This window comes from Colius striatus, chromosome 14, assembly GCF_028858725.1.
Source record: "Colius striatus isolate bColStr4 chromosome 14, bColStr4.1.hap1, whole genome shotgun sequence".
NCBI lineage: Eukaryota > Metazoa > Chordata > Aves > Coliiformes > Coliidae > Colius > Colius striatus.
In genome coordinates, this window is record NC_084772.1 from 878,994 (window position 1) to 947,648 (window position 68,655).

A 68,655-nucleotide genomic window follows, 5' to 3' on the forward strand; every position below is an offset into this window, starting at 1 on the left:
CCCTCCAGGCCATGGGAAAGGCTGGGGCCAGGCAGGAGGGGTTCCTGGGCATGGGAATCCCTCCAGGCCATGGGAAAGGCTGGCGCCAGGCAGGAGGGGTTCCTGGGGTGCCTGCAGGCCCAGGCTGTGAGCTCAGCTCTGTTCCTCTCTGTTTCAGCCTTTCAAAGCATGCCAAATGACATCAGCTCTTCAGTTGCAAACCTGACAGCTCAAACCCAGTTCATCCTAGCAGCTGTAGGTGGAACAGCTTCCTCCAGACCCAGTCTGCTGGACTGGCTTCGCAAGGCCTGGAGGAGACGGACTTCTTTCTGGGTCCGTGGCTGACATGGCAGCTGGAGCCCTGTGCAGTGCTGATCCTGGGACCTCTGTGTGAAAGCCGAGTGGCTCCTGGCCTCTCAACTGCTCCCATCACCCCTTATCCCATTGCTAGATACCATAGAAAAAAGTGCTGCCCCAACCTCCTGACACCCACCATTCAGATATTTGTAACTATTAATGAGATTCCCATGCTATGTTAAAGACAATAAAGCTCTGTCATCAAAAATTCACCAGGACTCCCCATTTCTGGTCTGTCATGTTTAAAACAGTAACTCAAGATGTCACAGAATCCCAAGGGCTGGAAGGGGCCTCAAAAGCTCATCCAGTGCAACCCCCCTGCCAGAGCAGGGCCACCTAGTGTAGGTCACCCAGGAACTCGCCCAGCTGGGTTTGGAATGTCGCCAGAGAAGGAGACTCCACAGCCCCTCTGGGCAGCCCCTTCCAGGGCTCCCTCACCTCAACAGGGAAGAAATTCTTCCTTATGTTTCTTTGGAACCTCTTCTGTTCCAGCTCCTACCCGTTGCCCTTTACAGATTTGTAAACATTAGTAAGATCACCCCTGAGTCTCCTCCAAGCTCAGGAGCCTCAGGCATCAGCTTTTAGTGTCTGATGGGCAAGATCAAAGTTTTTGAGGGCTGTTGCCTCATCCTTGTGGGGTTTTTCCTCGGCATCGTGATGCTGAGAAAACCCAGTGCAGAAAAGAGAGGGCTCTGCCTGTCCCTCTGGGCTCAGGGGATGGGATCTCAGGTATGGTGTGGAACCCGCTCTACCAAGGAGGCTGAGAGCCACCATGAAACATACAGGCAGACCATTTGCTTTCACCCTCCTGTGCAAGGCCGTTGTGACCATGGAGGGGCTGAGAGCACCCGTGTTCCAGGGCTGGGTGTCCAGCCAGGGCTGGGCTGGGGAGATGGCCCCTACCTGCAGGGCAGAGGGAGGGGAGCCAGGCCGTGCTGCAGGGGCACAAGGAGGCGAAATGGGATTTTATAACTCACTACAAATACGTTTCCATTTAAAGGCTACGTGGCACATGTATCACTGCAGTTCTGTGGCATCACTGCTAAGGCCCCAAAACCGCACAACATATCAGCAACAACAACAAACTCAAGGGAGCACCGACAATACAGATACCAACATCACCATAAAAACAGGAAACGTGTGAAAGAGCTTCTCATGCACGCTGCTGCAACTATAGCTTCTGCTTAATCCTACCTAATGGCTACTGCTATGGACCTACAGCAAGGGGCAGAGCCCAGTCCTGTAATTCCAGCAGTGTCCTTCTCCTCAAACCAGTTTTCCCTTCAGGGTCTGCAGGAGCTCCTGAAGACAACTAAAGGAATCTATCAGCTTGTTGATTGGGAATTGGCAGGGCCCTAACTCATCTGCTGGTTTTGATGCTGGAATTAGTGCTGGGTTTGGCCACTGATAGGGCCCTGATTTGGTGGGAAAACGTCTCCTTGCCTGGGTGAGTGCAGCAGCCCTTCTGTTCTGGTTTAGCAAGGAGCAGCTTTTGGCTTAGTAACAGGGGGAGCGGGTTGCAGTGAAGACCCGAGAAAGAGTTTGCGGACTCTCCCCCGGCTCCTGGGTTCACACCCAGCTCCAGCCCGGCTGGGCCAATCTGGCGCCTCTGCCAGCACTATTTAGGGGACGGGAATTTGGAATGCGAGGCAGGAGGTGTAAGAGTGACACGAGATGGAGGCGACCACGCGGACCCTTCAGCCAGAGAAGGAGGAAGGAAGGAGAAGCAACAGACCAGAGACCCCTCTGCAAGCCGTGGCGAGAATGCAGCTGTGCCCCTGCAGCCCATGGAGATCCATGGCAGGACCGAGAGTTCCCAGCAGCTCCGTGTGAGTGAGCCCGGACGGGAGAGGGACTGTGTGGGGAGGGGCCATGGTCCAGGCCGTGCTGGAGAGCCTGCACGCTGCAGAGCAGCCCCACACGAGAGGCAGAGATGAGCTGCAGCCTTTGGAGTCAGTGGGCATCGGAGCAGCCCGTGCAGGGCTGCCATGCGTGTGAGTTACCCCACGGACTCGCAGGGAGGACTGGTGTGGAGTTCACCCGTCCTGAGGAGGGACAAACGGCAGAAGCTATCGGGAACAGACTAACTGAGACCTCCACTGCCTGCTCCCCCGAACCGTTCAGGGGGGGACAAGGTAAAAACCCCGGGATCAGGGCTCTGAGCCCGGGAAGAGGGGAGGGGTGGCAAGAAGGTGTTCTTCAAAAGGCTGGTTGGACTCTTCATTGATGTATTGCTCTGTGTTGTTTCATTTTGGTTATGTTTTGGGGTTTTGGGGGTATGTTTTAGTTGACATTGCATTAAATTGTTTCTGTTTCCTTCCCCAAACCGAGTGGCCTGGTCTGCTTTGTCCTGAACCTTAAGCGGCAATTAAGCTCTCCCTGCCCTTGAGCAATCCTCAGCCACTTGGGTACTCGGGGCTAATCGTGGTCTTTGTTCCCTGATGGGCCTAAACCAGGACACCTTCTTTCTGAGCCCCTTTGTGCCGGGAACTAGCTGTAGAAGTGCTGGGTGGAGGTGTAGACCCCGGGCCTGTGCCCTCTGCCACAGCCTGCCCCCCAGCTGGTCACGCCCACGAGCCAGAAGAAGTTGGCGCCCGCAGCTCTGCAGACCAGTGGGCCCCCGCTGTCACCCTGCAGCACAGGACAGAGGCTCAGGGGGGTGTTGGGAAGCCCCAGCAGCCCCAGGTGGGACAGGGCTGCGGCTGCTGCCGCGGCTGACTCGCAGCTGCTCCTACCTGGCAGGCGTCGATGTCGCCCTGCTGTGGCCGGACCCATTGTAATACTCTCGGTGCTGTCTGGGCAGAGCCCTTCCCTGGCCTATGCACCTTGCCAAAGGGGCACCAGATCCATCTTTACCTTCAATCAGCCTTTGTGCCATGGCTCAGAATCACAGAATCCCAGAATGGTGGGGGTGGGAAAGGCCCTCAAGAGTTCATCCAGTCCAAGTCCCTGCTAAATCTGATTCCCCTTCAACAGGGGGCACAGAAACGTGTCCAGGTGGTGACAAAAAATTATCAACAGCAGTTAGTGTAGGAATAAATGTTTTAATCAATTGAGTAAGAGTTTTCTCTGACTTTCAGGGGAACAGGAGGCAATGTTGAGTGCTTTTTGAAAATCTTATTCCTTTTGAGCCAACATTTGTCCTTCAAGAATGAGTACATAGCTGTATTCACCTTCTATCTCTAAATTAGTCTTCCCTGAAATGTAGCTCCAGTTATAGTGACGATTTCCTATAAATTTGGACCAGAATTTTCATTTATAAGGAAAAGTATTGAGATGTAAGTGGTACTTAAGCTTCCTCTGAAGAAGCATTTCACAGATTGATATGACAAACAAGTTGTACGAATTCTTTCTACTTCCCTTGGCTTAGAATAATGCTACTGTACTGATTTCAGGATAATTCATGGTCAACACATGCTTTTTGTTGTATCAGGTTGAACCCTCGGTTCAGAGTTCGTCTCTGGTTTCCATATACCTTCAACTCCAAAAGGAGCTTTACAAGGCAGTTGATTTGACTGTACTGGAAGGAAGTCAATCATTCAAGATCATTAACTCTCTGAGTCAGAGACTTCTATACCACAGAACAGTTACAAGTGCTCTGCAGATTAGAAGTATAACATTATTGTTAACAGGAGTGGTGCATTAAATCCACTGCATTCACTGGTTGCACTAATAAAATGCATTCCTTGGAGTTTTAAATCCTCAGTTTAGAAATTCAATCAATTTCCAGGGAATCCAATTCTGAAATACAAGAACTTTGCTCATCTGCTGTCACTTTCTAAAGCTTCAGCATCTCAGACTGTGGTAGAATGAATACTTTATACAAACATGCCATGAAAATCTTGGCTTAAGATTTGTGTTTGTAATTTCTAAAGCAGGAGTGTAGCCTTGTTTAAAGACATGGTGCAAAATAAAAGTTCCAAAGCCATGCATTGCCCATGAGCACCCTGACTGCCATCACAGCATTCTATTTCTCTCTGAAAGGCTGGCAGTACTCCATCCTCCATTCATTTTATGTATAGATCCTTTTCCTGAAATTTTACTCTTCTAAATGCATGTTTTCATCACTGATATTTTACATCAATGAATTTCTTTTCATTTTTGTATAATGACTTGTTGCAACATGTTGCTTATACATCTTCACAGAACACACAAAGCACAGTGTATTTACTCATTGAAAAATACCCACGGACTTCTAAATCTTGCTGACCCAAGGACGGAGCAGTTCAAGCCCACCACATTTTAGATAATTTCATAAGAATCAACTCTGCTCTGTAATTTTGTAAGGGACGAAAGTTCTAAGTTCTATGTTATGAAGCAGAATAGTTTTCACAGATAAAGAATTCTAATGGCTAGAACCTTGAGAAAACATTTAGTTAGATTCAGAATAGAAAGAATGAAAGGTAAATTTATTTTAACATACTAGGAGTAAAATATTTTAGACATTTAAATAAAACAGTGTTCTGTTAAACAGCTTCGAAGCTTTTCTATCTAATTTATAAAAAACCCTCAAGCAATAGTTTTAGTTTTAACCTGAGGAGTTGGAATGACGGACAAAAATCTCGAGTGCTTTATTAGCTGCTGCCATTCTTGGAATAAATGTAATATTTCACCAGTTTCTACTGGTTAACTTGGGGAAGGTGACAGGTTACAAACGACGTTACAGGTGATGAACGACCCAAGTGGGTCCCAGCTAAATGGGTAAAACCATGAATCGATCCACTACAACCGGATCCTGAAGCACTTCAACATCTTCACTTTGGAGCCCTACAAAGACAGACATTCCGAATTGTAAAGACACTGGTTCCGTGGTTGAAGTGAATCAGCCCAGAAGCAGAGAAGGCTCTCCCTGATGTGAATGCCTTTGTAGCAACAGTTAGCAACATTGGACATTTTACAGCAGAAAAACAGCATCAATTACAGACTATTTGTCCTCATCACAACAGACCATGCCAACTGTGGATAAAAGTCTGGTGTAATAAATGTAAGAATAGTTGGTGGAGAGCAGTCAGTCATACCGATCGAGAAAAACATTGGTTGTGTGAACGTTGTGAACAAGCTTCTATGTGTTTTGATCCCGAAGCACTTTTGGAGCAGTTCATTAATCTTGGCCAAAGATCAAATACTGTGCAAGGTCAAGTATCAAGAATTTTGAGATGACAACGGCTTTGGGAAAATTATTTGTGTATAGAAGATTTAGGATCTAGTTGAGCAGGCTTGTTAGTGGCATATATTATACCAGCTGTATCACGAGCATTTAACATTAATAGTAACAGAATAATTGGAGGTGAGTGTGGTTTGGTAGTTGCAATACTTCGTAGATGGTGGGTATCAGAAGAGAATTGGGAACGACAACAGAAGAGATGGCGCAAAAGGGTGAGATGCAGAAAAATGTGATAACAATCACGTTAATCAATCTGATGTTTAGCTTTGTTGTAGGCTTACTAACCATGATAATGAATAAGTGGATTTGCTGGATGTTTAGCAGTTTGTTAATGGTTGTGGCTATCATAGTTGGACAGAAGTCAAATGATCCTGCTTTTGTTTCTCTCCCTAAACAAAATGTCTGGGTCCCACTTGCAAATGTAACTGGGCAAGATACCATATGCCTGGCTACTACTGACCTAAGAAATCAGTCTTCTACTTGTTTGGTAGGAGTGCCAGTGTTTCAGGAGATGTCAGAGTGGAGTGAAAATCTTTTGCTGCACCATCATTAAACCCAAAAACCATCACAAAAAACATTGTTGGGTGCTGTATAACTAACCTTTCATTTTTCACTGGGCTCAAGTGATTTGTCACATCACAGTTACAGAAAAACCAAAATGCACTTGAGCAGGAATTAAACGTTAAACATTCCTTATTAAAACTAAAGCATTAGGTCTTACAAAATATCGTCACAGCAATTATTTTACTCTCTTGGTTTAGCAGAGCGAATGGTGTGTTTTAGAAGTATTATCGTAAGGGGAAAAAAAAAAAAGACAAGGCTTCTAAATACAGCTCTTTGAGCCAAACAATGTCTGCATTCGTGTTTACCTCACGGCACCGATGGGCTACGGTTCACTTCCATCACGGGTTTGTAACATCATTTCCTGCTGCCCCAGAAGAGTCAGTTGTGTATTTCATTTATTACAGCAGCAATCACTCAGTGGTGTCCAAGGTGCTGTTGTATTTCCATAGTTTAGGAAAAGTGCATCTGAATTGTTTCTCTCAAAAGCAAATTAGCAGACCATGCCAAAGAAGAGGAAATGACCCCATTGAGAGACAAGCAATGAGCAGGTCAGTGCTCAGCGCTCTGGCCGGGACCCGGTCTGGGCCTTTGGGGGCACCCTGTGAACGGCACATGCAACACCAAATATCTCAGAGCACTGAGACACCTCCCTGCACAGACATTGGCAGGTAGCAGTCTACAGTTGCCAAACTAAAAGAACTTTTCAAGTTGGAATTGAATCGGTGTTAGATTTTGTCTTCTGAACGAGAGGGACGTGAATACTGGCGAAAGCAGCACGTGTCGGGGAGCTGCTGGGAGGTACAGGGTGGACACAGGAAGCAAACCACGGGAACCCTGTCATGGCTTGGGCTTCTTAACTCCTCGAGAGCTCTAGAGCTCGGTTGCTGAGACTCTCCCCAGTGGCAGGGCCCAAGGCCAGTGCCTGGGTCAGCACCTGCCCTGTAACTGCGTGGGGCTGTTCCCACAGGGCCGGCGCATGGTGCGGGAGGACTGGGCGGCCTGACCCTGCTGCAACTTCCCTGCCCTCTGCTCTGAGTTCAAGAAGTAAGTTATCTTTTTTCTCTAGCGCAGGACTGCAGGGGTTGTTCATCTTTTAGCAGCAAACTGTTGCATTTGGAACTAATGAAATGGAACAGAGGTGGGGGGTGGACGAGGAATCCCCTATAACTGGTACCTTCATCTACCATCCTCACAGAACACAGCTTCCCAGGGGACCCAAAGCTGTGCTGCTGCCCGCAGGCACCACCACAGGCCTCCAGGAGCAGGAGTGGAAAGGGATGGGGTTTGCCCAAGGCCTACATGTCCTCTGGGGAGAGGGAACACAGGCACAGCAGCAAGCACCAGCGCACAGGCAGCGCAGTGTAGGGCACAGGCTGAGGCAGCACTCGGCTCCCAGCCCTTTTTCCTTCCGGAGGAGGAGGGGAGTGGAGGGCTCTGTTCAGATATTGGCACCTGCAAAGCTGCAGAAACGTCACATTCCAACCTGGGCTCTGCTGCAGGCGTTTCAATGGCCAAATTTTCTTCATGCCCCTGCAGCAGCCTTTCTGGTGCCATGTTGGTTCTCTGGGAACAGGCAGTAGCATGAGGCACAGGATCTGTTTCCAGCCATGCAGTGGTCGCTTCCACCACGGTGAGCACTTAGTGCTCGCCTCAGTGTGTGGGAGTGTGCTAGAGTCCATCTGCCAGGCCTCTCTGCACTGGTATTTCAGCCATTGTCCTTCAGAGCACAGAGACTTCAACCGCTTGGCTTGTTTGAGGGCAGCATATCTCGCATCCATGGACAACCTGTGCAACAGCCCATCTAGAGCTGCATCTCTTCCTTGGTGGCCTGAGGCATCGTGGGCCCCCCGAGCTACAAACATTCACATTTCCATTGCCAGTCCCAACACACCTGGGCCACTGCCATCCTGGCTCCTGTTTGTGCTCATGTTCTTCAGGGGCCTGGTTCCTGGGTACGTGGCATCTCGGTGGCACACCATCACAGCCAGCTTCTCCAGGTGGGCAGCGATGCCTGGCCTCAATGAGGCAGCCCAGATGGGGTGGCCCTGGCATTGCCAGTTGTTCTGTCTCCATGGTTGCAGCCACCCCACAGAGCATTTGCCACCAGCCACGAGTCACTACAAACTATTGGCCATTTTTCTCATTGGGGGATGTCTAAAGCCAGCTGGGAGGCTCCCACCTCTGTCAACTGACTCCAATGCCCCTCTCCTTCTGCAGCTTGTGCCACGTGTCACAGGGGACGCCCCACAGCCACCTTCCAGCTCCGATGCTGTCCCACAGCACAACAGGAGCCATCGGTGAGCGACACACTTTGCTTCTCATCTGCTGAGAGCTTAGTACATGGTGGGGCCTCTTCAGCATCTGCCAGCTCCTTCTCAGGCAGTAGTCCAGAGCTCTTGCCTTCTGGCCAGTTGGTGATCACGTGCAGGATGCTGGGGTGACTGCAGTTTCCTACAGGAGCTCACTGAGTGCTCAACACAACCCCATCACTCCATGTGGCATCAGTCGCCTGATGTGTGGAGGAGACTCTCCCTTTGGACACCCAGCCCAGCACTGGCAGTTGGGTGCTGAGAACAGTCCTGCTTCCATGCCAACTCCTGAGGCAGCTCAAACTCCTTCATCTGCTGCCAGTCTCCCCTTCTTGGTGGGAGTACACCGGGCCTCGGATCCTCTGCATCCCTGACTCAAGAACCCCAGGGCTCAGCCTCCAGCCTCCCCACGTGCTTCTAGCCAGAGGCTCCAGGTAGGGCCATTCTCTCCAGCTGCAGTGCAGAGCATGTTTGTCACATCTGGTCCTGTTCAGACTGGCCCAAGGGACACCACCTGAGCAGCCTCTCGTTTAATTTGTTGAAAGCCTTGTCGTTGTTCAGAGCCCCATTTGACATGGTTTTTCTTCCAGGTGACTCGATAGAGAGGATTTACAGCAGTTGGGAATGTGCAGCCTCCAAAAGCCCACAATGCCTAAGAAAGCTTGGGTTTCTTTGTCACCAGTTGGTGGAGACGTGGCTGCAGTTTTGCTGGTGTGAGATGTGCTGACCACCATCCTCGTGACCGAGCTGATGTGTGATAGGATGATTTTGTCAGACTCTCCAGGTAGAACTCCTCATTCTCTAAGAAACCATGGTCCTGAGAAGAAAGGGATGATGGGACAGATATCAGAGTGCAACACAAACGGAGTCACAGCCCAGGGTGTCACTGGGTGAGGAAAGTACCCTGAATCCTACAGAAGCAGCCTGAAAGAGCACCCCAGCCTGGGGAAGGCCCCAGCAGGGAAGCAGGGGGCTGAAGGGAGGGGACTGGCACATCACAAAGCCAGAGTCCAGCAGAGATGGCTTCTCCCAGTCAGCGATGGTGTGAGGAGAGGGATGAACCATCAGGTCCTGCATGTTATCAATGAACCTGAGACAAGCTGTGAAGGTTCACCCCTCCTTGCTTCTGGCATCACTCTTCTAGGTGTGACAGGTCCTCTAGGTCCTCTTCTGGAAGCCCACCCAGCCCAACAGCTCAGTAATGGTCTGAGGAGACACCCCATGCTGTGGCTGCCGGCCTCAAAGTGCGCTTCAGCCAGCCCTGTTCCCATCCAGCCGGTTCCAAGCCCCTTCTCCAGCCCCAGCCTCCTCCCCCTCACCTGCTGGGCCCTGAACTTCAGCAGCAGCAGCGTGGCGTCAATGAGCTCGGTGCCGCTGGCTGTGGCCAGGGTGTCCCTGCCAGCCCCAGGGCTGTGCTGAGGGAGCACCCTGACAGGAGCTGGAGGCTCTGCAACAAGACTCCAGCTCTGTGGTGCCCCTGTCGTCAGGGGAACTGCAGACAGAGACAACAGCATTCCTTTTCCAGCTGCCTGCATGTCCCCACAGCAAGGTCCTCCCCAACCACCCACTGCAAACGGGCTTTAATCCAGCTGCCTCTCCCCTTCTGCCCCGTCTACACCCTCCTGGCACTGCCCTGCCTCAGACAACTCCATCCACTGAGCTCTTTCAGAGGACAAGGGGCCAACTCATAGCTGAGGTTTATCATCAGGGGAACTAACTCAGCCCTCAGCAACATGCCAAGCCTCCTGAAAAGTGGAATACAAGTGCAGCTCCCCCCCCAGCATGTCCCTTCCCATTGGCAACAGGCAGAAAGCCTTACACAGTGTGCTGGAGAGGCCGTTCACAGGGGCACCGAGGTCCTGGTCTGCAGTCAGCAGCATCATGGGCTTGTTGGGCAGCTCCTCACATCGCTCTTCTAGCTGTCTCCTCTTCAGAGCCGTGCTCAGCCACTCCTGCCCCATCCCCAGGAGAAAGAGAGAGAGAAGCTGTTGGCAAAGGTTGAGGCCCTCAACACGGTGGCTTCAGGCCAAGAAGGAAAGGCGAGGGGGTATACCTCCTGCAGGTGCTGTTCCTGCTGCCTCAGCTGCTTCAAGCGCTGCTGCATGGCCTGCAGCCTCCTTGGGTGCTCACACTCCCCCCTGCAAGCCTTCTGCAGCACTCGCTGCCCCTTCTTGTCCTTCTGAGATGAGAGCTGCAAGGTAGAGAGGCTGGGGAGGCTGGGGACAGGGTCCCTTGCTGCTATGGGGCAGGGCTCCTTTCTGCATCCCCTCATTCCCCTTCCAGGACAGCACTAGGACTCCTCCTGGCTTGGGGAGGGCTGTGACCCCTCCCAGCTCTGCTGCCAGACTCAGGCAGATGCTGTGCTCACCTTGGCCCTGCTCTGCACCTTCTCCTCCTGCTGCCGGACGCGCTGCGCAGCCACCTTCACCCTCTCCTTCTCCAGCCTCAGCTTCTGCCAGGCCTTATCCTGCAGCTCTCTGGCCTTCTCCAGCTGCTCCTCCTTGGCTTTCAGCTCTGCCAGCTCCTGGGATGGGTACGGGGGAAACCAATGCACTACCTGCACTGTCCTGTTCACTGTTGTGAGTCTTTCCCAAGTGATGGGAGAGATCTGCCCCCGTTGAGCTTCTCGTGTGTGCCAGTGTGGGGTGCAGAGCAACACCTCCAGGTACTTAAGCAGTGCCCTCATCCATCACCCCTTGGGGACCAGGGCTGGCAGAGCTGGGATTGTACACACACATACTCCCTTCCCTGGGAAGGACAGAGCCCCTCAACCATGTTGCACACCCTCAAACATGCTCAAAGCAAAACAATTTGTCAGCAGTGGAAATACTCAGGCTGAATGCTTCTTTTCCGCTGTGGCAGCTCTGCCACCTTGTCTGTGCCACAAATCCCCTCTGGACAGCCCTAGGAGGGAGCAGAGCTGGCTCTGGCCACGTCCCCATGGCAGGGGGATGCGGAGGAATGGTTAAGGGAGAGTGGACATGGATCCCGGGGTATAATGTTAGGCCTGATGGGGCAAGGCAATCTGAGCTCTAGTTATATGAATTTAATGCACAATCAAGACCAGAGTCAGAGCCATGGTTAAAGCAGTTGCTGTCACGTAGTCAGCGCAGACAGCAGGCCGCTTTCTGCTCCTTCAAGGTCGGGCTGTTTTCAGCTAACGAGCTAACAGCTCAAGGTGGAAAACAACTTCGGGGAAAAACAAGATGGGAAAGTGTGAGGGAGCTTGCTTATGGCAGAAACCGCAAGTAGGATGAACATGAGAATGTAATCTATTAGCTGCTGTTGCTGAGCCAGCTTTGAAGCTGCTGGATATATAAGTTAGAGCCTGCTTTTAATAAAGTGAAGATTTCTGCTATCACTCACATTGAGTAGGACTGATTTCTTCCCACCCAGCTGAGAATCGGACCCTGGGTTGATCGCCACATGAAGTAGGCTTGGAGCTGGTTTTTCAGGCTTCGAGCCTGGTTTCAGACTTCGAGTCTGGTTCATTTTTCAGGCTTCGAGCCTGGTTCATTTTTCAGGCTTCGAGCCTGGTTTCAGGCTTTGAGCCTGGTTTTCAGACTTTGAGTCTGGTTTTTAGGCCAAGAGCCGAAAACTTCGTGGCAGGGGGAGGCTTTGCTTACACCCACCGTGGGGGTTTCCTCTCATGACGGAGGTGGCTGTGCCTGGTCTGGCTGCCCCAACTCCTCACAGGCAGAGGGGAGAGACAGAGGAATCCACGCTTCTGTCAGCATCTAAAGCAGGCTGGTGGAGGCTGCTCCTGGGGCAGCCTGATTCTTACCACCCCAAGGGACATCTCTGTCTGAAACACCTGAAGGAGCGTAGAGCCTGCCCCGTGGGCATGGGAAGGGGCTGCGCTGCAGTACTTTGGCCAGGCTGCTGACGGTGCCCTCTCCCTGGGAGCCCATGTGCCCGTGTCCAGTTCCATCCTCACCCTGCTCTGCTGCTGCTGGGCACGAAGTTCAGCCCACTCAGTCGCCAGCTTCTGGTACTCCTCTGAGCACTTCTGCACCACCAACTGCTGCTCCGCCAGAAAAGTGCTCTGCAGAATGTCACAAGAGAGGGAGAGGCAAAGCACTGAGTCCCCTTTGCTGATGGATTTTTCTCCTTCAGCGCATCTCTGCCACCAAACATTAGGCAACACCCAGAAGCTGGTTCAAGCCCCCAGTGCTTGGGGTGAGCCCTGCTTGGAGAGCTCAGCCCCAAGCTTCCAGCTGCCAGGGGACCGCTCTGATTGTGAGTCACTGCGCCTGGGGGTGGGATTGAGGGAGCAAATGCTGCAGCCCAGAACCCGGCTCCTTCCTCCACCACACAGCGCACTGCAGCCCCGCTCACACTCGGGGCACACGTGAACAGCACCTGGAGCTGTCTGTCCCACCTCACCTTGGCCCTCTCCAGCTCTGCTCGCTCCTTGGAGAGCTGCTGGCTCAGGACTTGCTGCCGCTCCTCCAGCGAGCGCTGCAGAGATCCCACTTGGCACTGCTCTGCCAGCGCCCTGCAGCGCTCCTGGGTTTGGACAGGGAGGAGAGACAGGGGCTGTTCCAGGCTCCTGGGACAACACATACCTATCCCAAACCCAGACAGGAGGGCTGACTCGGGCAAAAGAGACAGCCTGGGCTCACCTGCTCCAGCTGCTGAGACTGCTCGCTCAGCCTGGCCTCCACTTTAGCAATCACGTCCTGGTGTCGTCTCTGTTCCTCCTCCATGTCCTTCTGCTGCTGCAACATCCTGTCTTGGAGCACTGTGCAGAGGGAGCAGCCGAGCCATGAGCAGCACGAGGTGGGAAGCCCTCTCTGCCCACACCATACTCACAGCAGAAAACCTGCATGCATTTGTGCTCCTCCCCTTCTGCACACCCCCAGGACCCCACTTCGTAACGGGGACACCCCGAGGTGTTCAGTGGCTGAGGCAGGCCAGGCTTTGCCAGCCTCGGCTCCCAGTCCCTGCCTGACTCAGGGCACCTTCTCCCCATTTCCTGGGTGCCTCCAGAGCCATTCCAGCACTGACAGATGGCTGACAGACGTACCCCTGAGCTGCTGTGCCCACGTGGCCAGCTCCTGGGAGGTGCTGTGGTGCTTGGCCTCCACCTTGTGCCAGAGCTCGTGCAGACCACTGGAGAACTTCTCCATCCGCTCGATGACGCCGTTCAGAGACCTGCGGAGGAGAGCGAGGAGAAAGTCAACCCTGTGGCACACGCTTCACCTCACTGCGATGGAGGGGGAGATGTGGTGCCTGCCAAAGGCCAGGCAGTCCTGTGATGCCTGCCAAAGGCCAGGCAGTCCAGCCCTGCCCCTCTGTGGGTCACAGCAGAGCGGTGGGAAGACAGAGCTGCTGCTTAGGAGAGTACTGACAGAGAGCAAAGTGCTCAGCAGCCCTGCGAGAGGCAGCAGGGGGAAGAGGGGATGGGCTCTGTTGCCACAGCCTGAGGCTGGTTCCGCGGGGAACACCACGGCCAGGGGGCTGGTACCTGGTGTGTGACGTGGCGCTGGTCACCGCATCCACCTCCTGATCCTTCAGCCGCTGCAGCCGCCGCAGCTGCTCGTCGTAGTCCTGGCGCAGCTCCTGGATGGACGTCCTGCGGGACACGGGTGAGGAGCCCACCACGGGCTGTCTCAAAGCCGTGCTCCCCGTGACAGGCACTGTGCAAGAGGCCTGGTCATGGAGCTGAGTGGTGCCAGGAGCTGAGCTGGCGTGGTGGGCTGTCACAGGGCACGCCCCTGACAGGCATCCACATTTGGCACGGACCACATGCAGGGCTTAAGGGCTTCTCTACCAAAACCTGGCTTCTCATTGACCCAAACTACATGCAACACCAGTGGCTCACTGGACTGAGTAAAAAGGTAAAACATTCACTCTGAAATGGTACCTCCAGCCACATCTCCCTGTGCCAACCTACAAAGCAAATCCCCATTCCAAAAGCCACTGAGCCACCCACAGCCCAGTGCCTCTGGAGCCTCCTTTCACCGCAGCCCCAGGCTGTTCCCTGGTTCCTTTGCCAAGAGCACGGCTACTAACCCCACGTGTGTGCTGCTCTCACCTCTGCAGCTCTTGCAGCCGCTTCACCTCCAGCGTGTGCTGCTGCTCCAGTGCTGCCAGCTGCTGCTGGTGCTGTGCCCGCAGCTCTGCCTGCGCCTGCTCCGCGTCCTGGCTCTGCGACAGCAGCTGAGCCCTCAGCTGCTCCAGCTCCTGCCGCAGCCTCTCCTCCTGCCGCCCGTGGCTCTCCTCCAACACCTTCATTTGCCGCCTGCTCATAGAGGTCACACCAAGGGAGAAGTGTTGCTCTCGTGGCAATACCTGGAGCTCTCCACCCAAAGTGCACGTGAGGATTCAGATCAGTGTTGCTGTGCACATGGGAAACATTCGGCCTCTCCACAGTCAGAGCCTCAAACCCTCCTGTTGCTGCTCAGTGCATTGCACTGGCTGGGGACATGCTGGCAAAGAGCTCCTCCAAACCTGTTCCTCCTCCTCACCACCTACCAGACAGTGTTGGTTAGAGTGGACTCCAACCTTGGTTGTTCAGCTGTGGGGCTGCTCTCTGTCCCCACCAGGTCCACCCCGACGTGCCTCTGTGCCTGTCCACCCCAAGGATGGACTGGGGAAGCAGCCCAGCCCTCCCTACCTCAGAGGAGATGGCTGCAGGCAAGGATCTGACAGAGGAGGGGAGCACAGGCAAGAGCCTGGTACCTGTAGGGGCTCTCGAGAAGATCCAGGTTCTTCTGGTGCTGCTGCTGGAGACTCTCCAGCAACAGCCTCTGCTGCGTCCGCTCCACCTCCAGCATCTGGACCTGCCGGGCACCCGGGGAGAAGGTCCTTGTGCTGCTCCAGGGACACAGCTCCCACAGCAGCACTCACTCAGTGGCCATGGCTACTTCTGGACAGAGAGGTTTCTCCTCTCTCCCCTGTCACTCTGATGCCATTGGAGTGGACATGAGCCCTTCTCCTCCCGCTGTGTCACCCGTGGCCCCCCTTCCAGCAGGTGACGGGGCTCACCTGGCTCTCCAGCTCTGCCACACGGGCCTGGGCGCTGACCAGAGCTGCCCGGCAGCCTGATGCATCCTCACAGAGCTGGGCAGTGCCATGCCCCGGCCTCCCCTCATGCAGCAAGCACAGGCCTGAGGACTCTGCCTGTGGGGATGGAGAGGGAAGATCAAGGCCCTTCAGGATCCGTGGCTTTGTGGGGTGGCCATCAGCCCACACAGGAAGGCGTGTGTCTCACCTGCAGCTGTGGGGCAGCCTGGAGACGTGTCCTGGGCGTGGGAACCTGCAGAGACACAGGGCTGCTGTCAGGCAGGTCAAGTCCTGAGGGAACATTCTTCCTAGCCTGGGAGTGGTAATTCATACCCAGCTTACTGAGGCCCTTCCTCTACCCTTCCCCAGCCCAACCCTGTTGCTGGCCTGGCTCCCTTCTGATGCTCAGCAGCCCCTATCCCAGACAAAATGATGTTGGGCTCCTCTTGCTCTGGGGGTAGATTCAAGGAGAAGGCCGGCAGCTCTCGGGGAGACAGCAGCTGTCCTGCCACGAAGGCAGGGCAAGGAGGCCCAGGCAGATGTGAAAAAGGGGCTTCAAAGACAAAGCAAGAGCTGCCCTCTCTGCCAAAGGCTCTGATGGCCCCCCAGTGCTCTAGAAACCATCTCCGAGTATCCTCACTACCATGCTGAGGAAAATCCACTGAAGCCAATTCCTCTATCAACTGCAATCTCTGCTGTTAATATGACGTATATGTGCCTGGAGAAGTCTGTACATGCTGCTCAGGCAATGCAGCAGTGTCAACTGCTGTGATTTACAAAGCATCCACAGCACACGTGCTTTGGCCTGATAAATACAACTTGTGGTATCCCAGAGCTCTCCCAACACTTTCCCTCCATGAACCCAGGCTCCCACGGATGCAGAGAGCTGGAAGACGAGGAGCTGGCAGCAGAGGGCCCATCAGCACAAGCCTGATCCTGCACCTCACAGGGCCACAGGCCCAGCAGACCTACCTGAGCAAGTGGGACAGGGCCCTGCACCTCCTGCTCTCCTGGCAATAAGGCTGTAGAGGCTTAAAATGGAACAAGTCTGCCATTCAGACATGGCAACAGCAATCATCCCCTCCCAGAAGGACGAAGGTCTGGCTCTCCTGGGCAGAGTGAGAAGGGTCCTGCTCTGCTCTGGTGGGTGGTGATGGGGACAGAGGGTCAGGCAGGCCTGTCCATTCCTGCACCCCCACAATGCTGGCACTCTGCCCTGCACAGAAAGGCTGAGGGCAAAGCATGGCTCCTCCTCCATCTCCATCACCTAGGGAGGAGGCTGAATCCTAAAAGAGTTGCTTTCAGTAGGCTCTGAACTGGTGCACAGCTTCAGCCCAGACACAGCACTAGTGGGACCAGCACGTGGGCAGCAAGAGGGAAGGGGGAAGAGAGAAAGGACAGCATGAACTCATGCCCACCAAGAGAAACCAAGTCTTTTGCAGCCCTCTGAAAGCCCAAAGGCAGCCCTGCAGAGTTCAGTGTGCCCCAGCACCGTGTCTCCACCACACCACAAAAGGGGGATGGTGGGATCCTGCAGCGTGGCAACCTGCTCCCACACCGGCTGCTCAAAGCCTGGGCAGCAACTCCATGGCCAAGGGCAATGCTGTGCCTCCTGATTTGTTCTTGTTTTGCAGGGCAGGGGGAGCCTCTCTGCATCCTGCTGCCCAAGCTGCACAATCCCAGGAAACGCACCCAGGGCGCTGGTGTCTCCGGAGGGATCCTCCTTCTCAGCCTCCGACGCCTGAGCTGAGGCTCCTTTCGTGGTGCTGAGCCAGGGCACCGGCTGCCTGCAGGGGCAGAGACACAAGTGATGCACAGCGGGGAGAGGCACACAGATATTGCTCTGCTTGCCACTGAAGTTGAAAGCTTGGCTTTCCTAGTGCTCCAACAGACAAGAACCCAAGCCACCTGCCGAGCTGCCCTCCCTCCTAGCTACAGAGGTCTCAGGCCCAAAGGGATCGCTGCTGGCTCCCAGCCCCCCCCACTCCCCCACTGCACACACGCAGCTGCTTTCTGCAGGACATCTGTCCCACGGAGGGTGCCCGAGAGCTGACAGAGGCCTTACCCAGAGCTGTCTGCACTGGCTGTGTCCCGCAGGGCAGCTGCCTGCTGTGGGGCTCCTGTGGAGGCGGCTGGATGGCTGCAGGCAGAAACACCAGATGTGGAAGAGCTCAGGGAAGGCAAGATCCTGTCCCCAACACCAATTCCTGCCTTGCAGCTGAAAGCCTCTGTCTCAAAATCTCCATCACTGCTGTTCCTACTCATTTCATCCCCGCTCACCCCGGACAGCAGCAGCCCCAGCTAACACAGCCCTGCACATCACACACGGCTCTTTGCAATTCCCTTCTGAGCCCCATTCCAACGGCACAAGGCTCAACCTGTGCCGGTGGAAACTCAGCAGGAGGAGGTGGTGTGTCTGGAACTAGGAGGAATGAAGGGGAATGCAGACAGCAACAAGGAACACAGCGTGTGCTGTGGGGCTGTGCTCATCCAGGAGAGCTCTACAAGACCTGGGTGTGATACTGACCACAACAGCAAGGTGAGCCTGGAGGGCTGCAGGCTGGATCAAGTAGGAGAAAGCCCTGCGCTAATACTCCACCCCAAGACAAACTAGTGCTTAAAACTAATGGCCTCAATCTGAGACGAGGCTTTGGGAGAGCTGCTGCTGGAGCAGCTACACGTGGAGCAAACGGGAGCAGCGTGGCCATCAACTGTGCCTTTACCTGACAGCAGGACGGGGATGCAGCCTTTCCCCTGGGGCCTCCGAGGCCTCGGCATTCCTCTCCTGGGCCTTTGCCTGCACTTGGGCTTTCTTGCGAGCCAGGGCAGCGATCAGCCAGTCCTCCTCCTCCAGCGGGGCCGCTTTAGCCGCCGCCTCCTCTGCAGCCGGGACGTGGCTGGCGGGGCCAGGCCGTGCGGCCGGGGCAGGGCTGGGGCGGCTCACGGCAGGGCTGCCCTTCGCTGCAGGCAGCGGCTCCCACTCACACCAATCCTCATCCTTCAAGCCCAGCCAGTCGGCTCCAGCCCCTCTGCCCCGCACCGTGCGCCTGCTGCCTGCAGGAGCAGCTTTGGGGTGCAGCTCTGCTTTCACTTGGCTGCTCATGTCGCTGGAAAACCTGCCGCAAGGAGAAGCAGTTCCATCTGTGCCCGAGGGGCCCCGGGAACCCTGTCCCTGGGAGGGAGCCCTGCCTGCACGGGGACCCCAGAGCCCCTGCCTGCCCTGTCGCAGGGGCAGTGTGCCTGGAGCTAGGGACACACACGCAGCACCACACCTGACAGACCGCCTCCTCGCTAGCAGGCTCTTGGGTGTGGAGGCCACCGAGGACTTGTACTCGCCAGATACATCATCTTTCCTCTTCCAAACATCTTCCTTCTCTGTTCAAACAAGCAGCCTTGAGTCAATGCCCAGAGGAGCAACTGGGTGCAAAGACGCCAGCCCCCCTGCTCCTCTGCAGCTACATGTTGCGCCACACATTCCTCCCCACAGCCTTGTGGCTGGCATATCTCTAATGCAACCCCTTTGGCTCTCCTTCCACTTTTTGTTCCCAGATGAAGACATCCCCTGCTCATTCCCAATCAAGTTGTGAAGACAAAAGTAAAATCTCCCTCTAACCTTTCTCAGGAGCTAACAGCTTCCCTGGGCCTTTAGCTCGTCCTTTTCCCAAGGAACCCCATTCCTCAGGACCTTTCACAGTTGTCTTCTCTGCTGCAGAACTGGGCTTTGATATCCCCAGGAGATCAGCTTCCAGGTCATCCATATCCTGGGAAGCAAGGGGACAAGGATGGGAGCAGGGTGAGCACTGCTAAGGCCTCAGTGTCACTGCTCCCTTTGGAAGCTGATGCTGGAGCCCACGGCTGGAGGCAGGCTGTGGGGAGAGGGAGGCATTTCCACACTCACCTTCAGGTTCTGCAGCAGATTCTCCGCGTCTGTGGCAGAGGCCCTGGGTCCCTGTGTGCCAGGGAGGGGAGAGATCAGAGATGAGCAGACTTTGGAAACTTCCCCCCCCTCACTCCAGCCCCTGCTTCTCCTCGGTTTATGAGGAAGAAGAGCACATGACCACCTTTGGGTGCCCTTCTCACTCAAAACCTCCCTGTGCCTTGCTTCTGTTGCTGAGATTCTGCTGCCTCAGGGACAAGCATCAGGAAAACTCAAAGGCATTGATTTGGGCAAGCGTTCTTCTTACAACACTTTCCCTGAAGTGCACCCAGGAAGGCTGCAGCAGCACGTAATTCCTGGCACCTGGAAGCCTTTCTCCCCCCATCCACCCACTCCCCTGTCCCATCTTCCCCACTCCACAGGGATGCCACAGAGGGGTTACCTCTTCAGACACATTTCACAGTCCATCTCCCATATCCCACTACTGACTTGGACACGGGGAGATCAGGGGCAATCTTAGCCCAGCCCAGTCCCAGCCCTTGACACACTTGGGCTCTCTCCTGAAATCTGGACTCACCCCTGCAGCTTTGCTGTCCTCTGCAGAGAGCTTGCTGAAGAAATCATCCCCTAGAACAGAGCTGTGACACAAGCCTGAGTGTTAGCAGCACCACACGTGAGCTCAGCAAGAGTGTCCTAAGGACAGCCAGGCCAGGCAGTGGGAAATGGAGAGAGCACACGGCCACATCACAGCAGCCACATCACAAAACATACAATGAGGCTCAAATAGCACTGGGATAAAAGACTGCAGTGCTGGGACTACTGCATTTAAGCAAGGAGCCGTTCAAAGGGAGATTTACAGCAGATGTAGCGGGTTGGCGGCACCCAGCTCTTGCTGCACAGCTTCAGGTGCTGGGCTCCCAGGGCTCCACCCCAAGACAAACTAGCGCTTAAAACTAATGGCTTCAATCTGAGACGAGGCTTTGGGAGAGCTGCTGCTGGAGCAGCTACACGTGGAGCAAACGGGAGCAGCGTGGCCATCAACTGTGCCTTTACCTGACAGCAGGACGGGGATGCAGCCTTTCCCCTGGGGCCTCCGAGGCCTCGGCATTCCTCTCCTGGGCCTTAGCCTGCGCTTGGGCTTTCTTGCGAGCCAGGGCAGCGATCAGCCAGTCCTCCTCCTCCAGCGGGGCCGCTTTAGCCGCCGCCTCCTCTGCAGCCGGGACGTGGCTGGCGGGGCCAGGCCGTGCGGCCGGGGCAGGGCTGGGGCGGCTCACGGCAGGGCTGCCCTTCGCTGCAGGCAGCGGCTCCCACTCACACCAATCCTCATCCTTCAGGCCCAGCCAGTCAGCTCCAGCCGCCCTGCCCCGCACCGTGCGCCTGCTGCCTGCAGGAGCAGCTTTGGGGTGCAGCTCTGCTTTCACTTGGCTGCTCATGTCGCTTGAAAACCTGCCGCAAGGAGAAGCAGTTCCATCTGTGCCCGAGGGGCCCCGGGAACCCTGTCCCTGGGAGGGAGCCCTGCCTGCAAGGGGACCCCAGGGCCCCTGCCTGCCCTGCCACAGGGGCAGATCTACAGACAGGGACAGGAAAGCACACGAGTGTATGTGCCTCTCAGACTTTCCCTGGGTGTTTTAGCCTACAGAGAAAGACAAATTCCCTCATTAGAATATCAAGCAGGTCTCACCTGGACTTCCCCAAAACATATTTAAGCCACAGGCAGCTTTCTCCTGAACAGCCCATGAACAACATTGAAGCCCTCTTCCTACCCACACTGTCTGGGAAACAGCATATGAAACCAGGGGCACCACAGACATATTGGCAACTTCAGAAACACCAGTGGGCACAGCCTCTCCTGACTGACAGCTGGCCAAGAGCCTCCAGCCCTTGGCATCACTTATGCCTCCAAACAGAGCTACCAGAGGTTGCTCTTATGGCCAGTGACACTTCCCTGCAACTGATCTCCCTCTCCTGCTCAGGGCCCCTCTGCAGCCTGCCAGCCTGGCTCCAAGGCACTCCAAACAAAGCTTCAGCTGAGTCTTCAAAACCACCCCACACTCCCCAAAGCAGTCTCGAGCTCCTGCAGTGGTTTGCATGGCAAACATTACACTGACATTAAGCTCTGCAAAATACCCTGAGAGGCAGCAAGTGCCACCCGCACTGCCCCACGGGTGCTGACCCAAGCAGAGCCCATGGGGCTCCCGCTCTGCCCAAAGCCTGGTGATCACCTGGGGGAGGAGGCAAGCAGAAGAGGAAGGAGGGATGAAAACCTCATCTCTTTGGGTCTGGAGCACCCAGGGGGTCCCAAATAAGTGGGACAACAGAACAACACAAGGAGGGAATGAACAATTCTAAAGACTGCAAAGGAGCAATGCTCAGTGTCACTGCTCACTGCCTGCAGCCTAATGCTCAGCCCAGTGCCCAGCCCCATGTCCAGCCCAGTGCTCACCTGATGCTGACTCGAGCTCAGACGGAGATCAGATGAGCCTCAGATGATGCTTGGCCTGGAGCTCAGATGGACCTCAACCCGTAGCTCAGAGGGAACTAAGCCTGGAGCTGAGCCCAGAGCTCAGGGGGAGCTCAGAGGGACCTCAGCCCAGATCTCAGACTGAGCTCAGACGGATCTCAAGCCAGAGCTCAGACGGACCTCAGCCCGGAGCTCAGACGGACCTCAGCCCGGAGCTCAAAGGAAGCTCAGACAGACCTCAGCCCAGAGCTCAGAGGGAGCTCAGCCAGGAGCTCAGCCCAGAGCTCAGAGAGACCTCAGCCAGACCTCAGCCTGGAGCTCAGAGAGACCTCAGCCCGGAGCTCAGCCCAGAGCTCAGAGGGAAATCAACCCGGAGCTCAGACAGACCTCAGCCCGGAGCTCAGAGGGACCTCAGCCCGGAGCTCAGAGGGACCTCAGCCCGGAGCTCAGAGGGACCTCAGCCCGGAGCTCAGCCCGGAGCTCAGACGGACCTCAGCCCGGAGCTCAGCCCAGAGCTCAGAGGGAAATCAACCCGGAGCTCAGACAGACCTCAGCCCGGAGCTCAGAGGGACCTCAGCCCGGAGCTCAGAGGGACCTCAGCCCGGAGCTCAGCCCGGAGCTCAGACGGACCTCAGCCCGGAGCTCAGACGGACCTCAGCCCGGAGCTCAGCCCAGAGCTCAGAGGGAACTCAGCCCGGAGCTCAGACGAAGTTCAGTAGAAGCTCAGCCGCGGCTCGCCGGGAGCTCGGACGAAGCTCGGCCGGGGCTCAGCCGCGGCTCGCCGGGAGCTCGGACGAAGCTCGGCCGGACTCACCCGCCGCTCGCCGCCACCGGCTCCAACGGCCGTTCCCGCGCGCCCGGGCGCCGGCATGTGACGTCACCGCGACGCCGGGCGGGCTGGCTCCGCCCCCTTGCGGCGGCTGGGCCGAGTTAACCCCATCGCCGCCAAACCCAAGCCACGCTCCCACCTTTGTCCCGCACCAGCTGCGTCTGCCCGCTTCACACGCGCTGCTTACGCCCGCTTCCCTGCCACTGAGATCTAGGCACACGGATACGCACAGACACCGTCCCCTCAGGCCGTGGCCAGCCCTCTGCCCTGGCTGCTGGGTTGATTTAGCCCATGGCTTCAGGGCTCCGTCTGTCACAGCCGTCTCTCAGGTTTCTGCTCCGATGACATCAACCCGCTGCTTCGGTTCCTCTGCCCTCAGCTCGCTGCATCTCCTGCATCGGGTCACCCCTTTCTGAAGAGCGCACTCGGGGCAAAGGATGCCCAGAAAACACACGAGGCAGAACAGCAGAGTCACGGGAACACCAAGACAGGAGGCGCTTGTTGAATCGGAGCCACACGGCCACAGCTGGACACCCTCAGAGATCAATTGCTCTTGCACCAGCACCTCCTGCCCCCACGAGGGGGGCAAGGATACAAGGATGAAGCCAGTGAGCACGGCCCCTCCTGACTGACAGCTGGGCAAACGCCTCCAGTCCCTGGCATCACTTAGGCCTCCAAACAGAGGCGCCGGAACATCCTAGTTGGCTTTCCCAGGCCTGCCTTCGTAGCTTATCACACCACGGCAGTGTCCCAGCCTTCCCCTGCTCCAACAAGGCCGTTTACAGACTCTGCCGGCCTCCACGTCAGGATGCAGAGGCATCTGACACTGCTGATCACAGCCACGCCAAGCTCCTCCCTGCAGGGAGAGGAGGAGTTCCCGATCTGCTCTTATGGCCGGCGACTTCCCTGCAACACGTTTCCCTCAGGGCCCCTCTGCAGCCTGCCAGGCTGGCTCTGACCTCTCCACTGCTCTCTTCTATATCCTGTGGCTGGAAATGAGACACGAGCACCAGAGCTGAGGTGAGCTTCTCCCCCTGCAGCACCCTGGTAGCCAACTATTTCCCCACATCACCCTCGAGTCTGGCACTTTTATGACAGAAATAGAAAAGGAAGTCATAGTTCATAGAATAGTAGGGGCTGGAAGGGCCCTGCAGAGCTGCTCCAGCCCCAGCCCCTGCTCCAGCAGCTTCCCCTGGCTCAGGGGACACAGGAACGTGTCCAGGTGCGGTTGGAAACCTCCCAAGAAGGAGCCTCCGCACCCTCCCTGGGCAGCCTGGGCCAGGGCTCCCTCACCTCAGCACCAAAGGAGTTTCTGCTCCTGTGCCAGTGGAACTTGCTGTGTTCCAGCTTGTACCCATTGCCCCTTGTCCTGTCACTGGGCACTACAGAAAAAAGTGTTGCCCATTCTCCTGACATCCACCTTTTAAATACTTGTGAGTGTTGATGAGGTGCCCCCTCAGCCTTCCCTTCTCCAGACTGAACAGTCCCAGGTCCCGCTGCCTTTCGTCCTCACACATGTGTTCCATCCCCTCAGCATCTTGGGAGCCCTGCATTGGCCTCTCTCTAGCAGTTCCCTCTCTCTCTTGAGCTGGGGAGCTCAGAAGTGGACACAGGGCTCCAAATGAGGCCTTACCAGGGCAGAGGAGAGGAGGAGGAGACCCTCCCTCGACCATCCTTCCTCTTCTCAAGGCATCAGATTTTGCTTATACCTTGAATCCCTTCTTTCCTTGCCCACACCAGCCGTGGATCACAAGATCTTGCTTTGCCAGGAAGGATCCCTGCAATCAGCAACTCTGCCTGTACCCTTTACCCCCAGCAAGAGCAGTGGCACAAAGGCCCAACTTTCCCTAGTACTCACCAGAGGGGATCTTTCCCTCCCAAACACAGTGACAGAAACAACAGTGTCCTGCACTCCCACCGCTTGGGCTTCCAGAGCAACTGGCACCTGCACTCAGCTATGAGCAGGACCAATCTCACATGGCTTGGGGCTGGAGAACCACACAGCAAACCCTCAGGAGAAAGCAGAAAGGCAGGAAATAACCCAGACACAAGACTCGGCATCCTCGGGGGGTCTAAAATCTGCTGCCTCCACTCCTGTTGCTGGCAGCTTCCTTGCAGCAGCTCTTCACTGTCCTCTAAGTTCTCCTGTACCTCAAAGGCTAGAGAAGATAAACTGCTTCCCAAGGTTTCCCTTCAGGTAGGTTCCTGTTCCCAGCACAAGGTCTTATCCAAATCACTTGCAATGGGGGATGCTGAGACAATGCAGAATGTGTTTGCTCCCCAAAGAGCATGAAATGGAGCATGTTTGTCGCTGTCAAACACGGTTAATACAGCTATAAATCACCTTTCACTTTGTGTGAAATCACCTGTAAAGGATGGGCAAACCCTGAGGCTCAGCACCACGGAGGCTGCCAAGTGCCCCGGCAGACCACGGGGCCCTGTCCCAGAGCTCTCTGATGGGCACTTTTGCCCCAAGGGGCTTGCAAAGACGGTCCTCCCAACAGCCCCAGCAAGGTGTGAGCTCTGGGGGAGCTTTCCCACCATCAACCAGTGCTCACCTGGGCTCAAGGAACACAAGACTCCAGTGTCTCACAAAAGCTGGCTCCTTCCTCTCTGCATCCCTCTTGTCATCAAACTGACACCCACTGCAGCACAACGGGATCCAATCTGCCTGCAGCACGAGCAACTTCTGGCACAAGGCTGAGACTGCTCAAGAGAACCAGAAGGAAGCAGAGAAACCTGAGTCCACCTTCCACAGCAAGGACTACTTTCCCCTTCCTAAGGCCTTGCCTTTGTTTTTCCCTCACCAGTCCTGCCATCAGCCCTTTTCTCATGTGGCACAAGCTTTTGTCAGCTGAACCACACACAGCTCTCAGCAGGCTCCTCGCTGTGTCCAGTGCTGCACTTTGGTCACAGCCCAGCCCAAGCCCACCACTGGCAGGAAGGAGGAGAGGTGGCCCTTTGGAAACTGGCTACAGCTCAAGCACCAAAACCCAGGCCAATAACAAATATCATGATGTTCCCTTTAGCAAAAGGCTCAGGGCCGTGCCTGAGTGTTGAGCACAACATGGGCTGCTCTCCCAGCCCTGCTGCTCTCCTGGCTCGCTGGCCACAACTGGCTCTGGTTTGGAGCTGGAGGCAGAATCCTGCACAGGCAGCTCGGGGCTGGGGGCGTGAGGAGAGGGGCTCAGCTGTGAGGAAAGTGCTGGTACCTGGCAGTGATGGGCAGCTCACACACCTCCTCACCAACACCATCCACGTCCAGCGCCAGCGCCAGCTCGTACGTCCTTACTGTGGTGGAACACAGGGAGACCTGGAGGGAGAGGAGAGAAGAGCATTAAAAGCTTCATCACTCCTAGAAGCCATTGTCCTCTGTTGGTCTGTGCACAGAGCACAGCCTCTGGGAGCAATGAGAGTCTTTTGACAAGATCTGGTCTGTTAAATACACCTTGCAGGGATCAGGGCATCTGTAAGCTAAATCCAAGCACCATTAGACTCATGCTCTACTCAGCACAGCCTTAGAATTAATTTCTAAGTCCTGACTACAACAGCATCAATCCAGAGGGAACCTGCTGACTTCAACAGAAGGTGTTCAGCTTTACCAGGGGAAAGCTGAGGGCAAAACATGGCCCAGCAGATGCTGTGCCAGAGCTTTTCCAGTCCCCACTGGAGATCACCACATGGAGTACAACTCCTTCTGCTCCACAGGAGAGGAAGAATAGGACAGGGAGGAAGAGCAAACAGCTTTAGGCAATGACATGTCTCTTTTTAACAGCTCTTTCCTCACTCTTCCTCTGCCTACTTTCAATCAAAGACATTGCGCTAAGCAGCTCCCAAATGGCTTCTGTGCTTGACCATACGGTTCGTGATCATCATTGATCTTGGAAACAAAGCAGTGCTCCTTCACAAAAGTCCCAGGATAACCCAGCTAACAAAAGCCTAACACTAGGGCAGATCTCAGAGGGTGAGTGTTGTCTGAGATCTGAACAAGACTGGAAGTGCTGGGCTCTCCTGAGCCATCCCTGGGAATGCAGAGGCTGAAGGTCACGGGCACCGAGCAGATGTTGGTGAGGCGACACACCAAGGTGCGAGGGCAGCCTGGGGAAAGGACACTAGCATGCATTTGTGCACCACTTATGCTGTGACTCCTGCTGTGAACACCCTGACACGACAAAACTGGGCTTGGAGTTTAACTACAGCCTCTGAATTACAGCTCATTGAGAAGCTGAGCAAGGATCTGATGGTCAAAATTCCCTTTCACACTGACCACAGACATAGCTGCTTTGGAAATGCCCCACTCTCAACAGTGCTGAGCATCAGAAGTTTCTCTCCAATTGAGAGGAGCTCTCTTACCTGCCCCTAAAGCAATACCAATTATTTCTCCCTTAGAAGTATGCACCCAGACAGAGCATTCACTCTGAAAGTGCAATCCACAAAATCAGCAGGCACTGTGTCTCACATCACCTGACACACAGGGACACCACAGCCACGCTGCACACTGGCTCTGCTCACTGCCCACAAAGCTTCACATCACTAGAGCTTTGACACTTGCTCTTCAGAATGGGAAAACAAGGAGACAACTACACCAGGTGGTGGTGTTCTGCAGAGAGAGGACATCAGCCCACAGGCTGCGCTGGAGTGGACAACTGGCTTGGCTGGCCAGCTCTGCCAGGAGCCATCTCCCATGGGCTGCTCACTCAGCGTTGTGTGGGGGCAGATTTCTTCAAAAGGAACTGCAGCAGTGGCAGAGGGGTGATGTGGGGAGGGGAGGAAGTGGCTCAGGAGAGACCATGAGTTTTCTGTCCACCAGCAGTATGAAAATTATTTCACTTTTAAACTGCAGATCATCTCAGTACAAAGCCTTTTGTGAGACTGAGATGGAGACCCAGGGCCTGCAGCTCAGTGGAGATGCTCGGGGTGCTCAGTCGCTGGCTCTGCCAGCAGAGCTTCTGGGGAGGAAGGAGAAGGAGCCCACATCTCTTAAGAACATCAGTGCCTGGTGCAGAGCTGTGCCTTGGGCACGTTACCTGGCCAGTGACAACGAGGAGGCCTCACGGCACTAATTAATATCTCACACCAAAGGTCAGGGAGGGAAATGCTGTGGTTGCCTTTCAGCAGGAACATCTGCCCACAGCTCTACAGGCTGGTGGGTGGCTTCAACTCCCTTCTCCTGCAGTCCTGAGCCCTTCTGGGACAAACCTTTCCCACGCCCAGAATGACTTTCCCAGTCATTCTGCTGCCAAGGACTGGCAGGGTAGGGATGCACAGGCTGTGAGGGACACTCAAACCCACTGACTTGCTGTCCCTGGGTCCTGTTTGATCCTGTGATGGCAAAGCTCTGCTGAAGCAGCCACCAGCCCTGGGTTGAACAGTCTGAGGCTGTTCTGGAGGAACACACAAGTGACACAGGAGCTTGCAGTCAAGGGCTCCATTTTGGGAACACACAGAGCCCTCAAGTTGTGGGGCCAAGCCCAGGGCACACTCACCAAAGGAGACATCACGGGGGTGTCAAGGGGAGGGAAGGTACATTGAAATGAAACGTGGGTCTGATGACACGGCCCCTGTGTGGACAAAGACAGAGGAGGCATTGCAAAGAGTTCAGCCCATGAGCAGACCCCAGCATCCTGCAGCAGACCTGTGTTCATCTGCTGTCCCGTTTCCTGACCAAAGAACACCAAAGAAAACACCAAAGAAATAAGCACCCAGGACTTGCTAAGGTTGGTTTCCAAGCAAAGAGAGAATCATCACCTGTGGTTTGGGCATCTGCGACTGCCCAGTTAAAAAGCACCAGCCTTCAGGGGTTTCCATTCAATGCTGAGTTTTCATCCTTGGAGCTGAATTTGTTCCCAAGAATGTCAGGCAGCAAATCCCTACTGCTGCTGAAGTTCCCTCTCCAAGAACCAACTCCCAAGACTTCAACTTCCCAGGCTTCAACTGCCAAGCCCTAACAGCTTCCTCGGGAGGGAGCAAAGGGAGCAGACATGCTTTCCGGCACAGCACTTGCCAGGAGACCATGGGAAACTCCCTCCAAACCAGCCACGACTGGAGACCACCCTGGGAAAGGACGAGCCTCGCCAGGCCCGTGGGGAAATGACTGCCACTTCTGCTGAAGGCACTGTATCTGTGCCCAAGCCAGTTAAAACCTGGATGACTGCTCAGAAGGCTCAGACAAGGAGCCAGCCCGGAGCTCTGTGTACCACAGCTGAGAACAGTACAACCTGCAGGAAAAGGGGGGGAAAGGCAGCAGTTTTGGCAACCACTGTGCTTTACAGTAGCGTGAAAGAATGCCCTTGTGAAGGGACATCAGGGTCCTTGCAGAGCAGGAAGGACAACATAAAGTGGGAGAGGTACCCCTTGTGTTCCAGCAGCCAGCTCACCTCCATTCAAAACAACTGGGAGAAATCCCAGGGCCCAAAACCTCTGCAAGAGGGAGGCTCAACTTGACCTGGGGAGTGGACATCTCAAAGGCATCTGAGAAGAAACAGCTGGAGTTGTGGGGCTGAAGAAAGAGAGATAAGGGTTGGATGCAGATCCCTGAAACCAAGACAAGATGGCAAGGCAGGAGTCAACTCAGAGAAGAGTGGGATGCAACAGGAATTGTTGCTGAGGGACAGCTGCTCAAGAGCAGATGGTACATCACACAGGCAGCTCAGCAGCCACCATCCAGGAAGAGAGGAGTTACAGGGAGGAGGAAGACGGACTAGAAAGGAACATCAATTCAAGAAAGGAACATCAAGAGATCATTTCCCAATCAGATTCTCCCAATCTGATGAAGTGTACTTCTGCCAAATCATGTATTATCATCTATTATCACATTTTAAACTTCTACAACAAATTAGTAGCTTCTACTCACTGTAGCAGCCATTCTGGCTCTTGTTTATGCCTCAGTAAAGTAGAGGTGAGTTACCACAATTAAAGCAAGGAAGTAAGATTCTGTCAAGTCAGAATTCTCTCTTAGAGCGCTTTCTAACTCGTCTCTTTCCTCACTCCTGTCCTCTCCCACCAGCTTGCTCTTGGTACAGGCCTCATTCAAGCAAATCTCTCCCCTTCTGAAATTCACAAGGTCTCAATCTTCCTCTTCACAGTGGAACAAGGTTGCTGCATTCTTCACCAGAAGGTGAAGAATGGGAAAATCCCTCTCTACTTTCTTGGGAAATCTCAAAATAATCGCCTTTTTTAGGTAAAGGTGCAGAGCGTCAGCAGCACTTTCCTCTGGTGTACACTGGTTCTCCAAAGGCAAAGCAGGGAGACACGGTGCCTTAGAACTTAATTGAGCTCAGCAGGAGTCTCAAGTGGCACCTAAATGCCTCCCACTGCTTCAGCTAAATCCTCTGCAGAGATAGACCTGGGAGTGCTGGCTGGTAGTAAACTGAACATGAGTCAGCAACGTGCCCTCGTGGGCAAGAAGCCAATGGCATCCTGGGTGCATCAAGCAGAGTGTGGGCAGCAGGTCAAGGGAGGTTCTGCTCCCCCTCTGCTCTGGAGTCCTGTGTCCAGTTCTGGGCTCCTCAGCTGCAGGGAACTTCTGTAGAGAGGCCAGTACAGGGACACCAAGATGATCAGGGAACTGGAGCATCTTCCTCATGAGGAAAGGCTGCAGGACCTGGGGCTGTTCAGTCTGGAGAAGAGACTGAGGGGAGACCTTATTAACATTTACAAGTATCTAAAGGATGGGTGTCAGGGGGTTGGGACATCCCTTTTCTCTGTTGTAGCTAGCAACAGGACAAGGGGTGATGGGATGAAGCTACAACACAAAAAGTTCCATTGAAACAAAAGAAAAAACTCTTACTGAGAGGTGAGGGAGCCCTGGCCCAGGCTGCCCAGGGAGGGTGTGGAGGCTCCGTCCTTGGAGGGCTTCAAGACCCCCCTGGACACGTTCCTGTGTGACCTGATCTAGGTGGGAGCTGCTTCTGCAGGGGGTTGGACTGGATGATCTCTAAAGGTCTCTTCCAACCCCACCATTCCCTGATTCTATTCTATGATTCTATGAAATCTCTGAACTCTGGTACCTGGTTCAGGCATTAAAGGTGTCCCACCTGGGAAGCCTGCTTCCCTTTTCCTTGCAGGTGCTATTTAGAGCACACAGTTGCTTTTTGAAAGCAAAACCATCACAAAAAAACCCAAAGAAACAGATGGGTGATTTCCCTTCCCCAGGGCTGGCCACTGGACAAGGTGCTGGTCGGCAGCACTCTCAGGGTGCAGGGCTGGGCCCAGGACAGGCCTGCTGCAGGCACCACACTTCTGGAGGCTCCTGCTAATGCAGTTCCTGGGCAGTGCTCAGGGAATGAGGGCACTTGTCCATAATTGCTAGCTTTGCTCACTTCCCATCACTCAGTCTGGCTCCCTGCCCTCATCTTTCACCTCCTCCCTCTCTGTCTTTACCCCATCACTGGTTTTTCTTTCTCTTTCTCTGTAGCACTCCTTGTCTGTATTTTCTAACCCCTCCCTGTCTGTCCTATGTCCTGTTGCTATTTCTTCTTTCTCCTCTCCTGCTCCCTGTCCTTTGCCTTTTTCTATCACCATGTTGTGCTTCCTGGCCTTATTTTCCCTCTCTCCCCCACAGCCTGTCCCCACTTTCCTGCCCGTCTCTCTTGCTCAGCTGGCTGGAACTTGTCTCTTCTCTCCAGGCCTCCACCCTGCTCCTCACCCCCTTGAAAGGGCTCTTCCTCTGACTCTCTCAGGCCATCACTGTTCCACCCTCCTGCGCCTCCTTCTGCTGATCCACATCACTCTGTTCTTTGCTCTCTATGGATGCTTTGCTTTCCCTCCCCTCCCCTCCCCTCCCCTCCCCTCCCCTCCCCTCCCCTCCCCTCCCCTCCCCTTTCCCTTTTCCCTTCTGTCCTAATCCCTGTCCCAATTCTCTGTCACTCCACTGTCCTGCTGCCTTTTCTGTCTCTCTGCCCCCTGTCCCTCTCCCTGCCTGTGTCTGTGTATCCCATGTTCTCCTTTCTGCCCTTCCAATCCTCTCTCTGTCTCTCTCTGCTGCTGCTTGTTGCTCTTTTTCCTCCTGCACTCGCTGCCTCCTTAAGCTCCATCCCTTTCCTGCTCTGTCCCTCTGCCCTGCTCCTCCCCCGTATTTTCCTCCTCCTCCTCCTTTGGCTCCTCCTGGGGCTGGGCCTGTGCAGTCCCGGGGAGGCGGCCATGGGGCTGCAGGGTCAGGGGCGCCTGGCCAGGGGCTGGTGTCCCTGCAGGGTCAGGCAGCAGGAAGGAGGCCCCGGGGCACGTGGGAGCTGTAGGCCTGGGGCACTGGCTACCGGCCGGCCATGTTGTCTCCTGGGCCATGTGGGAGCTGTAGCCCTGGGCAGGGGCTGCCAGCCGTCCCTGTTCATTGCTGGGCGCTCTGGGAGCTGTCGCTGCCCCCTCAGCTGCCCACAGCCGTGTCGGTGCTGTGAGGCACAGGCTGTGCTGCAGCTGTGGCCTGGCTGAGGTGAGGGCTGGGGCCAGCCAGGCCCTTGGGCAGCTCTGGGGGTGTCTCCTGCCTGCTGCCCACCCGGGGCTGGTGATGGGAGCTCCAGGCTGGAGCTGGGCCTGGCTGGGGCAGCCCCTTGGTGACCCGAGAGCTGGGGAGGGGCAGGAGATGGAGACAAGGCCCCGGGCACAGGCCCCGGGTGCCCCAGCTGCCAGAGCCCCCGCAGCCGCCCCAGCATCTCAGTCCCTGCCCTGACAGCAGCAGTGTGTGGTGCTGGTCGCTCTGGCAGGGCTTTCACTCCATTTCCCTTCTCCCCACAGGTGCTGGGCCAGAGGTTTCGCAGGCACAGCCCGGCCGGGAGCTCGCCGTCCTGGCTGTGCCGCTGCTTTGGCAGCCGCCGCGGGGCAAGTTCACACACCCAGGTAGGGACCCTGGTTTGATGCCAACGTGATGTCCTTCAGGAGTGAAAAACACAGTGTAGTGTTGGCTGGGGGTTGTTGTTGTTGTATCTCTGGGATTGATGTGACCTTGCAGAGGCAGCTGTTGGGATTTCAGCAGACATTTGCAGTTAAACCTGTGCTGACTGCTGCCCTGAGGTGCAGCTGGAACCCACTGCTGAGCTGCTTGATGAAGTGCACTTCTGCCCTGTCATATATTATCATATATAATTATATTTTTAACTTCACAACAAATCAGTAGCTCCTACTCACTGTAGCAGCCATTCCGGCTCTTTCTTATGGCTCAGTAAAGGAGAGGGGAGTTTTCACAATTAAAACAAGAAGGTAAGATTCTACCAAGTCAAAGTGCCTGGTGTATTCAATGGGTGGACTTCTTGGGATGCTTGCACAGTCTGTTTGAGTTTGTCTCTGACTGGGACGTGTAGTCTTGGAGAAAGGAGCATGGCTCAGAAATGTGCTTCCACCTGAACTCACTTGGCTCATCGGTGCTGCAGGGCCCAGGTTGTGGTTTTGGGGTCAGTCCAGTTCCTGTGTGTATGAGCCAACATCCAGGCCTGACAAGGTAGTAGTGGTGAGGCACAGTAGAGCTGGAGCTCTTAGCCAGGCTGGTAATTTGTCTGCAGGGCCAAGACCAAACTATGAAGGTGTAAATATAGAGCACTGTGTGGAGAATTACTGCAAATCATTTGCCTTCAGAGCCCCATGACTGAGCCCCTGTCTGAAATATTTTTTGGGTTACAGTTGGTGTGTTGGCAATCTCCACCTGTCCTTTTGTGATTACCTCTCTCTCCATTTCTCTGCAAACCTGTGGTTCCCCTGAGAGTGTATATTGGAACAGGCACATGAAGGACCTGAGCTAACACATGCATTTGGCAGGATTGCAGGAGAAGCGTGATGAGTCCTGAACTTTTGGAATGGTTTCTTCAGGCTGCACAAATGCACAGCAGAGCTTTGGCAGGGTGGTGAGTAAACCTTTAGTACTGACTTGATTCATTTCTCTGATTTTTAGGCCAGGGAATCATCTGTGTGAATCCAATCAATCAATTGGCTCTGTAGCATTCCTGGTAAGTTTGTTGTCCTGCAAGCAGATCAGAGGCAGACAAGTGGGGATCCCCATCTGAAACGTGTCTGAAAGACTCAGTGCCCGAGTCTGCAAAGTCTCCCAAGAAAGGGTCTAAGCTTTAAAATGTAGAGGAAATGGTTGAAGTATTCAGCCAGAAATCTGAGTCTTTGCCCTTGAAGCCACTTTAGAATGGAAGGAAATCTGAAATGTTTTATCAAAGGGTTCCCTCTGATCAGAGGGAAAACTGAAGCTGGCAGCTGTGTGAAAGGTATGGTGGGTGAGAAAATGCTTCAGAAATCCAGATTTCTCTAGAGCAGCAAATCTTTGTCTCTTGTCAGCTGGCCTTTGCCTGGTGGGGTCAGTGCTGGTGAGGTCAAGAGCATGCATCTGCCTCAGGGACCTCGTGAAGCTTCAGGGCCCACAGGAGTAAGCCGAATTTTGCCAAACCCAGCAAAGGGTGTTGAGGTGCTGTGGGAATTGGCCATTGCTCTGTGTCTGTCTCTTGGCAAAGCTGAGGGGATGCCAGTGAGATGTCACCTTTTTCTGTGTCTCAGGAAATGCTGATGGATGGAGGTGGTCTGAAAGGCAGCAGCCTGGGAGCCGCTGCTGCTGCCTGTGCTCGCTGAGCATTTCTGCAGAGCAGGCTCCTGCCTGAACCACCTGCATGTGGACTCTGATCTGCGCTTGCCCAACTGGCCTGTGGGTTCCTAAAAGCTGCTGTGGAACAGAACTAGTTGGAGGAGGTGGAAAGAAGGAGATAATTGCAGAGTTTCTGCTCATGGCTGTGTTAATGACAACAGATGGGGGAGAACTAAGGTTACAAGGCCATAGTTTCAAATTCCCAACTGAACTTCCCCCTGATCTGTGCTGTGAGCATTAAGTAGAGACTAAGTGAGGAGCTCTGTCATTCAGAACTGCCCCAAACACTCTGCTGGCCTCATTTGGAAGAACATGGCCCTTTTGAAGAACCCAGAAGTAGGGTAATTGTGCTTTCAAAGGAAAAAATTCCCTGTGTCTAAACCAGAATGCATCAGTGGATGCATCAGCACTCAACTGATAGGATGTGTGAATAGCCTGAAATCCAGATTTAGATGCATTTCAGGGGATTCTTTTCAAAGAGACAAATTAAAAGCTGATCAAATTTGTGTCTGCCAGTTTGTGAATGAGGCAGCTTTTGATCAAAGGCCCCAGTGATGTGGAAGGCTAATTTCCAAAGGCTTCCTTTGCTGTCTTTGGTGTCATTTTCAACAAACTCAGTGATCCTGGGGTTTCCTCCAAACAATAATTCACACCAAGCATCCCAAAAGGAAGTAGCCCACCAAAAGAACAGCTTGGTTTGGGAGACAGCAGGTAGATGTACAATGGACAAGGTCATGTTGACCTTATGAAGAGTGAAATTGAGTAGTTTGGTGCATCATAGGCAGGCAATGGGAAGTGTCATGGCATGAATCAAAGTATCATTTGCAGATGGGAGGGCTCTGTTGGTTTTGGGAGCTGCCCAGAATTAGTATGAAAGCTAACTCATCCTGACAAGGCTGTGTTGTAGCTGTGTGAGACTGTGCAATGGAACGTGCTCCCCAGAGGAGATTTCAGAAGAAGAGCCCTTTCAGTGGTACATTTCTGTTTTAGATGGGCAACCAATCAGCCAGAGCTTCAAACTGCATTATAGGTACTTGAAGAAAGTTTCTTTTCAAGCAGCACTGATACCTGAAGTTGTACCAGCTGCTGAATTGTGGAAGTTGCCAGGATTGTCCTTTTTTGTACCCAGAGCAGGACAGGGTGTGTGGTGCTGTACATTTCAGTAGGTGACACAGCATGCAGACAGTAACTAGAGATCTGTGCTAGTGGGTTGCATCATGTTATGGTTCAAATGCTTACATGGTGCCTGCTGCTAGGTTCTATACTTGGTTATGTGTTACAGCAGTGTGCAACAGAGAGTTATTTTCCAGAGGAAGCCACTGAGTGACTGATTATTCAGGTTATGGAGGTTTAGTCATAAGAGCTCTTTCCAATGGTGGAAGCCACTCCTTAAGCAGTGGGTACATGTGTGTGACCAACCAAGACCAGGGAAGTGGAGGGAGAGGCACGTTCCCCTAATTGCTTTCTAGTTCTAAAAGCTTTGTCTGGAATTTGGGTTCTTAGTTACTGATTTGTTCCTGCAGCCACGGTGTGTTCCCTGCAGCCTTTCAAACCCTAAGAGTGAAGAGAAGCTGAAAACACCATGAAGTTTCCTCAATTTCTGCTGTAAAGACAGGAACCTGGTAGAAGTGGGACCAGGCCCTTTGGGGAGGTGTATCTTATGCCATCAGGTGTGTGTGCTTTGCAGTTCTTCAGAACAAGTCCATTCCAGACATTTTGGAAGGAAACCTGCCACTTGCACGCTTCTGTGTGTCCCAGCCATTCCCAGACTGTGATGTACAGCGTCACTATCTGGGGAGTTCTGAAATCGCTTTGGGAATATTTGTCATGTGTGGAGCCAAAATAGCATTTATCAGCTTTCCAGCTGTTTCCCCTCACCTAAGAAAGCCTTTTCTGCTCCTTTTTGTGTAGGGTAAGTATAACTTCAGGGCAGGAAGATGAGCGAATCCCTTTTCTGTGATGGTACAGTGGAAAAAAGGCAGGATCGTGGACACCATGAATCTCCCATCTGTAAAGCATTGCAGAATTCTACAGAAAAAGAGCTGTGTGCAAACAGAAACACATCTGTGCCGTCTTTCTAACTCCCAGATATGTCACACTGGTGCTGTCAAAGTTGCTGGCATCCATTTCAGTTCTTTGCTGCATTACTGGTTGCAGCCAGTAACTCTAACACTTGTCTGACTCCATTTGTGTACTGAACTGAATCATTTGAGCTCTGCAGGCATTTAATACATTGTAAATATGATTAAATTGTTGGAAACAGCAGCTGCTTGGCTGTAGGAGCCCAAGTTGCAGTTTCTTTTCATTCATGTGCTGTGCTTGGTCTGGGCTGCTTTGCTCTGACCTGTTGCATCTAATTTCTTCACACAAGTGCTGACTTTGATCACATTATGGAGAGAGGCTGTGAACTTGACCTCCTTCCATCCCAGAGTGGATCATGGTTATGTGCTTCCCTGCTGGCTGCTCTGAGGAAACTCACCCCCACAGGCTGTACGATGTGACCCGGATGCTCAAATCCAAACACGAGGACAACTTGGTATGGACTGGACCAATCTGTTGTGCTACATCGTCTTCTGTCCTGCAGGAAGCCCATAGATGCCATTGTAAGCCAATATCCCACCTAGACTGTCATAAACCAGAAGTCACCTGAGCTCATCTGAAGCCTCTTGGGTGCAGCTTTACAGCTCGGCAAGCAAGAGGGAGATTTTCAGTAGCGTGTTCAGCCCTTAGGCAAGGACAGCTGTGACAAGCCCTTTTGTGCTGGTGACACTGCAGTCTCTGTGGCTTCAGAATAAGTGCACTGGCAGTTTTCCATGTGTCTACTGTCAGCTTGGAAACAAGATCTGAAAGGGAGGATACTGTTGGGTGTGCTGTCCAGCTCTTTTCCATTAACTAGAGTGATACATTTTCTCTTGCTGTTCAGTGTTCTGTGGACATTTCAGTTGGAGGCAAATCTCTCACGAGCTCCATGTGCAGATTCATTTCTTTTCAAGGTCTGTCCCAAACTGTTGAACCTCCTGTGCTGTTTTCTGTCTAGTGCATCTAAATCCTCTGGCATGTCTTGGCTCAGCTTATTGTATGAAGGTATATTTAGAACGGGGATGCTATTTTCTTTCCTTTTTCCTGCTACTGGGTGTTTAGTCAGTGTGTGTAAACCATTAGAATTAAATGCAGGGCTTCAGGAGCAGGAATTTGACCCATGGTGGACATTAGTTTCTGGAGAGCTTCCCCTAGTGATTTAAAATACATTCTTTTCCGCTTAGAGACAGAGGTGTCACAGATGCATTACCAGCTGTTATCCTCAAGATGTGCTTGTAATCCTTGTAACGTGGTCTGTTGTCCTCAGCAAGCCACCTGCTTGCTCTTGGTTCCCCTTCTTCAGGCTGTAAAGCTCAAGACATCAGTAGTTTGAGGATGACCTGTATGTCAAGGCCTACTGGTTCAAATCCACCTCTTCTCGGGGACCTTTCCTGTGCAACAGCAGTGCTTTGGTATCTGTGAAATGAGCTCATAGTTCCAGTCCAGTCCAATTCCCCTCAATACCTGTTTGTATGACAACAACCTGTGCTACGGCAGGTCTGGTTTAGGGTGCAGCCCCTCTAAGTGGGATTGCAGTCAGTTGCTCTTGCCACACGAGGCTGTGTGAGGCTTTTGGGTTTGTTACAGTTTTGCTCTTTCTATTCCAGTGAGTGCTTTGGAAATGGTCTGGCCTGGTCAAAAGAAATTGTGATTCCATGTTCTGCAATGGCTTTTCTGCAGATGTGTGAGATCCCCTGGCAAAGCACAGCCAGGCTGAGCTCATTGTTCATCCCTCTTTTGCTTCTCATGTCTCAAAGAGCCCATCAGCCTGCTCAAGAGCAGTGAGTGTAGGAGAGAGATGTGTAGAGCAGCAACTCCCAACCTCCACTCAGCTCCCAAAAAAGACAAGCCATGGAGCAGATCTGCTGAAGCTGATGGGAACAGTTTGACCTTTTTGTTGGGTCAGGGTCCCAGTTGGTACAGAGTATACTGCACATTTCTTACCCAACTGTTCTCCCCCCAGAATTGTGTGTGTGTTCAACTGTTGCCACTGGAGTGGGCAGTGAGGACAGAGCAGGGGAATGATACACCCAAGGAATTGGGTGAGTGCATTGTTATCTCTTTGAGTCTCAGATTGTTATGAAGAGTATGAATGAAAAAGCATAAGTGTGCCACTTGCTGCAATGGTAGAAGGTTGTACTTTGACCAGACCAGAGTCCTTTACAGAGACATGGAAGCGTGTCTGTAGCTGACAGGAATGTTTTTCTCTGTCAATCCCATCTATGCCAAGATATAGGTCCCCTCTATAGGGACCTATAGAGATTATAAAGCCCAACCCTCTGCTAAAGCAGATCCACCAAGATCAGGCCACACAGGGACACGCCCAGGTGAGTTTGTAAAGGCACCTGAGAAGGAGCCTCCAGCCCCTCCCTGGGCAGCCTGGGCCAGGGCTTCCTCAGCCTCACACTCAAAAGCTTTTCCTTGTGTTTATGTAGAACTGTTTGTGTTCCAGCTTTTGCCCGTTACCCTTTGTCCTGTCACTGGAGACAGCAGAAAAAAGTGCCATCCCATCCTCTTGACATCCAGCTTTGAAATCCTGGTAAGTGCTGATGAGATCTCCCCTCAGTCTTCTGTCGGCTGAACAGTCCCTGGTCCCGCAGCCAAGGTCTGCCTGTCATGCTGATGGTGTGTGTGAAAGAACACTTGCAGAGGCCTTGTCTGAGAAGGCAGCTACTCTGAGAGGTCCTTGGCATAAACCAAGTTCCCTTCCCTTGTAAATATGCAAAGGAGCATCTGGGATGACAGGAGAGTCACCCCTGAATGAACACAAAGTGAGTCCCAGCTCCCACGCCTGCAGCAGAAAGGTCCATCCCTCCCAGCAGGGTTGGAGGGCAGGTCTGCACCTTGAGCAAAGCTCCCTGAGCAGGGAGGAACAACAGCCACCTCTCAGCAGCTCAGTCTTCCTGAAAGCTTCTGCAGGTTACTGCTGGGTCACATCCAAGCAGGAAATGTCAGGCTGGGGCAGGGAGTGGGGGCCGTGCAGGAGATGTGGCTGCAGCTCTTGTTCCTCAGACACTTTCTAGAACTGTGGGGTCAGAATACGGCCCAACAAACCAAACATCTCTTTCCTATGGTAAAACATCTCTTTCATTGCTGGTAGAGCAAATACCTCTTCATGCAATCTGATCAGGTGCTCAGTTTGTCACCTGCATGTGGAGTTTTCTGTTTCCTCCTCAATGTTTTCTTTGTCCGCAGTTGCTGATGTGACCCTGCTCCTCAGGCCCTGTGGCCATATCAGCTTCTTGCTGACATCCCTGTGACCCGGGTGATGGTGGTGATGACACTGGCAATGTTTCCCTTCCAACGGGCTGAGCTCATTGGAGCCTGACCCACAAGCTGGAGATCCTGAAGGAAGACAGGGAGAGCCTGATGGACAAAATGAAGAGGAGTCGTGCTCTTGGGGAGGAGCTGGAGCTCTTGATCAGCAAGCTCTGCAGCCCCAGGGAGCTGGCCAAGTAGCAGATGTTCCCTGGCGATTTGGAGGTGGTGGTGACACTCTGGCTGAAGCTCTCAGGACGCCTGGCTCGTGTGGAGCCCCTTCTGAGCAGCCTGGGGGAGATGCCCCAGCGCAGAGCGGGTCGGTGTCTGCACAGCCCCGGCGTCTCGGCCTGTGTCAGGGTGCAGGGCAGCAGCAGTCCCGAGGCCGTGCTGCTGTGAGCTGGGCCCTGCAAAGGCTCACAGGCAGGCAGGTGGCTCAGTGCTTCTGTGCAAGCAGCAGAAGAGGTGCTTCTGACCCTGGGAATCTCCGTCCCAGCTTGTAGAAATGTCTCAGGTGCTGCAGGTGTTGCTTCAAACAGAGGGTGTCTGGCTGGGACAGCAGTGTGTGGGAAAAGTGGTTTGACCCCAAACCTGTCTTTATGGGCTTCCCTCCAGCTGCACCTCATTTCTCTCAAGATCATCCCATCCCCACAAAGGCCCCCTCAGGCATCACAGTGTCCCTGCTCACCTCAGAGCCACCCACTTCCAAGAGCTGCCTGCCTGGGACACAGCATCAGCATCAGCATTGTCCCAGGAACAATGGACAATGCTGCAGTGACAATGCCAAGAGTTCCTGAAATAGGTGGAGCCTTTGGAGGAGGAGAGGCAGCTTGGTAAGGAGGGAGTCAGAGCAAATGAGGGGATCAGTCCTGAGCTGGGGCTGTGACATTCCCTAAACTGGGGCTGAGCCTGAGTGGAGACACAACCCTGGCTGCTGAGCATCCCCTTGGTTGAGCGTTACAGCTGCGTTGGGCTTAGAGTCCTGCTGGGCTTTAGGTTAAATCCTGTCTGTTTAGGGTTAGGACTGGGTTGGGGTCGCATTGGGATTTTGACTGGGTCAGGATGAGGTTAAATCTATCTATTTGAGGTTAGGCCTGGGTTTGTACCCCCTGGGATTGGGACTGGTGTAGGATGAATTGAACTGCTGTATATGTAGGGTTAGGACTAGGTTAGGATGTTGGGGTTTCAGCTAGGTTAGACTGAGTTCAAATCCTGCCCATTTAGGACTATGAATGGTGAATTTTTAAAGCACTGCTGGGTTTTGGGCTGGTTCAGTGTTAAGTCATGTCAGATTGATTTAAGGTTTAAGCTGGTTTTAAGACCCTATGGAGGTTTCATTTCCAGGATAACTTAAGGTGTGTATATTTAAGGCTCTGTCTGTGTGAGGGTCAGGATCCTGGTTGGGCTTGGTTAGGGTTAGGTGAAGTCTGTGCTTCCACCAGAGGCATCCTGAGCTCTGTGCCATCAGCACTGTGCAAGGAACAAGGATGTCAGGATCAGTCCCTGCTGGAGAGCTGGTACCCAAATACGTTGCTCTTCTTCAGCACATCAGCCCCGTAGCTGTGCTGGGGTGTGGGTGAGCGACCACAGGGTGGTTAATGGGGACTGTCCTTTGCCCTTGACTTGAAGCCAGGTCCCTAGTGGAACATGACCCTGACAAAAGACAACAAGGGCTGGTTGGGCTTTAGGAGCTCATTAGATAGTTGTAGTTTGGCTTTTTGAGTGTTGTTAAAGAAGGCAGAAGATGGAATGTAATCAGAGCACTCCAAGTTTTTCCATGCCAACCCCCATTGCTTGGGGTGTGTGTGGGGGGATGTGTGTCTGTGTGTCTGTGTCTTTGTGTGTCTCTGTGTGTGTGTGTCTGTGTGTCTGTGTGTGTGAGTGTGTATGTGTGGAAAGTGCCCGAGGGAAGGGGGAGGTAACCTGCAGCAGAGACTGGAAGTGGAGGCAACTTCAACATACAGATGTCAGTCTTCAGTGTGTGGTTGCAGGAGAGTCATTTGGATCAATCCCTGTGGGAAGTACCTCCAAGTTCTCAGCAGGCAAGAGAGATGGAGAGAGCTGGTGCCATGCCACATGGAGCTGCGTGACTGGGCTATGTATCACTCTCCTAGCTCTAACTCCTTCTGCACCTCTCCTCTGGAGTGCCAGGAGGAGAGAAAGGTTCACAGGGTGTGAGGAACATCCCGTTCTGAAGCCAGGGAGCTTTCTCTTGCTGGATAAGGAGAGCTGTCAGCTCCCACAGCCTTTGCTAAGATTTGAGATTTGGACTCCACCTTCTGCAGGAAGATTTGTGGCTTTTACTTGAGCTTTATGGGCTGGGAAGAGAATTTGCCCTTCTCAATACCTTGACTGGTATCTAATCTAATATCTATATCTAATATCTTTATCTAATTTACAGCAGAGTGGAACTTTCCCAACTGCAATTGGCTGTTTCCTCTCCTGCTCTAAAGGTGGCTTTTCCTATCATTGTTCACACCCTGTGACATTGCTGAGAGTTTCTCCTGCTCTGTAGTTTTCCAGAAGCACCAGTGGACTCATCTTTATCAGCTCCTGAGGAGCATTAGGGTCACGCTGTCCCTGGGCAATGGGAGCCGTAATAGTCACAGTCTGGGATTGATTTTCAAGCCAGAAGGAATTAAGTTGCTGTTTGGGTGCGTGGTGACAGTGTGAGCACAGGTGCCCGCGGTGTCTTTGCTGCAGGAACGGTGTGAGGCGTGCGAGCGGCGCTGCGCTGCGCTGCGCTGCGGGGGCGGCGCGGGACGGGCGGCAGCCGGAGCTGTCCCTGGGGCCGCTGTGCCCGCGCTCGCCGGCGGCCGCTGGCAGTTGCCGCCCCAACGGCGAGTTGCGGCCGCTCGTCCGGGGGCTGCTGCCGCGGCTCCTGCGGAGCGTCCGAGCGCTGTAAGAGAGCGAGAGGTCCCTGCGCTGCCCCGCGTCGCCCTGCCGAGGGGTCCCGACATGCTGTCCTGGCTGGCTGAGCTCTCCTCCGCTCTGCGGCGGGAGCTTTCCCGGTGCTGTAAGTGAGAATCGCCCCTCCTGGAGCTCCTGGCCATCGGCCCTACCTGCTCTGCCGGCCCCCTGGGGCAAAACTCTGGCTGGCCGTGCCTGGGATGCTTTTCCTCTCTGGCCTCTGGAGGGAAAAGCACAGCGGGAGTCCCTAAGAGCAGGTCCATGGCACCACCTGGCTGATGGTGCCAGTGAGTTGTTGTCACTGCTGCTGGCCTGGGGAGCTGATGGGTTGTCATGTCAGAATCCTTCCTGCGAGTGCACGGCGTTCATTCTGGACTGGGTTTCATCTCAGGTCTGCAATGCCTGCTGGCATTGATTGATGGGGGAGCATGGAAATGTTGGGAAGGGAGCTCAGAAAGGAATCTGCTGTTCTCCCCACGTGTGAGCTTCAAGGCCCTTCTTCCCAGGACAACCACTCCTCCCAGTCCAACAGCCCAGGGGATGGGGGATGGGGGTTGGGGTCAGTTCGTTACAGATGGACGTTGCCGCTGCTGCTTCTCAGGGGGAGGCCTCCTCACCCTTCCCCCTGCCACAGTGTGGGGTCATGTCAGAAACCTTTCTGTGAGTCCATGGTGTTCAGACTTGGCTGTGGTCCATCTCAGGTCTGCAATGTGTGCTGGGAAAGATTGATTGCTGGGGAGCATGGAAATGTGTGGAAGGGAGTTCAAAAAAGAAGCTGCTGTTGTCCCCACGTGTGAGCTTCTGGGCAGTCTGCAGGAATCTTGCTGTGTTTGAGCCCTGTGGTTGTTTTAGTCTAGAGTGGCTTTCCAAGTGCTGGTGGTGGTTTAGCCCTGGCTGGGTGCCAAGTGCCCACCAAGTCGTTCTATCATTCTCCTCCTACACTGGACAGGAGAGAGAGAAATGTATCAAGAGGCTCCTGACAGAACATAAGGACAGGGAGATCACCCCAAGCAGCTTCAACTTGGGGAGAAATGGTTTGATTTATTAATGAATAATCAGAACACAGCAAGGAAAATGGGAAATAAAACCTGAATCCTAAAACACGTCCCTGACCCGAGGGGAGTCCTTCTGTCCAGGACTCCCACTCCTCCCTGTCCAACAGCCCAGGGGATGGGGGATGGGGGTTGGGGTCAGTTCATTACAGATGGACGTCACCGCTGCTTCTTCTCTGGGGGAGGCCTCCTCACCCTTCCCCCTGCCACAGTGTGGGGTCCCTCCCACGGGAGACAGTCCTCCAGGACCTTCTCCAGCGTGGCTCCTTCCCATGGGCAGCAGTTCTTCATGAGCTGCTCCCACAGGGTACAGCCCTTCACAAGCTGCCCCAGCGTGGGTCATCCACGGGGGAAACTGTCCTTCAGGAGCAGACTGCTCCAGCGTGGGTCCCCCTGAGATCACAAGTCCTGGCAGCGAACCTGGTCTGGCCTGTGCTCTTTTCTGCACAGGTGCCCAGGTCCTGCCAGGAACTTGCACTTTCTCCTCTCATCCTCCTTCTGCTCCCTCCTTCTGCAGGGTTTCATGTCACAGCTGAAGATGCAAGTGCTGCAGAACAGCAAGCAGAGGAAGGAAAAGCAGAAGTAGATGGTGACCCCAACATTTCCTGTGAGGTCAGTGAAGCTGGTGGCCAGCCAGAGCCAGCTGAGATACACTGCATTCCATAGGAGAGCAGAAAGGGGCGTTTCTGAAGGCCATGCTGAGCCTGGGAAGCAAAGCCATATGAAAGCAAATGACTTTACACAGAGTCTGCAGCAAAGCATCCCTCTCATGCACTCCAGGAGAGCCCAGAGCACCCACAGCAGCAGCAGCTGCAGCCACACTGGCTGCTGGGAATATCCATCACCAGGCTGGGGGTGGGGTTAGGCATTGCCTCTCCTGCTCTTTGGACCTTGACTTCAGCGTTAGCAATGGTGGCTTTTCAGCGTCCACGTCCCTCCTGCTATTTCTTCTCTTCCTGCAGAGGGACAGAGGTGTTAAAACAGAGTCTCAAGGCCACCCTCAGCTCTCTTCCTCCGTGTGGGTCTAAATACATAATTGAGCACATACCTTGTGCAACAGATCCATGAGAGACACTAAAGGGCCTTTCTCTCTTGGCTCTGTTGCTCATCATCTGTCTGCTGAAAGCCAGAGCTGCTTGTGAAACAAAGCAGACTTCTTCTGAGTTGCACCAAGGACATTAAGGATGACACGTGAACTTGAGGCTTCTTCTAAGCTTGGAAGCTGTCAAGAAACTGAGGTGTCAGGCAACTGGCTTGCATTGCTCTACCATTACAGTGGCAAACCAGATCATGTTCTCTCTCGGTGTCTGTTGCCCACAGTCATGCAACTTGTTCCGAGACCTTCACTGGTGGATTTGCCATCCCTGACTAGAACAGAGCTCTGTGTTTTTGTTTAGGAATGAAAAGGAGACGTGAGGTCACCTGGTGTGTTGATGTTGGAGTGAGGTGAAGAGAAAGGTGGCTTTCAGGGTTGGTGCAGTGGATTGCTGTCAGCTACCAGTGTATTATGGACAAGACAATGGCAAGTGGTGCTCAGCTATCCCCCAGGTGTTGCAGCACAGCAGTGATATGATGGGAAGGTCTCCAAGCTGTCAATTGCTGTGGCCTGGGGGAGGGTGTGAGAGCCAGTGATCCCTTTAAGCAGTGTTGCAATTGAGTCTCTGATGCTGGGGCTGGTGAAGTGCTTGGGGTTGCTACTGCTGTTGCATCTTGTGTTCATCTTCTGGAGCCAGGCAGGTGGCAGCTGCAGGGCAGGTCCTAATGGGGATGTTGGTGAGGTTATTGTCTCCATGGGGAGAAAAAGAGAAAGAAAGAGTACAGGGTCTAGTGAAATAGAGCTGTCCCTCTGACTGTCAGCTTGCCTGAACTTCAAAGGTCACCCGTCCATGGGTCCCATATGCGCAGGGGCTGACTGAGACCTGTGGATTCCATGTGTGTGTGAGCTTGGCTGCAGTTCAATATCTCCTGTGGGAAATCTCCTTCAGGAGCGGCAAGGCCATAGAGTGGCACCGGACTTCTTGTGCAGAGGATTCCCTGCAGAGGGAGGTAGAAAGTGACTGAGTGTTGTGCAGTGCTTTCAGTTTGGTGTTGGATTGGTTGTGCTGGTGCTGGTGACCGGGCCGTGCTGCTGAAGGTGCTGCCCCAGCTGCTGAGCACAGCCTGCAGAAAGAAGCCTGCCAGTGCCAGGTCCCCATCAGAGGGATTTCTGTCAGGAGGTTTGTGGTTGGAAGTGGTTTGAGCTGCCCTGTTCAGTTGTGAGGGATGTGTGCTGCTCCCTTCCCCTGGAGCTGCTGGATGTAGGAGGGGACAGGAGCCAAGAGGGGTATCTCTGCCTGGCAGAGTCCACACCTCTAAAGGATGCTGGTTCAGAAACCCTTCACAGGCTTGCAGCCTGGTTGAGGAACATCTGCCCTTAAGGACAGTGTGCCTGGCAGCCTAGAGGGCCATGCTCTTAGAGAATAAGTGACTGCCCACAAATGGGTGCAATTGGCATCAAGTCACACTGGAAGCCCAGCTTAGAGTGGGCAGCCTTTGGTCAGCCTGGGCTGTGGCAAATGCTGCCCCAGAGGAAGGATCCCTTCCCATTGCTGCCTGCTCTTCTGCAACGTGTCTGCAGGGCTGGTGTCACACGTGCTGGACGTGACAGCCGCGCTCGAGGCACGTGTCAGGGAACAGCTGTCTCTGATGCACTTGTTTGCCTTCTCCAGAGCCAAACAAATGCCTGTGTCAATAGTGTCTGATCCTTTTAATGATCTGTGGCTACTCTGGACCTGCCAGTCTACTTCTGTGAGGTGGCCACTCACCCTCCAAGGCAGGAGCCTTCAGGAGGGGAAGGAGCAGCAGCCTGGGAGTCGCTTGGAGTTGTTTGGCAAAGTTCTGTGCCGGAGGAGGGTCTGTGTGCTTTTGCTTTGAATGTGTGGTGCTGTCTTCCATGGAAGTGATTATAGTTGAGAGAAAGGCATTGCATCTCTTTGCTGATTGTGTTTCAATGCAGAAGCTCAATGTAACTGCAGGTTGTTTTCCAGAATGCAAGTCAAGACTCCACACCAAAGGAATCCCAGGAGGAATGCAGCAAAACCATCCTGGAGGTTGGGAAGCCAGTGCCATTGCCCTGTCTGCCAGGCCTTCAGCAGTCAGGGCCTGGGAACCAGAGCTATGTGGCCCCCCTGAAGTCCCAGACAGGTAAAAAGGACAGAGTTAAAATCCCTCACAGCACCCACCTCCCAAACGTGTGTCTGTGTGGTTGAGTGGAGGGTGAGGCAGGTTAGCAGGGACTGAATTCTCTGCTGGCACCTTTTGCTCACTGAATCTCTCCAGGGTTTCCTTTCCTGCTGGTGTCAGCAGGGCTGCTGCCACGGACCTGGTTGGACAGATGTCATTTTGTGCAGCCACTTCTCTGCCAGTGGCCTGTCAGTATCTGTTGGAGTGAGTTGGCTTCTGTTCAGCCTCCTGCGGCATCAGCAGCGCTGCCAAACACGGGTAATGGAAGGAGTTGATCCTGTGTGTGGTGGTGTAGGGGCCAGAAGGAGTCTGTGGAGGATTCTCAGGGTTGCAGTGGGTTCTGCACTGACAGAAAGTTCTTGGTGTGTTGGCACGGGGGTGTGTGTCACCTTTTGGTTGACTTGTCAATCAGCTCGTTGGAGTGGGAAGCGGTTTTCTCAGATCGTGCCCTCCAACGTGATTCCCCCCAGGACAGCCTCTCCTCTGCAGCTCTTCATCTTGCCATTGCTGAGCAAACTTGGGGTTTGTTTTTCTTCTGTTTTCCAGCTGCTGCAGTGTCTGAGAGGAAAAGACGGAGAATGGGAAGGTCCAGCCTTGTGCCCAGGAAAAAAAGCAGAGGCTTAAAGCAGAGAATGGCTGACATGGAGAAGAGCTCAGCAGGCACAGGGTGAGCTGGGGCAGAGGCTGTGAAGACAGGAGGGCTTCAGGAGTGAAAGCCATCCCTTCCTTCTGTTGCTAGGGATGGAATACCAGTGCAGTGAGTTGATGCTGCCAGGTGTGCTCAGTGACAAGGACATTCATGCAGTACCTGGCTGTAGCTGCTGACTTGCACCACTGGGCACGGGTGTAAAGGGAGGGTGAAAACACAGAGGAGAAGACAAATGGAGCCATCCCTGCGTGGGACAGTGCTCTGACCTCCTGTCCCGTCTCATCTTGTTCTGGTGGCTTTTATGACTTGCCCCACACTCCTGGGTTTCCTGTAGCACAGGAGCATCCCACTGTAATCACAGGGCACTGCAGCTACTTTCTGGGGCAAGTTCTTAGCAAAGGCTGTAAAATAGATTGGTCTGTGTTTTGGCTTCACTGAAGAGTATCTGTGTTTCAAATCTATTGCCTTTCCTTCTTTGGCAGAAGATCCACACTGTTGTGTATTTTGAATGGTTCTATTTTCCAAAGCCTGACCCAGGCACCAGTTGAAGCAGCTCTGGAAAGTGTCCTGCTTGTCCTGGGCTCTGAAAAGGAAGAAAAGGACTGAGGGGTCTCTCCAGCTGCCAGCAAATGTACTTCACCTAGAGAAAGCTGAGATGTAGCTTCTCTGGGTTTTGGCAGCCCCCTGAGCTTTCTGTGCTCACTTCAGACCCACCTGGGTCACCAGCAGGTGTCACTGAAATCAGGAGGAAAGTTCTCCACAGCACTGAGAGCTGACCAGCAGGCAAGTGCTGTGTTTGGGCCCAGGCCACTGGGGGATGGCCCCTCCTGTTCCATACAGATGGACCAACCTGCCTGCAGTAGGGACACAGATTTGCTCCATTTCCCAGACCTACTTGTCATCTTGAGGCCATCGTCACACGTGCGGTTTCAGTCTCTGAGGGGCTTCTGTGAGGGGCTTTGGTGGCTCATAGTGATGTCTGGTGCTTGGGTAAGAATGTCCTTTGGCTGGAGGCTCTACATGGAAGGTGTTGGTTCCTTCTTTCCAAGTCAAGGTTTAGCTTCTCTGGCTTAGGGGTGAGATGGGCGAGAGACACTGGCTTTCCTTCCCTCTTCTTTCTGTTTCTTCATCCAGCCATGGCAGTATCCCTTTGTCTTTGGTGTTTCACCCCTTGGCTCTAGCCAAGACTGTGTTTCCTGCCTGCCTGGGCTGGGGGAGCTCAGCTTCTGGCCTTTTCCAGCATGTTTGTTCACGTCTGTCACACCTCTCCTGTGTTGATGCCGATTGTTTTGTTTCTCTGCCTTCCCCTTGTCCCTCCTTTCAATGTGGCTGCTGGCTGGCAAGCTCAGGAGAAACTGTGTCCTGCCTTTGGCATTGAAGCACAAACCCAAGCTGGGCTGGGAGGCTTGTTTCTTCGTTGTCCTGCTCCTGGGGGCAGTGGCTCTGATCCCTGAGCTGCTGCTGCCAGAGCTGCTGTCAGAACGATAAGAAACGGTGGAGTGTTGCTGGAGGCTTGGGCAGAGGATTTGAGGGGCTGTGCTCAGCCTGGGCTTCCCAGCAGGAAGGCCTCAGGCATCCTTCATTCAAGCTGTTTTTTCCCCCAAGCTAGCAGGGAATAAGACGGTACTAGGGCTTTTCCTTTCCTTCATGACTGCTCTGAATAAAGCCCCATGTGCACTCTCCAAAGGCTGGTGAGTATGAACAAGGGCCAAGTCCAACAGCAGCTTCCCATGGGCCGCTTCTCTTTGCAGCCTGCTCTTTCCAGCCCACCTCTTTGCCTGTGATTATATAGTGCTGCAGCCTCTTCCTTGTTGCTGAAGGGCTGGCTGGAGGATGGGATTCAGCTGATGTTCCTCTTGCACGCTTTCTCATGGGGAATGCTGCTTCTCTCTTGCTCTTTTGCAGTCTCTTTGATTCTGTTGGCTTGGATGTCAGTTTAAAGAACACGGAGAGTGAGACTCCAGCCCAGTGCACTGGCCTGAGCTCTGAGGTCTGGGTGGCCCTGGAGACAAAGAAGACTCTTGAAGAAACATCTAATGAGAGGCCTACCCAGACAGAGAAGGTGCTGAGCAGGTGAGAAGATGGCTGGCTTTGCTTGTGGGTCACGAAACAGAGCCCTTGGCACGGGAGAGGCTGGGAGCCTGGCTTAAGACAGCACTGCAAGTGCTTGCTCAGCTTTTGACAGGGCTGTGGAGGGCAGTTTGTGCTTTGCAAGAGCTCAGCACCTGTTGATTCAGAGCGTGGCTTGTGAGGTCCTGCTCCAAATGGGAATATTCCCGAGCACAAAGAACGATCTGTAAGGCAGGGTGGGGACAAAGGAACCCTGTTGTGTCCTGAATGGCTTTCAGGCTTTGACTGCTCCGTGATCCCAGGCAGTAACGCTGGGCCAGGATGGCACTGGAGGGGCCCATGGCTCTGGGGAGCTTTCCTTGTGTGACACTTCTCTTTGTGCCCCTGGCAGAGACATCTCCCGGGGTTACGAGCGGGTCCCGATTCCCTGTGTCAATGCTGTGGACAGTGAGCCGTGTCCCAGCGACTTCAAATACATTGTGAAGAGCTGCTTCACCTCCGCAGTGGCCGTTGACAGCAACGTCACTCATTTACAGGTGAGGCTGCTGTGTGTCCTGTGTGTTGTCCTGCCCTGGGCTGTGCATTCAGAGGTGCTGCAGTGCACTGCAGCTCAGAGTGGGGTTTCCATTCCAGATGGGATTGTCTGGTCCCAACGTTGCCAGCAAATTGCAGCTGGGGCCGTAGCCCAGCTCTTGCCGTAGGAGACAGGTTCTGCTGGTCTTTGTTTCCGAGCCCTGAGCCATGCTCTGAGCTCAGCCGTGTGCTGTAGCATCAGACATGTGGCGCTGGCTGCTGTGGCTCCTGTTCAGCCTTCTGCTCTGTTCTGTGTCTGGAGAGTCAGTGAGTTGTTTGGGGCCCCTCCTCGTGCTGTCGCCCTCTGAGCGCAGCGTCCGACCGAGGTCTCCACTGTGATACCAAAGTCCTCCAAGGGCTGAGGGCTGTGAGAGCAGAGGTGAGGAAGTGTGGGGTGAGGGTGAGCCTGTCTGAGCCCTTGTCTCCTGTTGCAGCGCTGCGCGTGTGCGGACGACTGCTCCTCCAGCACCTGCGTGTGTGGGCAGCTCAGCGGGCGCTGCTGGTACCGGCAGGTGAGGACACAGAAGCGTCTCTTGGGTCAGAGCAGCGCTTGGAGCTGCCACTCGCAGCCTTGGGGCTGGATAAGAGCGCCTTCCAAACAGCTCCTGGCACAGCAAATCTCTCCCTGTTGGAAAATGCCTCAAGTTGCAGTCTCAGCTCAGAGGGGTGTGTGGCAAGAACAAGAGTGAACTCAGGGAAGCTGCTGCTTGTTATTGGAGAGTGTTACTGCCATGGGAACCCAGCCATCAATGATGGCCACATGCTAGAGAGCATGTAACAACCCTTCTGTGAAATCAGCTTCCGTTTGTGAAGCACACAGCAAAAGCTGCCATATGTAAACCAGGGGAGGGGAGAGCAGAGGCATTCTGCCTGCTTCACTTTGTTGTGATCCTTGGGGATGAGGGCAAAGAAAAGGTGTCTTAACTGCAGTATTGCCAGAAGCCTGGTTGAGTTTGGGTAAGTGCTTTTGGAGCTTTGGGGGAGTGTTGTTTGGGAAGAGAATGTGGTTCCCAGAGCTTGGGAGCACTGGGCTAGTGCTCGGGAAGTGTCGGCTTTGTTGCAGAGACAGACTGAGCATCAGCTTGTCCCCTGCAGCACTGCAGAATGCTCCTAGTGACGATGCACAGCGTTCTGGTGCTGCACAGGGTGATGCCAGGCAGCAAAAGTGGAGATGGTGCCTTGCTGTTGTCAGCTGTGGGTGGTGGTGGGGAGTGTGCCACAGTCAGGGCAGAGCAAACCCCCTGTATTAGTTGAGGTCTGGTGCTGGTTTGAGGGAGGTCGGGGTGAGGCTCTGCCTTGGGGCTCTCTGGGCTGTGTTTCTACTTGGGCAATCTGTGCTCTTGCTTGCCCTGGTCACAGTGGGTGACAGGAAGAGCCACTAACCCAGTCCTGAATGCCTCTCCATGTCAGGACGGCCGACTGCTGCCCGGATTCAACCAGAGGAACCCCCCGTGTATCGTCGAGTGCAACCCCATGTGCTCGTGCTGGCGAACCTGCAGGAACCGCGTGGTGCAGAACGGGCCCCGGTGAGAGGAGGGGCCAAGCGCAGCTTCCCTTGGCAAGACCAACACCAACCCCTCTGGGCCTGCCATAAACCACAGAGCCCAGAGGGAGCTTTCCCCAGCCCTGGAGATCATTCATCCTGCCCTGAACTCCAGTGCTGGCTGAGCAGGAGGCAGGGTGACTCACAGGATTCTTTCTCTGCCCATACACTCCCTCAGTAAAATGCCACAGAGCAGCTCTTACCCAACAAGTTTGCAGCTGCAGCGTTTCTTCCTTGTGTTGCAGCCAGGGAGCTGGAGATGATGGAGCTGCTCAATGCACTGGCCCTAGCAGAGGGCTAAAGGATCAGAGCACTTCCCCCTGCATCCTGCAGAGCTCTGCTGCCTTCAGTCGCCGTGGCTCTTCCCTGCCTTCCCCCGAGTGCTGCCTGTGCACATGGAAGGGAACTGCTGAGGGTGGGATTCTGGTGTCCCACGTGCCCAGCCCCAGGGAGCACCTTCAGCTGTAGCAGGGGGTTGTGCTGGATGATCTCTGGACCTCCTTTCCAGCCCCCCCCTGCTGTGGCATTCTGTGATTCTGTGCCCAGAGCGGTGCTGGAGTGAGCTCTGTCAGGGCTGGGGATGGAAATGCTCTTGTCTGTGTGGTGATGGGAGGTTGCTGCCTTTCTGCTCCCATCTCTGGGACAAGCCGTTGTCTTCCTGCAGAGGGCTGCCATCAGCATGTTTCCTTTGCTCTTTTGCAGGGTTCAGCTACAGCTGTTCCGCACACGAGAGATGGGCTGGGGCGTGAGAACCATGGAGGACATTCCAGCAGGAACCTTTGTGTGCGAGTGAGTGATTCAGCTCTGGCCCACCCATCCCTGTCCAAAGGCCTGGGGGCTGCTGCCCTTTGCCATCGAGTTGGAACGGAGCCGAACGCTGGCTCTCAGGCAGGAGCTGTTGTAGGCTTTAAACTGGCCCATGGGCTCTGTGACATGGTTTGCAAAGGGTTTCCTGGGTTGCAATAGTGTGGTGAGTTCAGAGCTTCTACACAATGGAATGGGTCACAATAGCTGGGGAAACACAGGAAGGGCAGACACAAGCATCTTGCTTTGGGCTGTGAACAGCACAGACCCTGCAGTGGGGTGCAGGAGAGCCAGGGCCTGAGCCTGGCCATGAACGTGAGGAGAATGGGACTCACGTGCTGATCTTGGCCAACTGCTGTGCCTGGGCCGTTCCCTTCTCTTCCCTCTTCCTACAAGGAGAGATTGCAAGCCAGGGCTGTGATGGCACCAGCCTCTCACTGCTGCCTTCCCCGTGTGCCGCAGGTACGTCGGTGAGGTGATCTCCGATGCCGAGGCAGAGCTCCGTGAAGACACCTACCTGTTCGACCTGGACAACGAGGTGCTGTGTCTGAGGGGTGTGTCGAGGCCAACCCGGGCTCTGGCCTCTCCAGGAGAGCAAAGAGCCCGTTTGCCTCCATCCTGCTGCGCAGCAGGAGCCGAATCCCCCTCTAGAGGAGGGCTGTGACCTCCCTGGCTTTTAGTTAGGAGAGAGTGTGTGTGAGGCGAGGCTGAGGCTGGTTCAGGGGCCACAGCCCAGCAGCGCTGGGCCACCGCGGCACGTGCTGCCAGCCCCGGGTTTGGTGCTCGACAGAGGCTTGTGTGAAAGCCGTTTGGGCAGCCTGAGCTGGGCTGCTCAGGGTTTGTCCCTCGAGTGTGGACACGCAGTGTCGGCTGGGTGGGCTGTCAGCTCTGTAAGTTCCTGGGAAAGAGCTGAGCTGGGAGACTGAGCAGAGCCCGCTGCCTTCTCAAGGGCTGCAGCAGGTCAGGCTGGCAGGGAGCCGAGGCCTGTTGTGCTGGGAGCTGGCCTGTGCTGCCCTGTGCGGGCTGTCTCACAGCAGAAATGTCAGCTTGGGAAGTGCCACCTAAAGCTTAGAAGCAACGGTTTCACTTCAGGCAGGAGACGTGTACTGCATCGATGCGCGTTTCTATGGCAACATCGGCCGCTTCATCAACCATCACTGCGAGCCCAACGTCTTCGCTGCCAGGGTCTTCACATCCCATCAGGACGTGCGCTTCCCCAGGCTGGTCTTCTTCAGCGCGAGGGACATCAGAGCTGGAGAGCAGCTTGGGTAGGTGCCGGCCCTGGGCCGCAGGGAGGATGGAGAGCAGAGGGACGAGCGCTGGGCCGCTGCGAGCTGCTGGGCTCCAGCGCTGTGTTCCCGGGGCCGTGCCCCCGCCGGCACTCGCCATCCCCTGAAGCTTTGCCGAGCCCCAAACGGTGGCGGCGCCGCGGGCTGCCGCCCCCCCCCATCCTGCAGCTCTGGCTGCCCCATCCCTTTGGCTGCCCCGTGCTGCTGCTCTGCACTGAGCCCGGCTCCGTCTCTCTCCCGCAGCTTTGACTACAAGGAGGATTTCTGGGCCGTCAAAGGCAAATCCTTCAGCTGCAAATGCGGCTCTGGCAGGTGCAAGTACACGAGCTGGGTGCTGGCCAAGCGCCAGGCGCGCGCCCTGTCCCGCAGCAGGAAGCCAAAGGAGGCCCCTGTCAGGAGCTGGGCGGCAAAGGCTCCACGGCACAGGCACTGAGTGGGTGTCAACCTGTGTGCTGGGCTTGGCGGGGAGAGGGTGAGCTGTCCCTGGCACTGCAAGGGGCTGTGGGCAGGAGAGAAGAGAGAGAGAGAAGAGAGAAGAGGGAAGAGAGAAGAGAGAAGAAGAGAGAAGAGAGAAGAGAGAAGAGAGAAGAAGAGGGAAGAGAGAAGAGAGAAGAGAAGAGAGAAGAGGGAAGAGGGAAGAGAGAAGAGAGAAGAGGGAAGAGGGAAGAGAGAAAAGAGAGAGAAAGAAGAGAGAAGAGAGAAGAGAGAAGAGAGAAGAGAGAAGAGAGAAGAAGAGAAAAGACAGAAGTCAGAAGAGGGGATTAGGAGAGGAGAGGGGAGGAGAGGAGAGGAGAGGAGAGGAGAGGAGAGGATGGGGATTGGTGGAGGAGGTGGGATAAAAGGGGAGGAGAAGAGAGGATCAGGGGAGTGGAGAAGAGGAGAGGAGAAGATGGGAATTGGGGGAGGAGAAGAGGGGAATTAGGGGAGGGGAGAGGAGAGGTGGAGAAAAGAGAGGAGAGGATGGGTATTGGGATAGGAGATGGGAGAGAAAGGGAAGAAGAGGACAGGACGGGGAGAAGGGAAGGGAAGGGAAGGGAAGGGAAGGGAAGGGGATAAGGGGAAGAGAAGGAGAGGAGACAAGGGGAGTGAAGTAGAGGAGGAAGATTAGGTGAGGGGAGGGGAGGGGAGAGGAGGGGATATGGGAAGGAGAGAAGAGAAGGGGACTGAAGTAGAGGTGGAGGATTAGGGGAGGGGAGAGGAGAGGACTGGAATTGGGGGAGGAGACGGGATAAAATGGGATTAGAGGAGAGGAGAGGAGAGGAGAGGAGAAGAGAAGAGAGAAGAGAAGAGAAGAGAAGAGAAGAGAAGAGAAGAGAAGAGACGAGACGAGACGAGACGAGACGAGACGAGACGAGAAGAGAAGAGAAGAGAAGAGAAGAGAAGAGAAGAGAAGAGAAGAGAAGAGAAGAGAAGAAGCCCACAGCCTGACCTGCAGCTCTCCATCAGTGTGGGACCTGCTGCCATCAGAGAAGCATCTTGTCACGTTTGATTTTCTGTTTGTATTCTATATCATTATATTTTGTTCTGTTACAGAAACACTTTTCCCCGGCATTGTTTCAAAGTTCAAACACGGCTCCTTCTTGTGTTACAATTAAAAGTATTTGCCGCAGCTTGAAAGAACATTTAGTTCTCAATCTCCACATGTTGTCTCTAGGAGCTTGCTCTGACATATTCTATTGTCCCTCCTGTCCTCCACTTGCTGGAGAAGAAACAGGCACAGTACTGCTCAAGTGGCTGGGTGTGACATGTGCTTGAGGCACAGCATCTGTCTCAAGGGCTGTGCTGAGGAGACAGCCTGGAAAGCAAAGGCAGAGCCCGATTCCCCGTTCTGCTGTGCAGCTTTGCAGCTCTGGCACTCTCCTGCTGTGCGGCTGAGCCTGAAGCCCCGAGGCTTTCCTGGGAGGAAGCAGCACTGAGGCCTGAGAAGAGGAAAGATTGCCCAGCATGAAGCTGCTGTCAGCCTTTGGCAGGCAGGGTGGGGTTTCTGAGCTGCCTGGTGCTGCCGTTCCTGGGGAGCACTGAAGGGCCAGGGCGGCTGCCTGTAGCTGCAGGCAGGAGCGTGGGCAGCAGCAGTGAGCGGGGCTGTGTGCAGCTGGGGAACGGCTTTGGCACCGGCACCGGGACTGAAGTGCCCGAGCCCAGGGCAGCATCGGCAGCGTCGTTCCTTTCTGTCAGCGCCGGCTGCTCGGGGCATCGCTGCACCCAGCGTGCCCCTGGGAAAGGAAACAACACAGCTCCCATCCCTTACGGAGAGACGAAGCCACGATCCCACTGTGGGCACTGTGGCCTGGCTGGAAATGCTTGCAGCTGCTTTGGCTGCTTGGTCCCACCATTTACAGCCCAAACACAACTGACTGGCCCCATAAGGCTCGCTCCCTCGGCCCTTCCCAGGCTGATTGCAAAGGGCTCCTGCTCACAGGCGTCTGCTCAACACACAAGTGGCTCCTGGCACTATTAAACACTTCCAGCCCTTGGCTTGCCATTCTCTCCCCGTTCATCACTCAACTCCTTGTCTAAGTCCACACCTGCTGGTATGAAATAGCAACAGAGGACAGGGATCTGGGGCCTGTGAATGGGAAAGCTCTCAAGTCTGGTACCTGGTTCAGGCATGAAAGGTGTCCCACCTGGGAAGCCTGCTTCCCTTTTCCTTGCAGGTGCTATTTACAGCTGAAACAGTTGCTTTTTAAAAGCAAAACCATCACAAAAAGCCCAAAGAAACAGCTGGGTGATTTCCCTTCCCCAGGGCTGGCCACTGGACAAGGTGCTGGTCGGCAGCACTCTCAGGGTGCAGGGCTGGGCCCAGGACAGGCCTGCTGCAGGCACCACACTTCTGGAGGCTCCTGCTAATGCAGTTCCTGGGCAGTGCTCAGGGAATGAGGGCACTTGTCCATAATTGCTAGTTTTTGTCCCTCCCCATGAGCTCGTCTGGCTCCCTGCCCTCATCTTTCACCTCCTCCCTCTCTGTCTTTACCCCATCACTGGTTTTCCTTTCTCTTTCTCTGTACCACTCCTTGTCTTTATTTTCTAACCCCTCCCTGTCTGTCCTACATTCTGTTGCTGTTTTTCCTTTCTCCTCTCCTGCTCCCTGCCCTTTGCCTTTTTCTATCACCATGTTGTGCTTCCTGGCCTTATTTTCCCTCTCTCCCCCACAGCCTGTCCCCACTTTCCTGCCTGTCTCTCTTGCTCAGCTGGCTGGAACTTGTCTCTTCTCTCTGGGCCTCCATCCTGCTCCTCAGCCCCTTTTAGCTCTTCCTCTGACTCTCTCAGCCCATTGCTGTTCCACCCTCCTGCGCCTCCTTCTGCTGATCCACAGCCCTCTGTTCTTCGCTCTCTTCGGATGCTTTGCCCCTGCCTCTCCCTTATCTCTCTCCTTTCCCTCTTCCCTCTGTCCTAATCCCTGTCCCATTTCTCTGTCACTCCACTCTCCTGGTGCCTTTTCTGTCTCTCTGCCCCCCTGTCCCGGCGCCGCTGTAACGCAGCCCGGTGCCGGCGCTGATGAAACACGGCCTGGTGCTATCGCTGATGAAACACGGCCCGGTGCCATCACTGATGAAACACGGCCCGGTGCTATCGCTGGTGAAACACGGCCCGGTGCCATCGCTGATGAAACACGGCCCGGTGCCGGCGCTGATGAAACACGGCCCTGTGCCATCGCTGATGAAACACGGCCCGGTGCCGGCGCTGATGAAACATGGCCCGGTGCCGGCGCTGATGAAACATGGCCCGGTGCCGTCGCTGATCGGGGCGTGCTGCGAGGGGAAAAAAAAAATGAAAAAGCTCTCCTCTACACAGGAGTTTTTACAAAGTCAGGGAGGCGAAACAGCCCTGGAGCAGAGCCCCCGCGGGAGAGCTGCTGCCCAGCTGAGCCCAGCCCGCCGAGTTACCCCTGGGACGACTCGCAGGGGAATGCCGAGCGGGCAGAGTCGGGCCGGGGTGCGGCGCAGGATGATCAGAGGAGAGTGGGGGAGCGCGACCCCGTGTTAGACTGGGCACCATCGGGCATGCGAGAGGAGACAAAGAAAACACGGGAGAGAGTAACAGCGGCTGCGCCGCCGGCGCCGGGGCCGGCACGGAGTGAGCCAGACCCCCCCGCCCCTTCCATCTGCAGCCGCCGCCGCGCAGCCGCTTCCCGCGCCCGGTCGGTGTCTCCGGAGCCCCCCCACACACACCGCGCCGACACCGCCGGCCCCGGCCCTCACAGACCGCTGGGCTCGTCCTTTCCATCCTCAGTCCCTTGCCTCAACGAGTGTAAAAGCTGTTGGCCGTGAAGTTATGCCTTTTGCTGTAAATGTGATGATGAATAGTGGTTTTCTTACAGTGGAAACTTTCTAAGGTGTTTTAGGTGTCAGGAACAGAACATTTTCACATTGAGAAGCTAAAAGGTGGTTTGTGTTTTAGACTCATTGGTGAAGGATTTTTTTTTTATCAGGAGTAAAAAAAAAAAAAAGGATGTTGTCATACTGTTGATGCTTCAAATGATTGTGGTAAATGGTTTTAGGCAATTTCAACAACCCAAGCAAAACATGTGGCTTACACTGGCCAAAGCAATCAATCAGTCTACAATATGTTTATCAATGGCCACTCCAGATAATCCTTTTTCTACTTGTTTGGTGGGAGTTCCATCAGATGTGGCACAATGGCCTGTACCAAATGCATTAAAAACAAATCCCTTAGTTAAGGGTAATGGCAAAGTTGACAGCTCGGATTTGATCATTTCATGATTGCCAATAATGACAACAGAGCCACAGGAGTTAGAATTATTGGGATCTATAAAGATGGATTTTTGTGTTATGTTTAATTTTACCAGCAATACCAAAACATTTGGGACAGAATGTGGATCCCATCCTGGGCGTGTATAAGAGCACAACATCTTGCTGCAATTATACTTCACCAAAAAGATCCAGGTCTAGTCTTGTGCCTGTACAGTTACCAAAGGGAATGTTTCTGATCTGTGGGGACCAGACGTGGCCTGGAATAGCCTCGAGATCACAAAGGGGACCACGCAGTTTGGGACAACTGACGATCTTGATGCCTAATCACACAATGATTTAGAAACATCATTGTCCAAAACAATTTGTGCATGCATTTACTGGCGAATGTGATGACCATGTTACCTTTGGTCTCCCTCAGCAATAATAGCAACTAGTATATTTGCTCCAGGTGTAAGAGTATCTGCTTTATTAACTCAGCTATGCAAATTAGGATGCTGGCTTAGCAAACAAAGTAACCAAACCTCAATGACATTAGAAGGCTTGATTAGTGATGAAAGTAGTATTAGACATGCACTTGTGTATCATTGTATGCATGATATCCTCATTGCTCAGGAGGAGGCATTTACTGTAGATCAAGAGAGAGATCTAGAAACCATGTTATTTAGGGAAACTAACTTTGTTTGCTCCTCGACAGCAGGACTGGTTAAAAATTACCAAGTTACGGAAAACAAGAGACACCCACAACTTAAAAGGAGATTGTGATGGTAAAGTACAATTGTGGTCCATTACGGCGAATGTATTTGCTTCAGCATTTGTACCTGGGTTGGCTGCAGCCCAGGCCTTACGGCAGTTAGAAAAACTAGTGTGTTGGTCGGAGCAGCAAGCTAATGTTACTACTGACATTATTGAAAAATTGTTAGCAGACCAAAAAAGCCTTAGACATGCCTTTTTGCAGGATCGTGCAGCTATTGATTTTTTGCTATTGGCACAAGGGCATGGATGCCAAGACTTCGAAGGCATGTGTTGTTTTAATCTTTCTGATCATAGTGAATCTATTCACAAAGCTTTGGCATATTTAAAGGCTCACGCTAAGAATATTAGAGTGGGTTATCACCCTTTTGATGATTGGCTTCAATCAGGTTTTGGGGGGTTGTCACCTTGGTTGACTGTGTTAATCAAAGAAGGGTTAAGATGGATTTTGGTTATTTTGCTTTTGCTTGTAATGTTTAGAATAGTATATAGTTGTATTATGAAGGCAGTGCATACATTGACTGACTCAGTCTTGATTGTGCAAAAACAAAACGGGGGATTTGTGGAGGAGTGGTTAAGGGAGCATGGACATGGACTCCAGGGTATAATGTTAGGCTTGATGGGGCAAGGCAATCTGAGTTCTAGTTATATGAATTTAATGCACAATCAAGACCAGAGTCAGAGCCATGGTTAAAGCAGTTGCTGTCACGTAGTCAGCGCAGACAGCAGGCCTCTTTCTGCTCCTTCAAGGTCGGGCTGTTTTCAGCTAACTAGCTAACAGCCCAAGGTGGAAAACAACTTCGGAGAAAAACAAGATGGGGAAATGTGAGGGAGCTTGCTTATGGCAGAAACTGCAAGTAGGATGAACATGAGAATGTAATCTATTAGCTGCTGTTGCTGAGCTAGCTTTGAAGCTGCTGTGTATATAAGTTAGAGCCTGCTCTCAATAAAGAAGAAGATTTCTGCTATCACTCACATTGAGTAGGACTGATTTCTTCCCACCCAGCTGAGAATCGGACCCTGGGTTGATCGCCGCATGAAGTAGGATTTGAGCTGGTTGTTCAGGCTTTGAGCCTGGGTGTTTCAGGCTTTGAGCCTGGGTGTTTCAGACTTCGAGCCTGGTTTCAGGCTTCGAGCCTGGGTTTTTCAGACTTAGAGTCTGGGTTGCAGACTTTGAGTCTGGTTTTTCAGGCCAAGAGCCGAAAACTTCGCGGCATATAAAGGCTTAACCAACAGTCCATAATTATAGATCCACAATCGACACCACCCTGTCTTTCCCAAAAAGGTTCGCAGTTCCTTTACTGTTTGTGGCCTGGGTGTTTGAAGCCTAGGCTTCTTTCCTAGCTTGTCTCAATGTCCCTTGTCCTGCACTAATTTTATGGCCCAAATAGGTTATTTTCTGTTGGACTGTCTAGACCTTTTGTTGGATACTCGATACCCCTGGAGTCCCAAAACATTTAAAAGACTCACTGTCCAGGTTAGACAGACATCCTTTGTTTGGTAGTGATTAATATATCATCCCCATACTGCAGGGGTTTTCCTTCTTCAGATGGGGCTTCCCATGATTCGAGATCTTTGGCTAGCTGGTTGCCAAATATGGTGGCATATTGGGGCATATAGCCCCAATATATGGTGGGGCTATTTTTGAATCCTTGAGGCAGCACTGCCCAAGTAAGCTGAGTTTTACGTCCACTTTTAGGACTTTCCCATTCAAATGCAAATACTTTCTGGCTGGTTTCATGGAGAGGGAGGCAAAAGAAGGCATCCTTTAAATCTAAAACACTAAACCAAGTTAAGTCAGGTGTTAGCACAGTTAACAGGGTGTAAGGATTTGCTACCATGGGGTAGAGGTCCTCAGTTATTCTATTGACTGCCTGCAAACCTTGGACTATCTGATAAGACCCATGCAGCTTGCAGACTGGTAATATGGGAGTGTTAAAGCTGGACTCACACCCTCTTAATAGTCCTAACTGTAAGAATTTTTCTATTATCGGTTTAATCCCCTCCCTGTCCTCCCTCCTCAAGGAATACTGCTTAATCCTTACCGGTTGCTGCCCTCCTTTAAGTTTTACCTCCACTGGTAGGGCATTCCTCGCCCTTCTGGGTACATCTGTGGCCCATACTCCCGGATATACTTGGTTCATGATGTCTTCATTAATGTTTCCTTCTGTATCGATATTAATTAGTAACAGGCTCATAATTTGTATAGAATTTTGATCATTCACCTCCAAGCTAATGTGACCATTTTCAAATTTAATCGTGGCTTGCAACTGCTCCAGCAAATCTCTTCCCAAAAGAGCTTTTGGGGCATTAGGCATACACAAAAACCTGTGAATTCCTACTTGCTTTCCCAATTTGTACTTTAAGGGCTCAAAAAACTATGACTTTTCACATTGGCCAGTGTCTCCCATCACCATAACAGAATCATTACTTAGCGGCAACAGTTGTTGATTTAAGACCGAAAACATCGCCCCCGTATCTATTAAAAATTCTACTTGTTTTTCATTTTTCCCCAGCTTTAGTGTAACCAGTGGATCTGCTAGGGTAGACTCCCCAGGTCCCCGTCAATCATCCTCCTTTAAGTGGGCTATCACAGGTCTCCCTCTTCGTCCATCGTAGCTCCCCTTGGACTCCTTAGGGCATTCTTTTTTCCAGTGTCCCTTTTTTTACTGTACACACACTGACCCCTCTCCAGTCTCAGTAGCTCTGTTCTTTGTGGTCTCTGTTCCAGAGCTGCCACAGTTGCTATTATTCTTTGTTCCATTCTCCTGTCCTTGTTACTTTCCCTATTCCCAAAGACCTTCCATGCTGCTTCGATTAACCCTTCTATATCCCACATGTCTGCCCCTCTTAATTTTTGCAGTTTTCTTTGGATGTCGTCACACGACTGCCCTCTGAACAAGGATATTGGCTGTTGCTGGCCTACTTCTGCCGACGGGTCCAGAGGAGTGTATTTACGCATAGCAAGTCTTACTCTGTCTAAAAATTCTGAAGGGGTTTCAAAGGGGCCTTGTCTTACAGCATATAGCATTGACCAATTTATAGTTTTAGGAGTTGCATTTTCAACCCATATTTTACCCACTGTTGATATTGTCGCAATTGCTGATAATCGTCACGATCATTTGGATCCCACCCTGGGTCTGTCAAAGGGATACACTGATCAACTATCCGTCCCAATAATGTCCCTCCCGTAATTTGGGCCTGTGTTTTTGTGGCTTTCAATACCAACAGCTTTTCTGTTTCGGTCAGTGCATCCAACAGGCATCTATGTCTCACCCGTCTGGTTCTAAGGTTTTAAGAATCATATCAAACCTTTTAGCGATATCTATAGGGCCCTCTTGGTACTCTCTTACTGTTTCCTTCCAGGAATCTAAGTCATTAGTGGTAAAGGGAACCTTTATTTTTGTGGGTCCCACTGGGCTCATTGCCTGTCTCAGTGGGGCTTGAATTATTGGACCCACTTTACTCCGAGTCCTTGATGTAATGGGGCTGAATCTGAGGCCTTGTGGCTCATTTTTCACTGTTCCTTTATCTGGTATCAGTGGTGTTCCCATATTTATAACCCCTTCTGGTCTCATGGAAGGACCAGGACCCATTGCAGGGCCAGGTAAAGTTCCTCTGTCATTCATATTTATACTCATTGTTGGAGGAGGGCCCTGGTTGCCAGTAGGCAACGCCCATGTTCACTCTCCCGTGAGGACCCATATATTCCATTCTCATTTTCTGTTATATTACTTCTGCCCCTCTTTCATTAGGAGAGGGCATGGAGGGAGGGATATAGCCTTCCAGGCTTTCTAAATCATTTGCCTGATACACCTCATCTCTATTGGTGCAGCGTTGTCCGACACTACAGGACGAACAGCACCGTTTTAGTTTTCCCCTGTTTTCTTGTTCTAGGGCCAGTACCAGGGGATCTTGGGGAGGAGTTAACCCACAATCCTGCTGCCACTCTGGGTGATTTCTCAGAGCGAAAAACATAACCGCAGAAGAAGCCTCATCCCATTTTCTTTCCCTCCTTAAAAACAACATTAACTGTAGGAGGGTATTATAATTCAGAGTTCCATTTTGAGGCCACTTCTCTCCATCGTCTAATTTATAGAGCGGCCACCATTGGTTGCAGTATTTTATAAGTGTTTTTTTTTTACTTTCTGTAGCCCTAGTCCCCACAAGATCTTTCCAATGTGCCAATATGCATCCTAATGGACTTTTCTTGACTCTCACACTGAGTGCTTCCCATGATTTTCCTATATTCTCAAATTGCTCTTTGCAACTCTTTCTCTGAAATGTTTCTCAAAATAGGTAATCCCAACCCCCAACCACAAAACACGGCTGTAATCTCAGCTATGTGTTCTTCACACTCGAGACACCAGCACCAATGCTTATTGTAGTCACCAGCCCTTCCAGCGCTATTACAGTTACATATTTTGGCAAGAAGTACACTTCAGTTTTACCCACCCAGCATGTTCCAAATGGGGGGAATTTCTAATGGGGCAGTGGATGGAGTTAGTTCTTCTCCGCTGTATAACTCACACATAAAAGTTAAGTATATTCCCTGATATTTATATTCTCCCGATCCTCCTGTTTGGGGCGGGATCCCCTCCCCCCATCCCAGGGGAATATAAAGTTCTTGTTAATGCATTAACACCGGGAAGCTGAAGCCACTGGTAAACTTCTCATTCCCGTTCCTTATCTCTACCTCGATAGTGTAAAACAGTACCATTAACATATATTTCTTGGCTCCCTTAGTTCACATAAAACATATGTAGACAAGTTAAACACTACAATTACTTGACACGCTTCGTCCGTCTCTGGCCGGTCTCCTCACGGAGATACGGAACCGCGGATAAGGGCTCCACACTCGCTTCACAGTCAGACTGCGTCTCATTCATTCAACACTCACTTCACACACACATCACAACTTTAACCACCATATCAACAATATCCACTTATCTTAAATACAAATAAGCCCGGGTACTTCCAACGCCACAATACTATTATTATTATAGCAGTTGTTATCCCTTCTGCAGCTGCAAACTAAAACCAAGATGTCATGCGAATTCGCCCTGTAGCCATCCGAATCTCGACTGGGGCCTCTGAGTTACGAGTACCAAGTAACCCCCCCTAATGCCAGCTGGGGCCTCTGACTTATGAAAAACAAGGGTGGGAGTGAATGGGGGCACTGAGCAAGAGGCTGTCGTGGTGTTGCTGTGCTGGCTGGGTCAAACCACAACAGGACATCTGGGTACTGTAGCAGTGCTCTTAGACATAACATAATATCTGGGCACTGAAACGGGACTCTGTGGCATCACAGCACATGTGGGCACTGCAACAGTGCTCTATAACATCATATCACAATTACACATTGCTACAGTGCTCTGTGACAGCATATCTTGACACTGCAACAGTGCTCTGTGACATCATAGCATATGTAGGCACTGGAAGGGGCTGTGTGACATCATAGAATGTCTCTGCAAAGCAATAGTGCTCTGTCAAATCACAGCACTCCAGGACACTGCAGCCGGGTTCTGTGACATCACATCACCACTGGGCACTGCAACAGCGCTCCATGAAATCACAGTACATGTGTGCACTGCAACAGGACTCTGTAACACAACAGCACATCTGGGCTTTGCAGCGGGGCTGTGTGACATGACAGCACGTCTGGTCACTGCATAAGTGCTCTGTGACATCATAGCACATCTAGGCACTGGAAGGGGGCTGTGTGACATGAGAGAACATCTTGGCACTGCAACAGTGCTCCGTGAAATCACAGCACTAAAGGACACTGCAGCAGGATTCTGTGACGTCACATCATTGCTGAGCATTGCAACAGTGCTCTGTGACATTACAAGATATCTGGGCACTCCATCACTGCTCTGATATATAATAGCATATCTGGGCACTGCAACAGTGCTCTGTGACATCACAGCACACGTGCGCATTGCAACATGATTCTGTAACAGAAAAGCACATCTGGGCATTGCAGCGGGGCTGTGTGACATGACAGCACATCTGGGCACTGCAATAGAGCTCTGGGCACGTTAGCAGTGCTCAGTGACTTCACATAATATCTTGGCACTGAAATGGAACATGCTTGACTTTTGATGACGGAGCTTTATTGTTTTTAGCAAAGCCCTTTGCACACATTAAAAACTACAAAGTGCCTGAACCACTGTGCCATGAATCAACAGAACACTGCTGGTGGGTTGAGGGATTAAAGACTTGCCAGGGAGCACCGGGAAGATCTCATGGGGTGTTCTCCTGGGACCAGCCCTGCACTGAGCTGCAGCTGCCCAGTCAGCCACGGGCCCATCCCCTCCAGGTCCTGCGGAGCCGCTCTCGCACGCTGGGTCTGGAGGAAGCTGCTTCCTCTGCAGCTCTCAGGCTCAGCTGGGCCTGAACTGCCAGGTTTGCGACCGACAGGTTGACGTCATCTCTCACAAGTTGAAGGGCTGAAACGGAGAGGAATGGAGCTGAGATCAGAGCCTGGGTTCCCCCCCAGGAACCCCTCCTGCCAGGGCCACCCCTCCAGCTCTTCCCATGGTCTGCATGGAGCCAGGACCAAGGGGATCAGCTGGAAGGTGCTGCCCACGGATACCCCACATGCCCCTGACGTCACTCTGCTCTGCCCACGCTCTCTGCTCTCCCTGGCCAGGGCAGGAGTTGCAGGTCCCTGCTTAGGGCCTCCCCGCCAGTCCCTGCTGACAGCCCCCTGCCCTCACTCACCCCGATGGATGAGCTGCAGTTCCTTCTCCTGTCCCCTCAGGTGCTGCCCGGCGAGTCCTGGGAACAGACGCTTGGTCACAGCTGCCCCACACCAGCCCCTCCAGCCCAGCCTCCAACCCCCCTCCCCTTGGCAGGGCTGAGCCCAGGCTCTTCCCCGAGCACTGGGCACTCGAGGCTGCAGAGACCCAGAGCTGGGGCTGGGGCTGAGCTGCAGCGGCTCAGGGAGGGACGGGGCTGTGTCTCACCCAGGAACCTGACGGCCGCCTCTCGCACGGGCTGCTGCGGGCTGTAGAGGCACCACAGGGCCTGCCACACGTACTGCACAGCTCTGCTGCTGCTGCACTGTGAGAGCTGCAGAGGGAGAGGAGGCAAAGGAAAGGGTTGGTGCTGACTCTCCCCCTGGCCGGGTGGTGGCTGTGCCAGGGATGAGCTGCAGCTGTGGGCAGGGGCACAGCGTGTCCAGGCTGGGGCTGGGCCTTGAGGGCCGTCCTTACCAGGCACTCGTCCACCGCCCACAGCTTACACTTCTCCAGCACCTGTCTGAGCCTCCTCTTCTTCAGGAAGGTGGCAGCTCGCAGCAGGGTGACCCGAGAGGCCTGCAGACACACAGAGAGGGAGATGGTACCGCTGACCAGGGCACAGGAGCTGTGTCCCCTCACCTGGGCAAAGCTCAGGGCCGTTCTTGGCCCCAGGGATCTCCTGCAGGGACATGGGAAGGTCAGAGATCCTCACCTCTGCCACCTCCTGGCTTTCCTCGTGCAGGAGGCAGAGCAGTGGGACCAGGCTCTGGTGCACCTGTGCCTTCAGCAGCTTGCTTTTCTCTTTCTTGACGGCCTCCATGATGTGTTGGAAGAGCTGAAGGGAGAGCAGCTGCACGTGGATGTTGTCCTGGAGGAAAGGAAGACTGGCTGCTGTAGGCCCACGTGGGCATGGGCCTGAAAGCCCACGGAGCTCAGATTTTTCCTGGCAGCAGCCAGTGCCAGTGGGGAGGGGGGGGACACAAAGCCTTACGTGGTGGAAGAGTGGCGGGAGCCTCCAAGTCAGCTCCAGAGCCATGACGTTGACAACTCGGTTGTTGCAGTTGTGGAGAATGTTGCTGAGAAGATTGAGGGTCATTGTGACCACCTCCCCATCTGCATCCCCCAGCAGCTCCATGAGCCTTCTCTGCAGGATCTGTGTCATTTCATCCTGTGTGCAACACGATGCTTGTGGTGAAGCCATGAAAAGCTGCCCTGCCCAAACCACTCCAGAGGTTCAATCCCATGCTGCAGCCTCGGGACCCAGAAGTCAAAGACCTGCCCCGAAGGCCTTGGGGAGGCCACTGGGGAGGCAGCAGGGCTGGCAGCAGCTGCCAGAGCTCCCAAAGCACAGCCAAGCCCCAGCTGTGTGTCCCCTAGCTCCCCTCACCCAGCCCCACGCTCCCAGCACGGCTCCAGCGGCTGCCCCCTGCTCACCATCGCGGGTTTGTGGCAGAGGGCACTGAGGGCTCTGAGCACCAGGCACCGCATCATGCTGCTCTCGCTCCCCAGGTACCTTTGCACCAGCTGCAGGACACGTTCATCCCATGAGCTCATGTCAAGGCAGGCCAGGAGCTGAAACACAGAGAGCAGTGACCCTCTGCCCCGGCCCCACAACCTGGGCTCCCCCCATCTCACCCCAGCTCAGGCTCACCTCAGCCAGGAGCGCCATGGCGGGGACCTCCCAGCGCGGCTGCTCCCTGCTGAGCAGCTCCACCAGCCTCTGAGCCATGTGGTACAGGGAGCTCCTCCACATGTCACGCATCTCTCTGCCAAGGGAGAAGAAGGTACTGTAGACCCTGGGCAGGGTGGGCAAAGCTCTCCTGGGACTGACTCGCCAAGGGCTGATCTTTCCCCAAGAGCCCTGACCAGGAGACAGGCAGTGCCCCAGCCCAGACAGCTCCTTTTGGGCAGGAGACCAGAAAAACACCCTTTCCCCCACAGCCTTCCCTTCTGAGGACACTCCTTTCCTGCCCACGGGGCAGTTGTGCCCCAGGCTCTGTCCCAGGCTCTCTGTGCATCCTGCCTGGCCCTGGGACAGACCCCCCCCCGCCCCGTGCTGCCAGCCCAGACACCACGGGAGGGGATGCTGGCGTTTTTGGGGGTGTCTGCTGCTGTGCACCCACCTCTCCCAGGTTTTCCAGCCTGTTGGGCCAGCCCTCAGTGGCAAGCCCCTGTCACTCACCACCAAGGTGATTGTGGGGTGCTGTCTGCAGGGCAGAACCCGGGGGGGGAGCAGGGAGAAGGGAGCTCTCACCTGGCCAGCACCCGCATCGCAAAATGCCGGGTGTCAGGGTTGAGGAGGTCTTCCCAGCCACCCTGACGCTTGACTTCAAGCACTATCCCCTCACAGCCCAGGCTGCAGAGCAGTTCTTTCATGGTCTCCATTGCCAACCTGTGTGCAGAGCAAAGCCCAGGTCACACTGGGAGCCCTGGCCCCAGCTCCGGGCCGTGGCAGAGATGGCAGGAGTGGCATGGGGCACCTGTTGGGGGCAGCGGGATGGCAGCCTTCCTGCTGGCCTCCCTGACACAAGAGCTCCTCAGGCAGCTCCTCCGTGCTGCAGAAAATTTGGAAGAGCAGAGCCAGGAAGAGCTGGGGGAAATACAGCCTCAGGCTCTCCTGGCACACAGGCATTTGGGTGATCTCCAGCAGTGCCCTGGTTGCCTGCAGAAAAGAAAACACCCCGAGACAGAGCTCAGCGCTGAGATGTCCCCGTGGCACAGCCCAAGCCCAGGGCGAGCAGGGGCACAGGCCAGAAACTCACAGCCAGGGCAAAGATGTCAACGCTGTTCCCATCAGAGGTGAATGTGCTGTGCAGGGGCCAGTCCTGCAGCACGTAGAGCAGTTCCTCCAGCACATTGTCTGCTGTCGTTCTCACGG

The 68,655-nt window shown here is 53.7% G+C and overlaps 2 protein-coding genes across 3 annotated transcripts; one reads left to right on the plus strand and one right to left on the minus strand.

The window, feature by feature from the left end:
* Nucleotides 1–7,436: 7,436 nt before the first annotated feature.
* LOC133626765 (fas-binding factor 1 homolog) lies at nt 7,437–20,588 on the minus strand. The gene is made up of 24 exons (XM_062007820.1): nt 20,536–20,588; nt 20,315–20,488; nt 19,839–19,899; nt 19,283–19,333; nt 18,998–19,145; nt 18,657–18,759; nt 18,108–18,500; nt 17,450–17,524; nt 17,077–17,171; nt 16,357–16,415; nt 15,593–15,637; nt 15,367–15,501; nt 15,061–15,161; nt 14,414–14,620; nt 13,844–13,951; nt 13,403–13,530; nt 12,999–13,117; nt 12,760–12,882; nt 12,311–12,418; nt 10,742–10,897; nt 10,427–10,564; nt 10,193–10,325; nt 9,693–9,865; nt 7,437–9,190 (listed from the first exon to the last, which is right to left on the minus strand). Exons 1-24 carry the CDS (start codon nt 20,586–20,588, stop codon nt 9,026–9,028), a joined length of 3,051 nt encoding a protein of 1,016 aa, XP_061863804.1. The 3' UTR covers nt 7,437–9,025.
* A 19,672-nt stretch (nt 20,589–40,260) lies between these two features.
* LOC133626738 (histone-lysine N-methyltransferase EHMT1-like) lies at nt 40,261–54,060 on the plus strand. 2 transcript variants are annotated; one of them, XM_062007666.1, is made up of 11 exons: nt 40,261–40,290; nt 46,446–46,602; nt 47,188–47,308; nt 49,196–49,363; nt 49,752–49,896; nt 50,368–50,445; nt 51,344–51,459; nt 52,179–52,265; nt 52,743–52,818; nt 53,373–53,548; nt 53,813–54,060. In XM_062007666.1, the coding sequence occupies exons 3-11, from the start codon at nt 47,220–47,222 to the stop codon at nt 54,000–54,002; spliced, it is 1,125 nt and encodes a 374-aa protein (XP_061863650.1). In that variant the 5' UTR covers nt 40,261–40,290; nt 46,446–46,602; nt 47,188–47,219; the 3' UTR covers nt 54,003–54,060. The 2 variants fall into 2 exon arrangements, with proteins under 2 accessions (XP_061863650.1, XP_061863649.1); XM_062007665.1 differs by lacking the exon at nt 40,261–40,290 and adding an exon at nt 43,985–44,031.
* The last annotated feature ends 14,595 nt before the right edge of the window (nt 54,061–68,655 follow it).

Coding starts and splice junctions, on each gene's coding strand:
- LOC133626738 (XM_062007666.1), top strand. CDS start 47,220: ATGGGAAGGTCCAGCCTTGTGCCCAGGAAAAAAAGCAGAGGCTTAAAG. Junction 49,364..49,751: donor ACAGAGAAGGTGCTGAGCAG/GTGAGAAGATGG, acceptor TGCCCCTGGCAG/AGACATCTCCCGGGGTTACG. Junction 50,446..51,343: donor GGCGCTGCTGGTACCGGCAG/GTGAGGACACAG, acceptor TCTCCATGTCAG/GACGGCCGACTGCTGCCCGG.
- LOC133626765 (XM_062007820.1), bottom strand. CDS start 20,588: ATGAGGATTGGTGTGAGTGGGAGCCGCTGCCTGCAGCGAAGGGCAGCC. Junction 20,489..20,535: donor CAGCGAAGGGCAGCCCTGCC/GTGAGCCGCCCC, acceptor TGGCCCCGCCAG/CCACGTCCCGGCTGCAGAGG. Junction 19,334..19,838: donor AGGACAGCAAAGCTGCAGGG/GTGAGTCCAGAT, acceptor CCTGGCACACAG/GGACCCAGGGCCTCTGCCAC.